Source organism: Cololabis saira, chromosome 7 (genome assembly GCF_033807715.1).
Source record: "Cololabis saira isolate AMF1-May2022 chromosome 7, fColSai1.1, whole genome shotgun sequence".
NCBI classification, from domain to species: domain Eukaryota; kingdom Metazoa; phylum Chordata; class Actinopteri; order Beloniformes; family Belonidae; genus Cololabis; species Cololabis saira.
The window spans coordinates 24,481,632-24,553,720 of record NC_084593.1 but is presented as its reverse complement, the minus strand read 5'-3'; the positions used below and the strand labels follow the sequence as shown (position 1 = coordinate 24,553,720).

The following is a 72,089-nucleotide window of genomic DNA, read 5'->3' as shown; positions in this document are numbered from 1 at the left end:
AAAAGATAGAGAGAAAAAAAAGAAATAAGAAAAATCTGGAATAAAATTGAAGCTTTTCAGCACATGCAAGACTGACATTGTATCAAAGCGTCTTTTCCAGTATTTTTTTTGGACCGTTATTGTTATTACTGAGATTCCAAATGTAATGAATGAAGTTCCAGACTTCCTGTGAATCACAGGTATCCTAATTAGTGAGAGAGGTCCCACCAGATGTGATGCTGCATGTTTTAAAAGTACCACAGAGGAAAACAGTGCTGTGCTTTGCTAAAGAAGGAGAAGGATCTATTCTGGTACTTGACTGAAGCAAAGCTGTCACAATTAACTCACAGCAGATCCACTTGGAAGGAAGTCAGGCACACGCGTGGCATGAAGAATCTGGTAATTTTTCAAAATAAAACACCATGAACAGGCCCCAACTGGTATATGTATGTTAACCCTTGAAGACCAATTCAAGTTTTAAGAGATTTGGACCGTACCTGCGTAATCCAGGGCAGGATCACAAGGGTCTGCTGGAGCTATCCCAGGTCTCTTCGATAGGCGGGGGTACAGCTTGGGCAGGTCGCCAGTCCAACACTGGGCTATTCATTTGTTTATCTATTTGTTGTCTTCACTTGTGGGATGAATTCATAGTGGCAAAGTTCTTACTCTGTGACAACTTCACAAAATGTAATTTTGGAGACACTGAAATAGCGGTGCAATGACTCAGGACTCACAACACTGTTGTTCATTGTAGTATACTGAATTATCAGGAAAAGGTTAAAGTGAACAGTTGTCATGAAAGTTCTGCAAATACAATTCAATGAATTTAATTTCTCGATGGAAATATTTACACTCAAAATAAGTATGAAAAAGCGACTGTTTAATGAATGAAAAGTCCACGCTTAGTGAGCTCATAAGAAACCAGAGAGACAGAAAAAAGACTTTTAGCAAAACTGGCGTTATCCTATTTCCATACTAAAATCCTGTAAAACTTTAATCATGCTGCAGAACAGATGCTGATTTATACACTTCCGACACACGTATGAGTATGGTGTGCAAATTATTTATTATTTTTTATACCTCGGATTTCTGACAACATTCACATGCCACATTGTCCAATTATGATGTTTGGTAAAGATTTGAGTTGACGGCACACATTCACAAATGCAATGTCTTCCATGACGCTTTCATGTGAATGCAACAGCCCTGTCTTTTTTATAAACTACAACAAATGACTTCATGTTTGTGACACCATTCTGAAGTGAAGGAGCTGACTGAGCTAGGATGCAGACAGGTTAAACTAATGGGAGCCTTTTGAGCAGTTACTGGTGATATTTACTGCAGCTCCAGAGGAAGGGTAAGGCTCGCTCAGTCACATGTGAAAAGATCAAGGAAGAGAAGATTGATTTCTGCCCCCGAGATGGACGTGCCTGTTGACTCCGAGATCTGCAAGGGTTGCATGGTAGGACAAACCAAGTCCCATCTGATGGATTTGGTTTGATAACATCAGTGCAAATGTGGAGGTCACCCTGAACTCAACGTTTGTGGTCGATGCATTAAAACAACACAGCGCATGCTGACAAGAACACTTTGTTTGTTCAATTTTGTCTGTTTTTTTTCCACTTTACATAGTTGATGTTTAGGGATGAAAATATAACACTTATTCTTAGGTACCACAATCTTAAGTTTAAAATAAATAAATAAAGTTTTTGTTGGATTTTGCAAACTTGATTTAAAAACATGGTATAAGTCAAATGTTTACACATTCAAACTTTTGACATCAACAGCATTTGAGCACATTCTATTAGATTAGATTTGATTCAACTTTATTGTCATTACACACACAAGGTACAAGGTGACAAAATACAGCTTAGTGTCTAATCAGAAGCGCAAAGAGCAGCAAGGGCAATATATACAGTATATGCATTATGTATTGTTAAGAAAGGTGTAGGCTATAATGATTAGAAGAGCAGTTATGTACAGAAAGGGCTATATTTTTAATAGGAGGTTGGAATAAATTCGAATAATCTTCAGGAGGGCAATATACATATATAATTTGGACAGAAGTATAGGTACTGTACACTACCGTATATATGTATATATGTCTAATGTAGATTTACATATACAGTATTAGATAAAAAGCGGTGTGATATAACCACCATGGCCTGTGAAAGTATTTGTACATACTGTATAAACATGAGTGTTATATACAATGAATGGTTAGAGTTCAGTCATGGTCATAGGGAGGGATGAACAGGGAGGAGGACGGGTGTGCAGTGAATTGGGTGAAGGGTGAAGGATGAAGAGTCTTGCAGATGGATGAAGGGGGGGGTTCGTTTGAAGGCTCCTGAAGGGGAGGAGCTGGAAAAGACTATGGGCAGGATGCGAGGGAGCCCCAAGGATGCACAGACATCGTTTCTTGTGGATGTCCTATATTCCAGGGAGTGGAGTACCAATGATGCATTGGGCAGTTTTTATCACCCGCTGCAGTGCTTTTAGGCCATCAACAGAGCAACTTCCATGCTAGACTGTGACATAGTTGGTTAGGATGCTCTCAATCACACTGATCGAGAGCATCAATCACAGCGATAGAAGTTGCCCAGGATGTCAGCATACATGTAGTTCTTCTTCAGTGTCCTCAAGAAGAAGAGACACTGATGGGCATTCTTAACCAGGCTGGCAGTGTTAGTAGTCCAGGAACGGTTATCTGAGATTTGAGTTCCCAGGAACTTGAAGCTGGAGACACATTCAACAGCCGTTGATATGGATGGGGTCATGTGTATCTCCCTTCCCTTTCCTGAAGTCCACAATGAGCTCCTTAGTTTTGCTGGTGTTCAGGAGAGTTATTGTTCGCACAACATTCAACTAAGTGCTTTACCATTTCCAAGTTTTGTGATTAGCTTGGATGGATAACATCCCAAATAAGATGTCAACAAAATATGTACAAAAAAGATAAATAAAGCACTAATACAGATCTATTCTGCAGTGCTTAATTGAGTTTACCATAAAATATGAGGTTGTAGATCAATTACAGGACAGTAGATCAATCTTTTCCTTGTGTTAAATTGAGATAAAAGAAACTTCAGATGCTCAGATGAGCAACACCATGTCATTATTTTTGTTTGTCAAAAACTTAGACAAAATGGAGAAGCGGTATGTGAAAAGATTTAACAGCTGTAGGTCTAGGTTTTGGTCTGGACTTTAACCAGGTCATTACAAAACATCAATTTTGTCATTCTATTGTGCCTTTGTCAGTGTGTTTGAAGTCATCTTCCTCTGACATAACCAGCTACAGAGGAGTTCATGGTCAGCTAACTGGCTGCAATGCCAGTAAAACAAGCCCAAATGATCATTCCTCCACCACCATGCTTGACTGTGTAATGTAGCCAATATATATATATATATATATATATATATATATATATATATATATATATATATATGTATATATATATATATGTATATATATATATATATATATATATATATATATATATGTGTGTGTGTGTGTGTCTGTCTGTCTGTCTGTCTGTCTGTCTGTCTGTCTGTCTGTCTGTCTGTCTGTCTGTCTGTCTGTCTGTCTGTCTGTCTGTCTGTCTGTCTGTCTGTCTGTCTGTCTGTCTGTCTGTCTAACGCAGCAAAGTTCTCAGAAAAGGAAATAAAGAAGAAACTCAAGGGAAAAGGTTATTGATTTGGAAAATGCCGTTTGAAAAATGAGAAGGGAAAAGAAAAGAAAAATGGCAGAAACAGAATTACCTTTTTAATGCCTGAACAGAAAATCGATTTCCAAAATGTTTTAATTCAGTTTTTTATTTCTATCTAGTTTATTTCCCTGTTTTCAAAATGATTGTGAAATTACATTTTCAAATAAATAAATTAATTATATATAATACTTTAATATTAATTTCATCATTACTTTTTTTAAGCTCATTAAAATTCTCAGTTAGAAAACCCCTTAGAAATTAGACAATTAATTTAGACATGAATTAACTAATTCACAATCCAATATAGTAATACATATTTTTTTTTATTTCCCAAGCAATGACTGATGATAAAAATGCCGTATTACCATTTGTATGACCCTTGATCTTCCACATAGAGAGACAGTACTCAGTTTGTAACACCCTGCATCTGTAGTTGTATGTTTTTTGTGGGTTTTTAGTGAATAATTACACCTTGTGGGTTTTTATCACTTTGTGACTGGTGTCTGTGAAAAGTTGCTCTATAAATAAATATAACTAAGTTACTTACTTGATGTGTTTATTTATCCAAGATTGCTCCTGACATTGTATGTCATCATCCTATGCATGAGCTTTATCAGTGTGATAGTAATTATTAATTTAGGGAACGATGAAATCATTTCAATCATTTAGCTTGTCTACTCCTCTCTGTTTGAAGTTTAGCACGATCTTATCTTTCTGATCCAATTTGGTCATGCCATTGGTGAGAAATTGAAAAAATGATGTGTTATTCTTTTCACGTTAAACCACCATTTATTCCACAGACTAATACTTTGCATCGCTTCCATATCCTCATCCTCGTTTTCTCAACTAAACCTTCAATTGTGTTTAAATCATTAAATTATCTCAGTCTCATGGAAGGTGGCGACACTTTTAACTCATATTTTATTTTTACTTCCCTGTTAATAGTTATGAATGGGTTTTAAAGAAACAGGATAAGTGAATTCAGAGCTTAGTATCTTTTATAAATTGAACAGAAAGAGACTTTCAAGAATTTTACATCTAATTACTAATATTCTGTTTCTATGGATGGAGATTCTGATTCAGGGGGTGGGGGGGAATCCACCATGTACATACAAGGTGTTCCAATCTGACCACATTAGTGGACATAGAATTAGATCTATGTGGCCCTTGTTCTTCAGGGGACAGCTATGAAAATGAAGTTAATTTCTCTTGAAACAATTCTTGTTAAGCCTTAATCTCCACAATCTTCTACTGTGTACTCAGCTTTTAAATGTGATTTGTTAGTATTCACGGCTTTACTCTCAGTCCTACTTCCAGCCCAAACAGGAACTTGGATTTGAGTCTGTGTTGATCGCACGTCATCCTATATAATATAATGGCATATTTTTTCTTTTTTTACCATCACAGCTATAAATGTGTTTTTTAAAACCAGCATATCATAAATAGCATTATATATATATATATATATATATATATATATATATATATATATATATATATATATATATATATATATATATATATATATATATATATATATATATATATATATATATATATATGTGTATACTTATCTCCCCCAAAAACTCCATAACACCACCAGAACACCGTCCACCAGTCACATCAGCCCCCGTTCTACCCTCGTCTCTGGAACTCCCTGCCCCCTGGCATCAGGAGTATTGACTGTTTCAGTTTGTAAGACTGATCTCAAAACCTACTTATTTAGACAGACATTTCACCTACAATATCTGTTGTTTATGTTCTGCTGCAAACTCTGCTGTTCTCTGTTGTTTAAATTGTGTTTTTATATCTTGATTGTGCGCCTAACAAATAAAATGTATTATCATTATATCAGAATCAGAATCAGAATCAGAATCAGAAAGGGGGTTTATTGCCAAGTTTGTTAACACACACAAGGAATTTGTTGTGGTGATTGGTGCAATACAGTAAAAATAAAAATAAAAATAAAAATATAAAAGCAAACAAATATATGGAGATAAACTAAGAGATAGAATAAAGCAAAATGTATAACAGAAATAAACAGAAATGTACAATATGAGGATTAAAAAGTGCCGGATATGAATCTTTACAAAAAGTGATGTAGGATGACAGATGACAGATAATATATATATATATATATATATATATATATATATATATATATATATATATATATATATATATATATATATATATATATATATATATATATATATATATATATATATATATATATATATATACACTACCGTTCAAAAGTTTGGGGTCACCCAAACAATTTTGTGTTTTCCATGAAAAGTCACACTTATTCACCACCATACGTTGTGAAATGAATAAAAAATATAGTCAAGACATTGACAAGGTTAGAAATAATGATTTGTATTTGAAATAAGATTTTTTTTACATCAAACTTTGCTTTCGTCAAACAATCCTCCATTTGCAGCAATTACAGCATTGCAGACCTTTGGCCTTCTAGCTGTTAATTTGTTGAGGTAATCTGGAGAAATTGCACCCCACGCTTCCAGAAGCAGCTCCCACAAGTTGGATTGGTTGGATGGAACTTCTTGCTTCAAGCTGCTCCCACAACAGCTCAATGGGGTTCAGATCTGGTGACTGTGCTGGCCACTCCATTACCGATAGAATACCAGCTGCCTGCTTTGCTCTAAATAGTTCTTGTACAATTTGGAGGTGTGTTTAGGGTCATTGTCCTGTTGTAGGATGAAATTGGCTCCAATCAAGCGCTGTCCACTGGGTATGGCATGGCATTGCAAAATGGAGTGATAGCCTTCCTTATTCAGAATCCCTTTTACCCTGTACAAATCTCCCACCTTACCAGCACCAAAGCAACCCCAGACCATCACATTACCTCCACCATGCTTAACAGATGGCGTCAGGCATTCTTCCAGCATCTTTTCATTTGTTCTGCATCTCACAAACGTTCTTCTTTGTGATCCAAACACCTCAAACTTGGATTCATCTGTCCACAACACTTTTTTCCAATCTACCTCTGTCCAATGTCTGTGTTCTTTTGCCCATCTTAATCTTTTTCTTTTATTGGCCAGTCTCAGATATGGCTTTTTCTTTGCCACTCTGCCCTGAAGCCCAGAATCCCGCAGCCGCCTCTTCAGCGTAGATGTTGACACTGGTGTTTTGCGGGTACTATTTAATGAAGATGCCAGTTGGGGATCTGTGAGGCGTCTGTTTCTCAAACTAGAGACTCTAATGTACTTATCTTCTTGCTCAGTTGTGCAACGCGGCCTCCTACTTCTTTTTCTACTCTGGTTAGAGCTTGTTTGTGCTGTCCTCTGAAGGGAGTAGTACACGTTGTAGGAAATCTTCAATTTCTTAGCAATTTCTCGCTTGGAATAGCCTTCATTTCTAAGAACAAGAATAGACTGTCGAGTTTCAGATGAAAGTTCTCTTTTTCTGGCCATTTTGAGCGTTTAATTGACCCCACAAATGTGATGCTCGAGATTTCAATGTGACCCCAAACTTTTGAACGGTAGTGTATATATATTTATATATATATATATATATATACCGGTATATATATATAAACCACGTTTTTTATTTAATCTTGGTTTATGTATTTGATTTCTGATCTTAGCCATCTGATAATTACATAATTGATTTATTATTGCTTTATAGAGTTTTCACTGAAATCCAAGTCAAACAAAAAAAGTTTCAGATCCACACAACTATTTTGGTGAAAGTGATTGCATTTCAGCTTGCAATGAGATACTTACAAAATGTTGGATCACATTGATGTAGAATCCAGCAATTCATAACTGTCCAGTGAAAATCCGGCGAGCCTCTCGGGGTCACAGATTGCAGAGTGAGTCACTGGGCTCAGGTCCATGCTTAGCTTCCACTGTCTCTGGCATGCTCTGCCACTCAAATGAACATGTGCCGCTCCACATGCACAAAAAAAAAAAAGGTTATTGACATGCTCCTGGATTTGTTTGACAGCTGAGACATAACAAGCTTAAGTGCTGCTTGCACATGGATGCAAGGAGCAGCACAGGAATATCAGTATTTGGCTGTTGGGTACCTTTCCCATCACTATGTAACACCACATGCTGATCCTTTCATCCTCTCATGGCGACAGGGGACACCTGTTGGCTCTGTAAAGTCCTATTTGACCTCACATTTCAATCCCCGCTCCTTGCAGCTCACTGTCTCTCATGTTTTCCTCCCACATCCCAGACCATCTGCTGGAGTTTTTTTGGTTTCTCTGACCAGCCCTTTGCCATGCTAGAGTGTGGCAAATAAACTTGAAGCTCCAATGTTCTCAGACCAAACTGCACATCACAGGAATGCACTATCCACCATATCCATATACAAAATACCTCTATAAATTAGCATTTTACTTATTTTGAAAGTCATAATATATAAGAGGGATGGTCATGATTATCAATCAAACTTTAGTATGTTTGTTAACAGGTTAGCACTCCAGATGACAAGCAAATTGCAAAGAAACAGATTTTGTCAAAAATAGCTTCTGATTTTCTTTCGAATGCTAATTTATACTCTATGATCACACACATTTAAAAAAAAAAAAGCTTTGTACAAATCCATATTGTCACACATTTCTAAAACTATGATATATTTTTGGTTTAGTTTATATGTTTTAAAGCAGCACTATGTAACTTTTCCAACTTAATATAATATTTCCAGAGTCATTGTGATGGTACATCAACTTACAAACAACATGTTTAATGACACCTATGTCATGGTCTGAGGGGTCTGTATCGCCTTCACTGGCGCTATGTAACTTTGAGGTGCATGGTAGAAACCCTTCCACACTAAAAAACTATACATTTTTACGGCTTTGACTGCTTTACGGCATACGTCACTTCCCCCTCCTTCCCGATTCGTAGTTGAGACGAGAGCTGGGCGGGGCGTGGAGCGCAGAGCTCAGGAGAAGCTGGTATCATGGCCGAAGCAGCGAAAAAACTGAAGAAAATAAAAGTTTTATCGGAGAAGGCAAAAAAAGAAAGCGGGAGAGTAACAAGCTAAATGCCCGGACAGAAATAAAAAAAAAAAAATGCCCAGACAATAATAAACATTGGCCCGGCGTTCAATTGCTGGCGTGAGATGAAAGATGAGGAGGGATGTCCGGCAAGAGAGACCGAATTGTTATGATACAAATGTAAATGTATTCTGAGTTCTATGTTCAATAAAAATCTAAATTAGAATGTTTTCACATACAGGGGATTCGTCTTAGGTTCTAGTACCGTATTTTTCCTGAGAACTGTAAAATTGTGCAGGGCTGATCTGCAAAATATAAGGAATGGGCATTCAGTTATTCACAGGTTATAAAGTATTTTTTTATTTTGTCAGTAAGTATGTTGGACTACTAATTTATGACGAAGTCCCTCTCAAAAACGTGACAGGAAAAAGGTGCAGAGCGTATGAGTTTGTAGGGCGCATTATCTCGCTGAAATAACTGAATAAAACCAAGTTGAACTTAGTGTTTTTCAACATCGTCATATTATATTGTTTAACCAAAAATAGATACATTACCTCTTCGCTATCCATCCTGCCGAAACCGCTGAAAACAGAAAAGTAGTTTTGAAAGTCCGTCCCGTCTTCTCTCATCAAAACAAATGCACGCGACGGGGACAGGGGTTTTCCGGCAGAACGCGCTGGTGCTCATGGGAAATGGAGTGTTCTTTTTGGTAAAGCACGACCGATTTTGTCCAAAGGAGCCACCAAACTCAACAAAAGCTGAAAGTTACATTGTGCTGCTTTAAACTTCTTAGCCACTGTATCCTCGAACTTTATTTAAGTAAGGGAAGTCAAACTCAGAACAATCTAAACAAAGACCAATGCGAAGTATGAAACAAGTTAGCACAATGCCTGCATGGTGGCTGGTTTCACACATTTTACGAAAAGAAAGCATCTGTCGTTCATCTCATTAAATCTGACCAGATAACTAATCAATCAGAGCAGACTGACCCAGTTGGGAAGGTTATTTAAAGAGATGGGAGTTGAAACTGAGAGAGGTGCAGGAGCAATAAAGCAATTTATAGCGTGATCAGACATTTTCCATGAACATGTGCAAACTCATTGTAATAGACACTCCAAAATGAAGTATTAGGAATGAGCTCATCATGGAGTCTCACCCTGTTGGCTCTGTCATAACTGTCAGCGCTTTTTTTTAATAGGCCAATTCAACAGTTAGCATGGTTTAAGAGTTACATAGAGTTATAATCCTCTGCATTCAGTGTCAGCAAAAGGTGAACGTGTTTATAATAATTATCTCTGCCACACAAGTTACACTATGTTCATTAAATTTAAATAAACATGTAAATCATATTTAAATAGAAGCCCCGCCGTCTCCCGTGTCTCTCCCCCGCGGCTCGGGGCTCTGCGTGTGACGTCAAAGTCGCATTAATTCCGACCTGGCTGTTCACACTGAGGTCGCATTGCAAAACATCAGACCTGTATCCGATTTAGAACCACATATGGAAGCGACCTGAATCTGATTCGAAAAGATCGGATTCCATGTGACTTGTGCTGTTCACACTGTCATAAACAAATCGGATCTGAGTCACATATGAGCAAAAAATCGGATTTGGGTCACTTGGGAACTGCAGTGTGAACGTAGCCTAAGTGCCAGCTGGGGCGCAGGCAGAGTCCTAGGGGCCAGTTTCGGGGGACACAGAACCCGAGGGGCCGGCTTCGGGGGCACCGGGTCCTCGGCATCAGCTGAGGGGGACACCGGGTCCTTGGCAGGGGCCTGGGTGTCGGCTGAAGTGTGTCCGGGACCCCCACCGGAACAGGCTGGGGCTGGCGCCGCCTTCGTCGTCCATTCCCCTGGGGCTGAGAACCCCTGGGCCCGCCTCGAGTCAGGCGTGTTCCACAGTAGGGTGAATCCAGCTCCTGCAAACAGGGCCTTGTTTTCTTTGCTTTGTGGAAGAAGAATTCCCACCAGTCAAAACTTTCTCCTGCTGGGTCCATGTTGGCTGGTCCGTTCTGTCGCGGCGCGGTTGTAGTAGGACCCAGATACAGGAGACCAGAAGGCAGGAGTTCAAAAACTAGTGATTTATTCAACCAAAAACAGAAACCAAAGCGCTGCCAAGCAGGATGCAAAAACCAGAACTTAAAACAAGAATCAACTACAAAAACCGGGGCAGAAAACACGGAGGAACAAACATTACGGACCAGCAGGGAGCAAGGGAAAGACAAGACCAGATATACAGTACACAAGGGTTTACGAGACACAGATGCAGACGATCAGGGCAGATGGGAAACAGGAACGTCAAACAAGAACTCAAACACAAAGACATGCGGTGCGTCCGAAATGCCATACTAAACAGTATACTCAAAAAGTATACCTAAGTTCGGCACACTTTTGAGTAAATATCAGTAGTATGCATTAATTCGGACGTATTTCTCAGAGCGCACACGTCACTTCCTGCTGTTGGGAGGAGGAGTTGTTACCATGGTAACAACCCCTGTCACAGCAGCAGTAGCAGCGCACCGCTCCGCTCTTTCCCGTTTATCCTGGTCGAAACAAGATGGCATTACATAATATTGTTATAAATGAATATTATAATATTAATATTAAATAATAATATTATTATACTTAATATTATACTTATGACATATACGTATCTGCCCAGCACTTAGCAACCAAACACAGATGCATTGCATTGTGGGAAGTTTCTGCTTAGCTAGTGTCCATCAATCCATACTAATAAATTTCTCCGGAATGAGTATGGATAGCGCATACTATTGTGTACTAATGTTTCGGACGCACTAAAAAATCTCACGTACTGTTTTTGCATACTCATTAGTATGCAATTTCGGACACAGCTATGGGCTTCAAAATACGACAAAAACGTGACAACCAGTTTCTTCGAGGGCCAGCCTATCCCGGCTCTCTTTAGGTGAAAGGCAGGGGTACCCCCCTGGACAGGTCCAGATTGTAGATAAAATAAATTCATGGAGAATTTCTTCCTACACACGAGTGCAGTCCAAAACCTGTGGATCCTACTGGCAGTACCTGTCCAAATATCTGTTACATTTAGGACAAGCTTTTCTTGGCAGTGCATGATGCTATTGCAAATCTGCATTGAATTGCTGAAGCTTAGTCAAAGCTCAATAAATCAGTCTGCGGTGGTTCATCAAAAAAAAGAATCTCCTCCCCTGAGGTTTGCTTTACAAGGAGAACTCCCTCTATCAGGGTCAGGTGCAAATAATACTTTCCCCGTAGCTGTCAGACAATAAATTACTCTAATTTACAGCTGCATGTTACTACATGTTGTTATTAGATATTAATAGTATTTTTTTTCTTTAGGGCTTTGCACAAGATGCAAAGTCATTGTAAAGCTGGTCCCGAAACTTAAAAAACATGTTACTCAACAGCGCTAACCTATTTGTTGAAAGCAGAAAATGCTGGTGCCTCATGTTTGCTTTGTGACTGAATGAAATCATGTAGAGGAAACATAACGAAGGAGTTCTGATGGAATCTCTGTGCTAAACGGACTGCAGAGAGCCATGACTGCCTGGGGAAGCAAGGGATCAACAATGCTCTCATTAATTCAGTGTGGCTTTCTCAGCTCACAAAATATTGTCTTGCTTATTCCCCTGCTTGCTTCATCTCTACTCTACTCTGTAGCAGCCTCTAATTCCATGATGTAAAAACTATATTTTCTGATTGCCATGATGTGTTGTACCCTACATCACAACTAAAAACATTTGGCTCACAAAGGTTTATCACATCTGTTTACATTTAAGAAACTACATTGTCTCACTCTCTATTAAAGACAAAGCTGGCAAGATAAATAGTAGCGAAAATTATCGACCTATAGCCTTAGCCAGTATTTTATCCAAAATCCTGGAGAGGATCTTACTGAATAGGCTAGAACGGTTTCTCCTCACATCTGATAACCAGTTTGGTTTCAAACCTAGACATGGGACCGATATGTGTATTTTTGCTCTAAAGGAGATTTTAGATCTGTACAATAGGCATAATTCCACAATGTTTCTGTGTTTTATTGATGCCTCTAAAGCCTTTGATCGTGTAAACCATGAAAAATTGTTTTGTAAATTGCACAGCAGAGGTGTTCCCAAGTATCTTTTAAGGATTCAGATTTTCTGGTATGCTCATCAGGCAATGCATGTAAAGTGGGGTAACTTCATGTCTGCTCCGTTTGGAGTATGCAATGGAGTTAAACAGGGCAGCATTTTATCTCCATTTTTATTCAATATTTATATGGATGACTTATCCAAGCTGCTCAGTGGTTGTGGTACAGGCTGCGTGGTTGGTAACACCATCATCAACCACCTGATGTACGCTGATGATTTAGTTGTTTTTTCACCATATAGTGCTGGTCTTCAACCGCTACTGAGGGTCTGCTCACAATATGGCCTCGACTTTGACATTCTCTATAATGCAAAAAAAAGCAACATAATGTTCGTCAGGACCAAAGAGGACAGCAAACTGTCATTTCCTGACTTCTTTTTGGCTGGCACTGTCCTCAAAGTGTGCAATGAGATCAAATACTTGGGACACTATTTTAATGACGACCTGTCTGATGATAGGGACATTTATAGACAGCGTCGTGCATTGTATGCGCAAGCGAACACACTTGTACGCAAATTTGGTGTGTGCTCTGTACCTGTGAAGGCTGCACTTTTTAGAGCCTATTGTACCCCCATGTATACTGCTCACTTGTGGCGTCGCTATAAAAAGACCAGTATGCAGAAACTTCATGTAGCCTACAATGATGGGATGAGGCTGTTGCTCAAGGTGCCACGCTAGAGCAGTGCAAGTCAGCTGTTTGTCAGTGTCGGTGTGCCTACCTGCACTGCTGTACTGCGTAACCTTATGCACAGATGTATGTGCAGGTTGTCGGACTCTGGGAACAATATAATTTTCAAACTGACTAACCCTGCACAGAGCTCAGTCAGGTTCTTTTCCAGAATCTGGAATCATTGGCGTATCAGCCTTTATGTAAATATGATGTGATTACTGTGGATTTTATCCTTATTTTTTGTACCCTTTGTCTGTTGTCTGTTGTGCTATGGACCCTGTGTCCTTAATAAAGCTTATTATTATTATTATCTATGTGCAGAGTGCGTTTCACGTCTTTAGTCGCTCCTTTTATTTCTATAATACTTGGAAGTGTAGAATAAGAAATTTTCAGAACTTTAATAAACCAACTTCATGTTCAGGATATTTTCATGCTCCAAACGTACAGTATACGCTTCACCAACAGTGTCAGGGTGGGTGCTCCTGTTATCCTTTCTAATGGCAGAACATCCCCTGATAAAAGCCAAGGTTAATAAAAAGAATAAAAAATTTTAATAAGAAAAAGACATGGTTTCTTTCTTGTGTGATGTGACGAATACTTTAGTGTTCAGATTAGATAGATTTAAAGCAATTTGCCTCACTTCCACCGCAGTGAGAGGGTCTCACAGCGTTTCCTTCACTGTTGATTTAGCAAGAACAAAAAAGAAGCATTACAACTGATGGTGTAGAAAATCTGCGAGCTAAGGCTCGAGAATTTATTTTTTGTAGAACTAAGTCAAATAGATGAGCAAGAAGTCCCTTTGTTGCACAATTACATCACAAGTGATACAGCAAATCAAATAGGCAAATAAAGATTGCAAAGATAGATGCATTTTAAACTGACAGTCTTCCCTTAAATGAAAACCCTGATGTCTAAATTCAGTCCAACATGATTCCCAGACCTCCACAAATGTTTCTAAGTCAGGTGGCCTCATGGCAAACATCATCGCTTCCCACTGCAAGTAATGAGTGCAGATTTGTTTTTACCTTTTAAAACAGGAAACTGCATGCTCTGCTTCTGATGAAGTATTTCATCTTTAATTTGGGCCCATGCATGGGCATCATCTGAGTATTTGATGGGTTTTACCCTCCTGCTCTGACTTCATTTAAACCATCTTTTGCATTTGAATTAGATTTGTGTTCTCAGAACTAAAAAAAAAAAATGAATGCAATTAAGACACTCAAAAAGAATTTTGCATCAACCACTGTTGCACTGGAGATTATTTTTCAAATAAGAGCTGGGTTTATGAGAAATGTTTAGCATTGTATGTTTTCAAATTGTGAAAAATGCATATTCAAAATGTAAATAGTGTAGTATTCATATGTTAAAAATGTATGGGGGATTTTTAACCCAGAAAACACGCAAACACAATGTCTTTGCATCACCCAACCAAATAAAGTCGTCACATTGCTGAAAAAGAGTTAGGAGGTTGTGTGTGCCTGACAACGATGACTCATCCCGCCTGATATTCCTCACAGCGTGTAATGGTTGTAGACATTTGAGGTTAATAACCCTTTTCATCCGACTACACGAGAGTGCAGGATAAAAAATTTGCATTTTTTTTTTTTTTTAAACAAGCACAAAAATCTCTCTTTTCCTCGAAAATGCATATATTTGCATCATGTTATTCTAAGACACTGGGTTCACACTGCAAATTGATATTAAGAATTATGCTTTATGAAAAACACATGTTGCCATAAACAAGCATGCAAACTGATGATTCAGTCAGAATGTTCTACAAATGCACAATGATCTACATCTTGATACAGAAATGATACACATCTCTTTCCTGTTCTCTGGGGAACTATGTTTATATCATTATAACACACTTGTATATATGGCATTAGGGTTTTATTTTTAGTCTTACAAGTTAGTAAACTTGCAAAGTATCAGAGAAGAATAAGCAAAGTTTAAGGAAAGTGGGAAAATGTAATATGTGCTGAAGAGACTGAACTGAATGTTTGGTTTATTGAAATAAGCATCTGAATATATCAGATGATACAAGTGGGAATGGACACGTTTGTCAAATCCCTATATCTTCTGCATAGCTCGAGCGCACTCTAGTGGTGAAAAGGGAGATTACACGCAAACGCAACACATTTCGTTGGGTTATTTCAAATTTTGGTCTGTTTAGGGCACACTGTGAAAATACGCACACGCGGCTTTTTAAAAGTGGAAGGCTGCCACTCTTCTGTTTACAGTTTTTCTCAGTCGCTTTGGTGCTATTCTCAGATCAGAATGAAAGTTCTCATAACTATTAGTTCAACCTCCACAACATGTAGTCCTTTGTCCACATCATAGTAGCAGTTTCTCCTTCCTCTGAACAAATTGCAAATGCTTTTGGACATGTATCAGTTGCTCTCATACAATTCTCTGCTGTTTTACAACATTATCATTTGTTTATGTCATGTCAGTCAAAATGAACTATACTTATGGACGCTGAATAGTCATTTCCTAAAAAACTAATAGTCCTCATTTCATTGCTTTAGTCATTACATACAAAATTGTTGAACAAGTTATCAAATTGTGTCAAGCTAATTTACTGTAATACCTTTCTTTATCATTTTTTCCTGGAAATCTCTCTAAATTGAACAATTGCTCTCAGGTGAACTTCAGTTTTCACTCATGAGGAGGTGTGTGAAGCATTTAGTTGCAACCAATGACAAGCCACTTGTCCACAATCACTCAGGGCTGAATCCCATGAACCATCACTTGGCAAGCATATATAGACCGAGCAAGACATGTGTACCATTTCTACAATTCTGTGACACAGAAATGGAAGGTCAGCATGGTGGAAGAGGGGTGAGGATGCGGGGAGGAAGGGGAAGGGGAAGGGGACAAAACAGGGGAAGAGGGGGAAGAGGCCGAATACATACGCATATTCCTAATGAAATTAGGGCTACAATTGTGGACCATGTCATCAATCACGGCCTCACAATGGCTGAGGCTGGTCGGAGGGTGCAGCCAAATGTTGGAAGAACCACTGTGAATTCAATCATTCAAACATTTCGAAGGGAGAACAGGTATGTATAGTATTTGACAGTAATCCAACATCTCATACAGTAATATCTCATGTTTACTGTGCATTGGTGTAATTTTACTCTGCACCACATAGGATTGAAAGACAACCTCACAGAGGTGGAAGAGGTCCCCTTTTTACCCCGCAGCAAGAGGAAGCCATTTGTGCAATGGTGATTGCAAACAATGCAATAAGGTTGAGAGAAATTCAAAGCGCTGTCATAGAGGATAACAATGTATTTGGCAATATTGAATCTGTGTCAATTGCTACAATTGATAGAGTGCTCAAAAGAAACGAAATGCGCATGAAACAATTGTACAAAGTGCCATTTGACCGGAACAGTGACAGAGTGAAGGAGATCCGTCACCAGTATGTACAGGTAAAACATGTCTTCTATGTATACTCTAATTTTCAGCACTGTAAACTGTTTTACTTTGTGTAGTCCCATGCAGTACACTAGCAATTCTCTCTCTCTCTGTCTCTGTCTCTGTCTCTGTCTCTGTCTCTGTCTCTCTCTGTCTCTGTCTCTTACAATAAAGCGTGTATTGGAGCTGGAAGCAAGGGAACCACTGCACACATTCATCTACATCGATGAGGCGGGTTTTCAATCTGGCCAAAGGTAGAAGGCGTGGAAGGAATAGGACAGAGAGCAACCACTGACATCCCAGGCCAACGCGGAGGAAATATCACAATGTGTGCAGCCATGTCGGAGAATGGAGTCCTCACCCATATCCCACGCATTGGTCCATATAATACACAACACCTGCTCACTTATTTAGACTCTCTTTACAGGGATATAATCCCCGAGAATGAGAGGGGTGGAGGCCAACAGAGCAATTATGTCGTTGTATGGGATAATGTCCGTTTTCACCTTTCACCTCTGGTCAGGCAGTGGTTTGCTGCACATGATGACAGGATGCTGGTCGAGTATCTCCCTCCCTACTCCCCATTCCTTAATCCGATTGAGGAGTTTTTTTCTGCTTGGAGGTGGAAGGTTTATGACCGGCGTCCACATACACAAATGGCCCTGCTAGCACCCATGGATGCAGCATGTGACGACATCACAGCAGATTCATGCAGAGGGTGGATTCGCCACTCCAGAAGATACTTTCCTCGTTGCATTGCAAGGGATGATATCCGTTGTGATGTAGATGAAAATATGTGGCCAGACAGACAGGAACGTCTGGATGTGCCAGAATGATTTACTGTACCTATGTTCAGTTAGAATATGTATTGCTATAGTGTATTGTTCACATTTGTGCACAGCTTTACCAAAAAGGTGTTTCTTATGTTTGTTCTACAGTAAATTAGTGACTGTAGTGTATTTTTCTTTTGCACAATGCTGTAGAATTGCAAAGAGCATACAGTAAAAATGTGAAACATACATATTCAGTGTCTTGTACTCAGTTACTCCCCTAACTACAGCAATGTGTAACTTTACTGTAGTTTTCAAATGGCTGTACAAGTAGTGTATAGTTCTGCCTTGAGCATTTTCAGGTAGTGTCATCAAGTCCTGACCTTTTTTTTTACATTAGAAAACTCTTAGAGAATATAGTGTCCTAATGAAAACATGACAAAGCCATTTGACTATCATGCTCATAAACAATGGTGACAGGACTTCTCATTTTGACGACACTGACAGTTTCATTGACATGAGTACTTGCTTTTGAGGGATAGACAATCCATTTTGAGCAAGTGACGCGCTTTTGCAGGTCATCCACTAGGTTTTGCAGTTTGTGATAATTGTTCTGAGAAATGCACTAAGTGTTGTGCAAATGTTAAGAGTGATCTGAGAATAGCACCAAAGCGACTGAGAAAAACTGTAAACCTATTTCTGTGGGGGTATGAGGTAGTTTTAGGGGTTCTCGACCACTGGTTTATGGATTAAGTACTCAGATCACCCCAGTAAAAACTGCTTGGTGGGAGCTGGTGTTGACTCAGTGCTGACTGGACATGTGACTCAGCCACCTCAGTGGCCTCTTTGAGTTTGTTGAACGATCTTGAATGTGCTCTTCCATTCATCTGGGAAGATAGATAGATAGATAGATAGATAGATAGATAGATAGATAGATAGATACAAGGGCGTATGGGGGGCTTGGTTGATTGTCACAGGTGCTGCGTATTAATAAATGACTGCTTGCCGCCGCGTGTCAGTATGCGTGCATGCCAGTCAGAGAGTCCATGGCTTTGTGTCGTTTTTCCTCCATCAGTTTAGTTTAGTTTAGTTTATTTGCACATAAAACAGTACAGTAAAAACAATGGTCAAATGAAGCATTGTGTGTATTGTGCATCTACACAATATCCATATAAATATAGTCTATATAAATACTACGTAAACATGCCTATTACTACATAATTGTCCATATAAGTATATAGAAAATATAAATATTACATAAATATATCAATATATAGAAAATACAAATCTTATATAAATCTATATAAATATATAGTATATAAACTACATCAATACCCCTATAAATATATATATGCTACATACATAATAAATATATAACATATATTACATAATCATAACTATCCCTCTCAACATATAATATATACTACATAAATATCCACATAAATATCTAAACATATCTTTTTTTTTTTTTTACCTTGTCTGCACACATATTATTGATTGATACCATAACGGTAGAAACCAAAAGTGTATATATGTGCATTATTACTATATGTAATATATACATATATATACGCACACATATGCGTACGCATACATAAATATACACATACAAACCCAGTGTTTTTTTTTTTTTTTTTTTTTTTTCGTTTTTTTTTGGGGGGGGGGAGGGGGTGGGGGGGGGGATGACGACATCCACTGCCAATCCAGGAAGCAGGAACACACGGAGACACACGTCAAGCACTGGAAATCTGCAACAAAAAACCACAAACAAAGCACGAAACCGGCACGGAGCCAACCAAAACACGAACAGCAATCGACCTAAATCTTGAGATCTGATCGCAGTCTGAGCTAAGCTATCGCTACCGCTACCTAAACCCAAAAACTAGAGAGCCAGCATGCAGGTGAACAAGCCAGTGTGTATGTCTATGTGTGTGTGTGTGTATGTATATGATCATGCGTGTGTGTGTGTGTGTGTGTGTGTGTGTGTGTGTGTGTGTGTGTGTGTGTGTGTGTGTGTGTGTGTGTGTGTGTGTGTGTGCATGTGACTAAATGACTATATGTGTGTATGTGTGTGTGTGTGTGTGTGTGTGTGTGTGTGTGTGTGTGTGTGTGTGTGTGTGTGTGTGTGTGTGTGTGTGTGTGTGTGTGTGTGTAATAAACCAAACAAAGCTCCACCTGAAGTGTATCTATAGTGGGGGAGGGGGGGGAGCGACCCCGCCACCCGCGAGACCAGAGGCCGACAAGGAAGAGCCCGGAACCCAGGCCACCGGCAAACCCCACAGAGGGGAGAAGTAGGAGGGAGGCAACCCACCGCCTGCGAGGCCCCCCCCCCACCCGGCGGCGGCCGAGGGGGCCCGCGGGCGGGGCCCCCACGGCGCGGAAAGAAGCAGCCAGGGATCCCGCGGCGGCGGACCGCGACCCAGGCAATCCCCGGCCACCCGGTCCGGGCCGGACACGCGGCCAGGAGGCCCTCACCCTTCAGGCCAACGACCCCCACCCGGCAGGGGGCCAGCCTGCCCGGAGAGACAGAGCCGCCCCGGCCGCCGACACGGGCAGGCGCACCCGTCCCCCACGAAAGTGGCCCTCCAAGACCAGAGGGGCGCCCCGCCGTAGAGGCAGCGGGGGGGACCGGGGACGGGCCCGGAGAGAGGGAACCCCCCAACAAGGCGACACCCGCGCAGGCCCGACAACGGAGGGCCCCAGACCCAGGCATCCCATTCATTCATCCATTCACCTATCCGATACCTATACTAATAATAATATAATATACTATACATAATAATAATAATAATACTAATAATAATAATAATAATAATAATAACCATCTTTGTATAATATAATATTGATAAATTATTAAGTTTTTGATGTCCTGCCAATGGAGGCTCAAATCCTCCATGGCAGGACCCTTCCATACCGCATTCTCACCGACACAGACATACAATCACGCACCGTTTCCCCCTCCCCGGGGGGGTCCAGCACCGCCAGAAGGCACCCCAGGCTGCACGGCGGGCCCCGCCAGGCCCGGGTAACCCGACCCACCCGTCCGAGGCCCAGGCCGGTGAGGGAACGCGGGTGATGTGGGACCCCCTCCCGCCCCTTGTGTTGAGTGCATGTGATTAATGCCATAAAAACAGGGAGGAGGGAGGGCCAAGTATCGATTGACACCGACCCCCCCCCCTCCCGAACTACGTGTCCTTGTCAAGTGTATTTCTAAAGTGTTGAATGTGCAGTGTCTAGTTTGCTGTTAAAACCGTGAGGCGGGGAGTGCCGGGCCACGCGGGACGGTGCCCCCCACGACCCGGACCCCCCGCCTTTCGCCTATGTGCGTATGAATCGTGTAGGGGGGGCAAGAGGGGGAGCGGAGGCCGAAGCCAGGAGGCAGGACCAGCAAAGCCGGCCCTGATAAGACACCCGCGTCCCCCCACCGGCCATCCAGTAGATATCTAAACATATCTTAAGCAAGTATAATATACCATTTTTCCCTATTTTATTTGTTTATCACACTCGTCGTTAACCCATTTCCTCTTCCATACCTGTTTATAAATAATTCTTTGTATCTCTTTTTAAACAGATTTATGTTAGTACTTTGTTTCATTTCCTGCTCCAAACTGTTCCACAGAGTCACTCCACAGTTCGATATGCACATGCTTTTCATTGTTGTTCGTACTTTATGTTTTCTAAAATTTAGTTCTCCTCTTAGATTAGGCCCCTTTCTCTCTCTGTGAATATTCCTTGGATATTTCCCGATAGTAGATTATTCCTTGCTTTGAACATTATTTGCGCTGTTTTGTATTTAACCAGATCTATAAATTCCAGTGTGTGTGATTTTATAAACACTGGGTTTGTGTGTTCTCTGTATCCTGCATTGTTTATTGTCGTAAGATAGATATGGTAAGAACAGTGGACAGTATACACTGTAGAGTATGTAATGATTTATGATCCAGAATGTGTCTTATTTTCCCCAGAATTGCAGTGCACTTTGCCAGCTTTGCTCGCATGTTGCTTACGTGTGGTCTCCGACAGATTTTGTGGTCCAGGATTACAACTCTTAACTAAAGAATGATTTTTTCAAGTGTTTTTAGAACAAAGCCAGTGAAGATATTGATTTTAGTGATGTAGGTAAATTGTTCCATAGGGAGGGTCCTCTCTATTTTAAAGTGCGTCGATTGTGTGAAGTCCGGCATAAAGGAAGGTGAAAGTCCTTTGAGTGTTGTGTCTGATATGAATGGATGTCTGAGGAAAACTTAAAAAAAATCTGGAAGCTGAGTGGCAGGTCATGAGATGAATATACATACTTATACATAAACACACAGGTTTGATAGATGTTCACATTTAAGACAGATAACAAATTACATTTTTTTAAAAGAAGAATAGAAGATTCTGTTTTTTTAGCAAAAGTAACCATTCTCAAAAATGTCTTTTGGGCTAGCAGGATCTTATTGAGAAAAGTAGGACATGTAGCTGCCCATACAGAATTACAATACACAATATATGGATAAATTAAGCTATAATAACAAGTTAAAATACAAGATTGATTCACCAGTGATCGTATTATACTCATAATACCGATTGACCTCATAGTTTTTTTACAGACAAGTTCAGTATGGCACTTCCATTTTAATTTTTCATCAACTATGACACCTAAGAATTTAATAGAAAACAGTGAACAGTAATCGGTGTTTCAGCCCTTTTCAGAATGTCAGCCTCAACAATAATTAATCCATGCATAATCGAATGAACTGTTATGAACTGTAATGCAGATCTCAGCAACAAAACCTTAAGATTTCAAGAGAAGTGGTAGCCTACTGTGAATTTCCTTGGCTCCATTATAAACAAGGAGTCAATGGAATCCTATGTTTTTTCTGTGCCCAAGCTTTTGAAAATGAAAAATCAAGCCTGGCCAAGAGCTCAGTTTCTCCATAGGCCTGTAAGTAAGCCTGTAAAGCTTGTAAACTGTCTTAAGGTAAGAGCTGATTTTTTATGTGGCATGTTAATGTTGTGTTGTGTCAAAAATAAAGGATGCCCCACAGAGAAAGAGGTCACAAGATTCAAGACTCTTTTTTATCATTGTATAATAGCACTAAATGAAAATAATGATAAATACATATATCAGGAAAAAAAAGTTAAAAAGTGTCTAAAAAAGTAAATGCATATTAAAATTGTTTGATTGTTCACATTCACACACACACATAGTCTTACAAAGCCACACTGCACATCCACGCTACAGCTACACGCACAAATTTGCCATTCCTACTTGTGTCCCCCCCACCACTGAAACTAAAGATTCACCCTTGTGCAGATGAATAAACATTCTTTAATTTAGCATGTCCTGAAAGAACTAAGGCATTTCAATCATTATGATTTATGAGTTATTGATCATGTTTTTAAAAAAATCCTATAGAAATGATCTAATTGATAAATCAAAAGAATAACTGAAGTTAATGACCGCAGATTGTGTACTTGCACTCCAGTCCACCAGGTGGCAAGAGATGAAATTATTGAGCTGATTCGGATCTCGGTCCGACACAGGCAGAAGAAAAATGACAAGCAGGAGTGGAAACAAGCAGGAAGCCTCAACAAAAACGCACCTGATCGGTCATTGAAGTTCGTTTGTTTTCCTACCATCACATTCAGAGTCACGACAGCATCGAGAGAATGTAGTTTGGGATTTTAATAAGGACATGCTGGATGGTTCGTGCCGAGACACTGAAATCACACTGAGCTTTCCGCTCTCGTCAGGTGGATTATTAACTGTCACTTCTTTGTCCGGGACTTCCTAGACTGTCAGAGGCTGCAGGTGATGCGAGGCTGCGGGGGAACTCCTCTGGACGGTGAGAACAGCAACACATGTACAGCTAATGACGCCAAGATGTAATCAAAGGTTACATTAAAAAAAAGAGAAACTCACGTTGACTCACAACATGAAAGTGAGAAATGTCCTCTTGAAATGAAAGGACCGCTAGCTCCTTTAAATACAAGTCTGGCACAGTGCCAGACTTGTCCAGATTCCTGAACATATAACTCAAGTGCCAGTGGCACTTGAGTTATATGTTCAGGAATCTGGACGGGAGCTTCACAAAAAAGGTTAGTTGTGATGGTAATGATGCATCCAGTCAAGTTCCCACGTGTTCTTAACATGGAATTATTATTATTATTATTATTATTATTATTATTATTATTATTATTATTATTATTGTTATTATTGTTATAATTATAATGTAGGAGTTTGGGAACAAAAGAGCTGAAAAACGCTTTTTGTGGACGAAGGAAAAACTTGTGTTGTTTATTTCACTCTCCCATTTCAACTGCCGTTAAAGCAGCACAATGTAACTTTCAGCTTTTGTTGAGTTTGGCGGCTCCTTTGGACAAAACGGTAGTGCTTTACCAGTAGTGTGTAGACCCTCCAGAAAAACGCGGGCAAAAATCCTTGATTCTGCGGGCTAAAATCATTGATTATGCGATTAAATGTGCGGGTTTTTTATGTGCTTTTATGCGGTTAAATTGCGGAATATGCTGGAAGTTGCGGAATATGCGGGAAGTCGATGAATATGCGGAAAGAGGAGAGGAGAGGGGCGGTGGCGGCCCGGAGGCCAGCCGTCTCTCCCCCCCCAGCCCGCGGATCAGTGCTCGGGTGATTGCCGGGCGCACCGCCGCGGCGAGGGGACGCCGGAGCTCCGTCACCCCACGCGTCCGCCGCCAAGATCCCCAAGTGGATGGGAGCGTGCGTCCGCCTCCGCAGGCCTTCGCGGGCGCAGTGGTACGCGGTCAGCGTGGGGACCTGAGTCCACCGGCAGCCGCGCCCCCCGCGCAAGCGGGGGGCTCGACGGAGACGGCACTCCCTTTTTCCTCTCACCCGCGGGTGAGAGCTGCTGTTTGGGGGGTGGCGGTTTCTGCGAGGGGTGCGGAGGTCCCCGGGCGGGTCCCGCACGTCGCGACCGGGCGTCCCGACATGTCACTCACAACACTTCCCCCTTTTTCCAAACTTTATGCGAAAATGTGCTTGGTGAAATCAAGCGAGCCCCGCATAATTTGCATATTCAGCGCGGACATATGCGATCGTCGCGGGAAATATGCGCCCTTTTAGGAATAAATGTATCCCCGCGTAATCTGCGCCATTTGGCTGATTATGCAATGAATTATGCGATCGCGTAATCGCGTTTTTCTGGAGGGCCTAAGTGTGGAAAGGTTCCTACCATCCACCCCGAAGTTACATAGCGCCAGTGAAGGCGATACAGACCCCTCAGACCATGACAGAGGTGTCATTAAACCTGTTGTAAGTTGATGTACCATCACAATGACTCTGGAAATATTATATTAAGGTGGAAAAGTTACATAGTGCTTTTGTTGAGTTTGGCGGCTCCTTTGGACAAAATCGGTAGTGCTTTACCAGAAAGAACACTACATTTCCCATGAGCACCAGCGCGTACTGCCGGAAAACCCCCGTCCCCGCCGCTGCATTTGTTTTGATGAGAGAAGACGGGACGGACTTTCAAAACTACTTTTCTGTTTTCAGCGGTCGTTTGCAGGATGGATAGCGAAGAAGTAATGTATCTATTTTTGGCTAAACAATATAATATGACGAAGTTGAAAAACACTAAACTTGGTTTTATGAAGTTGTTTCAGCAAGATAATGCGCCCTACAAACTCATAAGCTCTGCACCTTTTTCCTGTCACGTTTTTGAGAGGGACTTCGTCATAAATTAGTAGTCCAACATACTTACTGACAAAATAAAAAAATACTTTATAACCTGTGAATAACTGAATGCCCATTCCTTATATTTTGCAGATCAGCCCTGCACAATTTTACAGTTCTCAGGAAAAATACTAGAACCCAAGACGAATCCGCTGTATGTGAAAACATTCTAAATTTGATTCTTATTAAACATAGAACTCTACATTTAAATTTGTATCATAACAATTATGTCTCTTGTTTTATCCCCATAAATCCCCATCGGTCGGACATCCCTCCTCGTTATCTCATGCCAGCGAGTGAACGCTGGGCCAATGTTTGTCCGGGCATTTAGCTTGTTACTCTCCCGCTTTCTTTTTTCGCCTCCTCCGATAAAACTTTTATTTTCTTCGTTTTTTTCGCTGCTTCGGCCATGATACCAGCTTCTCCTGAGCTCTGCGCTCCACGCCCCAACCCAGCTTTCGTCTCGACTACGAATCGGGAAGGAGGGGGAAGTGACGTATGCCGTAAAGCAGTCAAAGCCGTAAAAATGTGTAGTTTTTTAGTGTGGAAGGGTTCCTACCATGGTCCTCAAAGTTACATAGCGCCAGTGAAGGTGATACAGACCCCTCAGACCATGACAGAGGTGTCATTAAACCTGTTGGAAGTTGATGTACCATCACAATGACTCTGGAAATATTATATTAAGGTGGAAAAGTTACATTGTGCTGCTTTAAAGGTATAGTCAGTAATGTTGGAGAGCTAGCAAGATTTGAAAGTGGCACCTCCTCTAAGCCCCGCTCCCAAAAGTTGTGTCTCTGAGAAAAAAGTCGAAATGTCGAGAAATTTGTCGAAATGTTGAGAAAAAAGTCAAAATTTCGTGAATAAAGTTGAAATGTTGAGAAAAAAGGCATTCAACATTATTCTCGACATTTCGACTTTTTTCTCGACATTTCGACTTTTTTCTCGAAGTGCACAATAAAAAAAAAAACCTCCCCTCTCAAATATTCTTTCTCCTGCATGGTCCTAATACTCTTCTGTAAAAATTTTTAATTATATATGTTTTTACTTTTTTTACCCTTTCCCTGCATGTGTATTGAGTGTACTGCTGCTGCACAAAGCGAATTTCCCCATTGAGGGAGAAATAAAGGACAATCTAATCTAATCTATTTAATTTATCTCCCCTCCAAACTTGGCATGCCTGGTGTTGAACTCGTACGGACAGATGGAGGACGTGATCATCATCAGCTCGGACGAGTCTGATGAGGAGCTCTTGCCTGACGCCCCGCCGCTGTCAGATGTCCGAGTCGACATAAAGACCGTGAACGCCACCATGCCACCGGTGAGCACGTGAACTGCCGTTGCTATGGAAACCCACCTGGAGACCAAATCAGTTTGCATTTTTCGTATAACAACTTTTCCTTTCCTCTATTATATTAGTCATATCAGAGACGTTCTATAAACTGTATAGAGTATCTTTGGTCATATCAAAAGGGAAAGGTAAGAAATTTGAGGTTAACTTTAGAATGAAAACATTTTTAGTCATAAATAATTTGTTACGATTTGTATGCTGTTTTTAGCTAATAATTGAGCCTAATTTGTTGTATTTGCATCACAGTGTAAATTTTAATGTTTAATTCCTGTACATAAAACAAACAAAACAGAAAATATGTGACCGAAGAAGACTTTCTTTGGTTCTGCTCAATTTTTACAAACCATTAAAGCCATCCATCCACCTTTGCATTTTCTGCAGATACGCTGCTCTGAGCCCTTCCTGGATGACTGATCCCCTCACCCTGTGCCTAAGGAGCTCAGTCATGCAGGAGATGCTCAGTAGTCACCTTGTCTATCAGGGCTGGGTGGAACCACCACCCTGCAGATGAATTTCATTCATGTTTGTAGTTGTGATCAGTGTGTGTGTGTGTGTGTGTGTGTGTGTGTGTGTGTGTGTGTGTGTGTGGGCGATTATACGATCTCGATATGTGATCTAAGAAGTTCGATCACGGTGATCAGCTGTGGGTCTACTTTCTCGATCACGTGCAAAACATGCTGCAGCAAAGTGCACGACAACCAATCACAACCCGCTTTCCTGGCACCGCGCTGTCTGCATTAATTGATCATGCGCATGACATGCCGCGGCAGTCGGTAAGGATCCAGACGGGAGACGTACGTAGCTCTGTGTTTTACGTTTATTCATCATTCCATGCATAATTCTGGTCCGTTCCTTAAAGCAGGGCTTTCCACAAGCGCCGGCTGCCGGCCATATAGCCGACTACTCGATTAGGTCCAGCCGGCTACTTTAATTACGCTTATTTTTTTAGCCTATACATATTATTTTTCGATTTTAATAAAATTAAATGTTTTTCTCATAGACTGACAATAATGTCAAACTGAACCGCACTCATTAAAGTTGTGATTCGCTCTGCTTGTACACAAATTACTGATCTGAACACCGCCGACTTCATACAGAAACTCCGCGGCCCCGACGTGTGTGTGTGTGTGTGTGTGTGTGTGTGTGTGTGTGTGTGTGTGTGTGTGTGTGTGTGTGTGTGTGTGTGTGTGTGTGTGTGTGTGTGTGTGTGTGTGTGTGTGTGTGTGTGTGTGCGTGTGCGTGTGCGTGTGCGTGTGTGTGCGTGCGTGCGTGCGCGCTCAGCGGACTGAATGTGTCGGAGGCAACAAGCAGAGCTCAGCATGATTCTTTTGTCACCATAAAAACGGTACGTCCTTATTACTCAGGCTATCCATTACAGAATGTAATCAGTTTGTATTAAAAAGAAAGCCTAACCGCGTTGCGACGCGCGCCGTACGGTGCGCGTCGCCGCGTACCCTACGCCGTAGGCTCTGCGTTGGTGTAACGCAGGACCATAAATCAGCCTTAAGTCCCTTTAGGTTAATACTGTGAGAAATAACCTCTCATAATAGCGGTACTACAGTTAATAAATTTAATAAATGCTCCTACTGCCGTTTCTGCTGGCTAAGTGAGTTTTAACTTCTTAATTACTAACCAGCGTCAGAGTCACGCAAGTACAGTACACAAACTGTGATGTTAAAGAGCCACCTTTTGGTCAATTTAAGCAACAGCATCGCCAGCTGCTTGACAGTGGCTCAACTCATGAGTTTACTGTTTTTGTTGTTAATAATGTCATTGCAATTTTATCTATGCAATTGTGGGAAAAAAAATTGCAAAATAAATGAAAAACTGTGAACAACCGCATTTTTTGGTTGGTTTACATTTTAAATGATCATGAACATTTTTTTTTGTCTGCTAAAACTACTTGAAACCTTTTTAAACTGCTTAAAACTAACTGTTTGTTGTGCCATTTTCTATATGGCTCTTGTTAAAACATGCTATTTGCTTTATTTGTTAATAGAAAAAAAAACTAATCTCTGGTTTCTTTCTATTTTATTCCAGAAGGGAGGGGGGATCTTCTGATTTAAAAAATCGTGATTAAAAATCGAGATCGTTCAATATGGGAAAAAAAATCGTGATCACTTTTTTTGCCATATCGCCCAGCCCTAATCCCAATATTGATCACTTTATTTGAAATCTGTTGTAGTGACTGAGCATTCATAAAATTGTAAAACCATGTCACTATCCAAACACATTTGGACATGACTACAAATCTGTAAGCTCTGCAAACATAAGTCATCATTATTACCAGAGGTGTCAAGTAACGAAGTACAAATACTTCGTTACCTTACTTAAGTAGAAATTTTGGTTATCTATACTTCACTGGAGTAATTATTTTTCAGACGACTTTTTACTTTTACTCCCTACATTTTCACGCAATTATCTGTACTTTTTACTCCTTACATTTTAAAAACAGCCTCGTTACTCTATTTCAATTCGACCTTTAAAAAAAGAACTATCCAGTTAAATTGCTCCATCCGGATAGAGTGAATTTGGTTGTGGTTGTGGCACAGATGTTCGTGTCCAGTTTCTTACATCCGTTGCCCTCAGATTCCTGCAACTAAACTTGGATGTATATTCCAATAAAGGTTAGGATAAATGATAACATGCCTCTGAAGTTTGACTTTTTGCACCATTACAATACTTATAGGCAACTAGTCATTATATCTTCTGCTCTCTGAAACACATGTTAATGCTCAATAGTACACATATATGGTTCTTTAATATATTTGCATTATACTAAGATGCATTCATTTTCAATGGCTTTTGTCCTTAATGGCTTTTTTTCCCCCTTACATTACTTTTACTTTTATACTTTAAGTAGTTTTGAAACCAGTACTTTTATACTTTTACTCAAGTAAAAAACTTGATTGGATACTTCAACTTCTACAGGAGTATTTTTAAACTCTAGTATCTATACTTCTACCTGAGTAATGAATGTGAATACTTTTGACACCTCTGATTATTACTAACGGGAATTGAGTTAATGTAAACGACATGGCATATTCCGAAATATTGTTATGCTATGCAAGTATTGCAAGATGGATCTAAATTGTTAGCGTCTATTCAATTTACTGCAAACCCCCACAATACCATGCTTCTCTTTTTATTGCTACATGATGACATTTTCCAACAAAACAAAAACATGCTTATACACATGGATAAAATCACCAGTTAGGATGGCCTGGTCTAAAACAGAGTTATAAGATTGAAATCTAACACTATTACTGAGGTCATTTCTCTCACTGTAACAGTTGAGAAGTTTGTACCCTAACCTGGTATAGTAGTACACATATTGTTATATTACCCCACCTTGACCTATTGTTGGTTTTCTTCTTAAATCATATCTCTGTCACCAATAATAGAGAAAGATGGCTCAAGTTCTGAATACTTAACCTTGTTGACCATTATAGTAAAGGTGAAACACTTTTAGATCTTCTATGGCTACCTAAAAAGAAATCATCATATGGCCATTAAACTTACTGGACTATAATTTTTTTTAGGTTTTATAGCACTAGCTGACCAGGTGCATGGATTTAAAGGAGACCTATTATGGCATTTAATATATATTTTAAACAGGCCTTCAATCAATCAAAAGCTTGTTTTTCCTACATAAATCAGAAATTCAGCCTCTGGGCCATGTCTTCATTTTTACTGCTTCTAACCTCCTTCTCTATGAGGGATCCTGAGGGGCGGGGAGGCTATGATAATGAGGCTCTGCGCTGATTGGCTGCTTGAATGACGTGTAGCAGGGGAGGGCACAAAGCCTCTCTGGGCAGAAGAGCCGGCTGCGTACACTATTAAAGCATGTGCGATGCGAGCGACCTTCAGTGATAAAATCAATTCCATTGCTTTATTTTCTATTGGACTTACCTAACTGGCCGCGAGTTTAACGGTTTCAGTGTGGACAGAGAGCGTCCGATATCACGGCTTTAATTGAATTCTAAACAGGTACACCACAGTTATTTACTCCGATTCCTCATCATTTCATTTCTTATGTTACAAGACAAATTAATCATGTTAACTGTAAAGAAATCACAACACTGAATGTTCACAAATGACAATTTTATTGTTAAAATGCACTATTGCTGGCTCAAGGAAGGACCGTGTGTCTTCTGAATGTGTCGTTGAACAGCTTCAGGTGCTTGAAAGATCTGAAACCATAAACAGAAAAAAATGTATTACGGTACTAATAGAGCTCCGTAACACCGGAGCTAAGCTAAATACTTAGCCCATGCAAAGATCATGCTTGTAGACAAATGTAAATAACATAAAAAATTAACGTCACTTACCGCTGACTGCTGTTTGCAGTTGCCGGGTCCGTACTGTTGGTACTGATCCTTTTATGAGGGTAAATGTCGATGCAAAACCAAATTTTTTTTTTGACATTTTTTTCTTCTTTTCTTTCCTTTTCTTTTAGAATTACATTGACCTGACAGAGCCTAGGTGGGCTTTTCCACAGCTGAAGTGCTGCAAACCCCCAGTAATAGACTTAACAGAAGATCACCCACAGAGGGGGTTGGACAGGGAGAGAAGAGCGACAGAGATGCACGCGAAGAAAACAGCGACAGAGGTGCACAAGGAGAAAACAGCAACAGAGGTGGACACAAAGAATGTATCAGTGGATTGTGCCACTCAGACACAAGAGGAGAGTGTAAATGATATCTTAAACAATCAAGATTCTAACCTTCCAGAAAGCTTATTGAGAGATTCCCATGATTTTGCTCCACAGCAGGACTGTGGTATCCATATTGCAAAACGGAGAAAATTGAATTCTCCAATTAAGCACAAGGAGGCAAAGCAGAGCGCTGTTCCCTGCTTAGACAAACTAGCTGTAAAGTTGTCACGACTGCCTTTTCTTGAATCTAATGCCATACAGATGAGAGCATCTGGTTATTCTGTCCACTTAGGCGAAAGTTCCTCACAAATGTCCCTGTGCTTTAATAAAGTGAACATTAACACTGAAGCAAGAGAATGTAACAGTGAATTCGGGACAAGAGCTGCATCCAACGTTTCCCACGTGGAACCTTCGTTTGTTCAGTGTCTTCCTGAGGTGGCAAAATCTGCAATTGGACAAAACGGAAAGGAGCTTGCAAGTGAAAACGTGCAGAAAAAAGAATCTCCTCCCCGACAAAGTCCAGTTGACTCTCTTTGCTCAGAGGAACAATGCCCAACACAGGCCATAGAAACTGAATGTCCAATTTCAACAAGTTTGCAAGAAGAATGTGAAGGAGATGAGACCATATTGAGCACGGACGTCTTCAGAGCAGTCAGCAGAGAGGACAGGCAGTTTCTCTGCCCAGTTGAACTCAAGAAAGTAATGGCTAAAGCCTTGGTGAGAGACTCTTCTTAAATACTTTTCTGTTATTATAAATAATTCACTTCTTTTAGATTTTCCCTATTTATGGGTATTGTAAAACGTATGGTGTTTCCTTTTTCCATATATCTTGCTTATATTAGGTTTAGTGATGCACCGAAATGAAAATTTGTCGCCGAAACGGAAACCGAAAATAATAATAAACACTTGACCGAATACCGAACAATACCGAACATGGTTCTTCAGCAGTTTTTCATTTATTTTGCCAATTTTTTCACCATTGCATAAATCAAATACATTTGATTTAGGCATGCTTTTCAAAGAAAAAAATCTTTTACAAAATTACAAGGTAGAAAATATTTATTGAACATAAAAAAATTAAAAAATTTAATTTCCCAGCATTATGTTGTTTTGGTTCCACCTCCTTGTGAATGTTAGGTAAAATTCTTATGGGGTTAGTTTTTGGTTGGCCAACGATTTACGGGACGGAGCGGCCAGTCTATTTCCTTATATTACAACGCAGTTATTAATTGTTCGGTTTTTTCCCCACTTATTCCACCGAACACCGAAAGTCTTTTTTTGCCATTTTCGGCCGAACAATTTCGGTTACCGAACAATCGGTGCATCACTAATTAGGTTTTTACATTTTTTAAATATATTTATCCCCCCCTTTTTTTTTTTTTTTACTCTTTTCTTTTTTTTTCAAATTATATTGCTTATACTCCTCCAATCCATGATTTTCCCTGTAGTGGGACAATCCAACTAATAATTTTTCTTATTATGATATAGTATGTCAAGCTGTATCTTTTCATTTTATACACATTTCTTTCTTAGGCTGATGAAGATGATGAAAGTTTTGGAAATCCAGAGGTATTCTGTCGTAAGAGCTTGAGCTTGCTGTACATTACCATCGATGTGAACTACCCAGAAGGCACTTTGCAGCTGTTGTCTGACCTGCTACAGCCTGGTTACTATCCGCCCAAAGATGTCCTTGCCCACCTGCTCAATGGCATTCTGCTTGACCCACAGTGTCCCCATCACCTCTGTGAACAGGCCTCTAATTTGCTCATGAAGAATCAGAGGTAAAAAGTCTGTGGAAACAAACATTAATTTCTTGTGCTCTATCTTTTACCTTCAACCTTCTCTCCTCCATGTCAATCTTTGAATTCATAAATTGAAGCTGCTTTCTTGTTACAGACACCACATGGCGACTAAATCCACCATCCCATGGGATTGGGAATTGCTGACCTCTGTCATGTCTAGTGAGGTACCGCACAGCAAGAAACAAAATGTGTCAATATATAGAAAATATGTGTGACATAGCAGCACTACAATATTGCTACGCCCATGGTTTTGAAAATTACATGAGGTGTTATTTTGAGAAATAGACAAAATATGATCTGGTTTCAGAGGCTGTGTTAGATTTGAATTAGGTGAGTCATTATCTACAGTGGGGAGAACAAGTATTTGATACACTGCCGATTTTGCAGGTTTTCCCACTTGAAAAGCATGTAGAAGTCTGTAATTTTTATCATAGGTACTCTTCAACTGTGAGTGATGGAATCTAAAAAAAAAAATCCAGAAAATCACATTGTATGATTTTTAAGTAATTCATTTGCATTTTATTGCATGACATAAGTATTTGATACATCAGAAAAACAGAACTTAATATTTGGTACAGAAACCTTTGTTTGCAATTACGGAGATCAGACGTTTCCTGTAGTTCTTGACCAGGTTTGCACACACTGCAGCAGGGATTTTGGCCCACTCCTCCATACAGATCTTCTCCAGATCCTTCAGGTTTCGGGGCTGTCGCTGGGCAATACGGACTTTCAGCTCCCTCCAAAGATTTTCTATTGGGTTCAGGTCTGGAGACTGGCTAGGCCACTCCAGGACCTTGAAATGCTTCTTACGGAGCCGCTCCTTAGTTGCCCTGGCTGTGTGTTTCGGGTCGTTGTCATGCTGGAAGACCCAGCCACGACCCATCTTCAATGCTCTTACTGAGGGAAGGAAGTTGTTGGCCAAGATCTCGCGATACATGGCCCCATCCATCCTCCCCTCAATACGGTGCAGTCGTCCTGTCCCCTTTGCAGAAAAGCATCCCCAAAGAATGATGTTTCCACCTCCATGCTTCACGGTTGGGATGGTGTTCTTAGGGTTGTACTCATCCTTCTTCTTCCTCCAAACACGGCGAATGGAGTTTAGACCAAAAAGCTCTATTTTAGTCTCATCAGACCACATGACCTTCTCCCATTCCTCCTCTGGATCATCCAGATGGTCATTGGCAAACTTCAGACGGGCCTTGACATGCACTGGCTTGAGCAGGGGGACCTTGCGTGCGCTGCAGGATTTTAATCCATGACGGCGTAGTGTGTTACTAATGGTTTTCTTTGAGACTGTGGTCCCAGCTCTCTTCAGGTCATTGACCAGGTCCTGCCGTGTAGTTCTGGGCTGATCCCTCACCTTCCTCATGATCATTAATGCCCCACAAGGTGAGATTGTGCATGGAGCCCCAGACCGAGGGAGATTGACCGTCAACTTGAACTTCTTCCATTTTCTAATAATTGCACCAACAGTTGTTGCCTTCTCACCAAGCTGCTTGCCTATTGTCCTGTAGCCCATCCCAGCCTTGTGCAGGTCTACAATTTTATCCCTGATGTCCTTACACAGCTCTCTGGTCTTGGCCATTGTGGAGAGGTTGGAGTTTGTTTGATTGAGTGTGTGGACAGGTGTCTTTTATACAGGTAACGAGTTCAAACAGGTGCAGTTAATACAGGTAATGAGTGGAGAACAGGAGGGCTTCTTAAAGAAGAACTAACAGGTCTGTGAGAGCCGGAAGTCTTACTGGTTGACAGGTGATCAAATACTTATGTCATGCAATAAAATGCAAATTAATTACTTAAAAATCATACAATGTGATTTTCTGGATTTTCTTTTAGATTCCATCACTCACAGTTGAAGAGTACCTATGATAAAAATTACAGACTTCTACATGCTTTGCAAGTGGGAAAACCTGCAAAATCGGCTGTGTATCAAATACTTGTTCTCCCCACTGTATATAATATACTGTGTACTTTTATAATTATATAACAGTAAATAAACTGTATAATATTATGGACATTTAGTTGACAAATCTCTTTTTGTCTTCTTGCATAATGATGACTTCATAAAGAAGATCCGATGTGAGGCTGTGCTTTTGTTCCTGGAGTACGTTGTGCAGACTTTAGAAGATGACTTTCAGGCCAAACGTTCTACTTCAGCACTTCACCAATCAATCGCAAAGACAACATTGTCATGTGATCAGCAGTTTCCCCGGGTCAGGTGAGTGTGAAAACCAGACACCTCATTCATAATGAAAGTACCCTCTGACCCAAGCTCAGCATCTGTCTCACTAAGGTAAGATTTAAGACCCCTTTAAATTATCCTCTCTTTGTTTCATTGCATCCATTTGCTAAAATCAAAAAGTTAATTTTATTTCTCATTCATGTACACTCAGCACCGCTTCTTGACAGAAAAAAAACATAAATGTAGAATTTTTTACAAATTTATTAAAGAAAAACTGAAATATCACATGGTCATAAGTATTCACACCCTTTTCTCAGTATTGAGTAGAAGCACCCTTTTGAGCGAGTACAGCCATGAGTCTACTTGGGAATGATGCAACAAGTTTTTCAACTCTACGCACGCTTTCCTATGTCCTGCACTGAGGAAAGGCTTCTGTCGGGCCACTCTGCATAAAACCCCGACTGGTGGAGGGCTGCAGTGATAGTTGCGTTAGTTGCAACTTTCCCCCATCTCCCTACTGCATTTCTGGAGCTCAGCCCCAGTGATCTTTAGGTTCTTCTTTACCTCTCTCACCAAGGCTCTTCTCCCACGATTGCTCAGTTTGTCTGGACAGCCAGGTCTAGGAAGAGATCTGATCGTCCCAAACGTCTTCCATTTAATGAGTATGGAGGCCACTTTGGAACCTTGAGTGCTGCAGAAATGATTTTGTAACCTTGGCCAGATCTGTGCCTTACCACAATTTTGTCTTGGAGCTCCTTGGCAGTTCCTTGGACCTCATGGTTCTCATGTCCAATCAGTTTAATGAACCTGTCCCACCCCCTGACGGACCCAGTACCGGGTCCAGCAGCTGGATGCACCAGTTCATGTGTGAAAAAGTTACTCAAGTGATGTCAGGGTATTTTCTCTCAACTGTGATAAATAAGCCAATATGTGAAAACTCCAAGTATGTTTTGTCAACAAAGTATTTGATTTATAACAACTTCAAAATACATATGCAACAAATTGTGATAGTGTGGGCGCCCCCAACACCCACAATAAAACGCAACAGAACGCAAGATCAATTTTCTCCATCCCAACGTAGTGGGTATCATATGAAACTAGAAAAGTTACACTTTCTGATGATATCGAACATAATCTTTTCTGGGCCGACCTCTTCGTGCCGATCTCAAAGCAAACCGAAAGCCAACATTCACATTTCACAGCCAGCCCATCAGATTGCTGGTTTATCCCACAGTACGTCAGCAAATCCTAAACCTATTCCCACCAAAAGCAGTATATTTTCTTTCTTTCTTTTTTCAAAGATGTTTTTGGGCTCTAGTGGACCTGTATTCAAGTTGCAGAAAGGAAGGGGGTAGAAAGAGAATGGGGATGACATGTAGCAAAGGTGCGCAGGCCAGGAATCGAACCTGCAACCACTGCAGGAGGACTATAGCCTCAGTATATGAGCTGCTTGCTTAACCCACTGCGCCACCAAGCGGCCCAATAGATTTTATTTCTTTACCATTTTGTTGTCATTCTCTATCCACACCATTCTTTGACCAAAGTTAACGGCTTGATCCTTCATAGTAGTGAAACTGCGTCATGCGCCGTCATTTCATATCCTGCCGGTTGCAGCCATTTTTTTGACTTGTCGTGGCTTTTGGGAATTTATGTAAATTTTGTTGACATTTTACATGTCGCAAGCTTTCAAACGAGATATGAGACTTGAACGAGACTTCATCCATCAGGCCTCTAGCGTTGAGCGTAGACGCTGGAGCGCGGCAGCCATCTTGGATCAGTGACGCACAGTTGCACAACGCAGAGAGTGACACCCACAGAGAGACCCGCACAGAGCGCAGTGATTTTTGGATTGAGATTTTACATTTACGAAATCACGTATAATTAAATCATCAAAGTATTTTATAATCATATTCCCTTCGAAGAGGTAAAAAACACATTTGGCACATTTTGGAACAGTATAGGTATCCAAGTGCCCAAATAGAGAGTCTGCCTGGTACTATCCACACTTAAACATTTATAAAAATTATGTGCTTTAAGCTCATGTACCTTGGTACAGTTGTAGTCAAGGAGTTGCTGAATTCAGGCAGTGGTATCTTTATGCATATATGCATTGCTATCATGGTGGTTTCCACTGTGCAAACTAAAAAAAAAATATGGACGAGGATAAAAATGTCATTTTTTTTCTTTGGTTTATCTCAATATGCTCAGGCATGTGAACATTCACAATTTTTCTGACACTGGAAATGTATGCTGTGGGGTCTTAGCTATCCCTTGAGACCAGGAATATGCATATTGTCCTTATAATTGTGGAGATATTGTTGATTTAATTTGGATAGGATTGTTTAGGTGAAATTCACCTCCAAAATCCCATAGGGTTGAACAGGTTAAATGCATCTGGACTCAAATGAAGGAGCAGAACCATCTCAAGGAGGACCAGAAGAAATGGATAGCATGTGAGTTAAATATGAGTGTCACAGCAAAGGGTCTGAATACTTATGACCATGTGATATTTCAGTTTTTCTTTCTTAATAAATTTGTTAAAAAAATGTCTTCATCTCTGTTTTTTCTGTCAAGGGGTGCTGAGTGTACATGAAAAGAGAAATAAAATGAACTTATTTTAGCAAATGGCTGCAATGAAACAAAGAAGGAAACATTTAAAGGGGTCTGAATCCTTTCTGTACCCACTGTACAGTCGGTCACCAGGACATGATTTCACTCATGCATGTGCTGGGGCGGTTTGAGGCCGGGTGCAACGCGGCAGGGATGAGAATCAGCACCTCCAAAACCGAGGCCATGGTTCTCCACCGGGAAAGGGTGGCGTGGCTTCTCCAGGTGGGGGGAGAAGTCCTGCCTCAGGTGGAGGAGTTCAAGTATCTCGGGTCTAGTTCACGAGTAAGGGAAAGACGGAGCGTGAGATTGACAGACGGATCGGTGCAGCGTCCGCAGTTATGCGGTCGGTGTACCGGACCGTCGTGGTGAAAAAGGAGCTGAATCACAAGGCGAAGCTCTCAATTTACCGGTCAATCTACGCCCCTACCCTCACCTATGGTCATGAACTTTGGGTAGTGACCGAAAGGACAAGATCGCGGATACAAGCGGCCGAGATGAGTTTCCTCCACAGGGTGGCTGGACGCTCCCTTAGAGATAGGGTGAGGAGTTCGGTCACCCGGGAGGAGCTCGGAGTCGAGCCGCTGCTCCTTCACATTGAGAGGAGTCAGCTGAGGTGGCTTGGGCATCTGTACCGGATCCTCCTGGACGCCTCCCTAGGGAGGTGTTCCAGACATGTCCCTCCTCCCTAGGGAGGTGTTCCAGGCATGTCCCCCCGGCAGGAGACCCCGGGGAAGACCCAGGACACGCTGGAGAGACTATGTCTCTCGGCTGGCCTGGGAACGCCTCGGACTCCCCTCGGAAGCGATGGAGGAAGTGTCTGGGGTGAAGGAAGTCTGGGCATCCCTTCTGAGACTGCTGCCCCCGCGACCCGGGAACGGATAATCGGTAGAAAATGGACGGATGGATGGATTTCACCCACAAGTGGAAGCTCAGCGACACATGAAGACTCCAGGATTGTCGTAGTTTGAGGATAACTTAAAATAATTAAATACATTAAATCATGAGCAAGATTTCTTTATTTTTCTTTTGTGTACCTTTTAGTTATGGAGCTGTTCTGGATAATAGACATTTTATTGATTATGGATTTTATCCAGCTCTAGGCTGTTGTTCCCAATGTGGATGTGTAAACTATGAATACAAATCTATTGCAGTGTTTCTCATGTAAAAGACAACATATCATTTGTTGAAAGCATATGCATTTGTCACAAGGAAATGCTCTTTTGCAGATCATTTTCTAATGTGACTGGGTATAAAATCATCAGGAAAATTGTGTGTTTGTGCTCAGGGCTTTTTTGTTGATTGAACATAAAATGATCACAGTAAATTGGCTTAAGCCTCATTCACCCACACTGGACCAGTGGACCCAAAGACTTAAGGATGTAAACGTTTAAACACATAACGGCAAATCTTCGACTCAGACGGACTTGTATCTTACAAAATGGTCACCTGTTATAATGTATTTAGAGAAGTGAGAATATAGTCTCTGTGCAACTGGGCTAGTTGGATTTTCTTTTTTTTTTATTTCTTTATTATTGTGAAATAAGTGGACTTATGAACAATATCCTTCCACCTCTTGGCAATTTCATTCTTTGTCTATTTGGTATGATGTCATTTTGATACCAAGCTGAGTATTTGTACTTGTCACACTCCATCAAATAGCTCCAGTAAGTTCAGAACGTTGCTGCCCGAGTCCTCACTAAGATCAAGAGAGTGGACCACATAACTCCACTTTTTAAATATTTACGCTGGCCTCCTGTGTGTCACAGAATATATTTTAAATACCTGTTATTGGTTAATAAATCTCTGAATGGTCTCGAGCCAAAATGCATCTCCGATCTCCTGGTCCATTATCAACCAACCAGATCCCTCGGGTCATCAGGGTCACCTACTTTCTAGGTGTGACCACAAGACCTAGACCTTGTGACAACTAATGATAGTTTTTGTTTATAGCTAACATTGCCAAATATAGTTAAATTAATAAAATGCATTTACTTTTATACAGGGATGTCATCAAGTGGCTGTTTTCAGCTATTATGAAATCAACAGAGCCCGGAGAGGGAAAAGAAACATCTAGAGACAGAGATGACCAGTTAAGGTAGAAGACAAAGAAATTATCTCACTTTGTAAATTCTTGTTGGAGCAAAAGGAATACAGATTAATAAAAAAAGATTACTTCATTCAGGATGGTTCTGAGCATCGGTAGATTAAAGTTCTTTGCATTCTGTTCTCTGCAGTCTAGTGTTCATCTTCCAAAGGATGTTGTTTCTAGCTCTGGAGGTGGACCGCTCTCCTGCTCTAAACTGTGGCAAGCTGGCTCAGGAGCTGTTCCACATGCTCCTCAGCCACGCACCTCTCCGAGCATACAGGTAAAGAGTACATAGAACTTAATTATGCAAAAATAAATAACTCAATATAAATATTTACTATTACAGGGCTACTAAAGTGAAAAACAATATTATAATAAAGCTTGACATTTTGTTATCAACGTAAATGTTTAATACATTTGCATTTATGTTCAGTAAGACTTAAGTGTTCAGTAAGGCTTAAGGTTTTTCTCCGGCTAGGGGAGTTTTTACCTGCAAGTGTTTGTTATGTGTATGTAATAATTGCTCGGGGGTCATGTTCAGGGTCTCTGGAAAGCACCTAGAGACAACTTCTGTTGTAATAGATGCTATATAAATAAAATTGAATTGAAATAAATGTTAAATTTTTTGAATCTGTATAATAGGTTTGCTATGTTCTAATCCAATGTAAAGATGACTCTGAAACAATTTGTAATTTGTATACTTTATCAAACTGTTAAAATATCTAGATAGTGTTCTGTGATCTTTTATCTGATATTAAAATACACTCCTGTTTATTAATTCATACTAAATGTGCTATATAATTATAGGTGAATTGCTTAAAAATAGATGTTATGATATCATGTGTAAATTACAATATGAAAAGAGAAGCTGAAATTGTGTAATTATCAAGGTGGGCCGTTTTTAAGCTTCTCATCTGTTTCTGATATGCAGGATGTTGTTGCTGGAGGGCCTACAGAGCAAATTGTTGAGATGTAAGCTGTTGGAACTTCTGCTGGACTATGCATGCCCACAGAAAATCTCAGTTCCCACGTCACTCAGCCTGCTGCTGCACTTTCTGAAGCATTGCACTTTGGCACCAGACCCCACGGTGAATGTCAGCCCATGTATCTTTTATCTTAATGGCCTATCTCCTCACAGATTCATTAGCATTAAGATATCATTATGAGTTTAGTTTGAAAGACAGGAACAACCTCTTTTTTTAAGACACATTTTCCTTTTTTGTCAAGGAAAAAAGGAAAGACAAAGATAAAGGAAATAATCAAATGTTTTGAACTGATCTGTGACTATGATTGCCAGGATGACACTAAGAGGTCCAATAAATGGGAGGAGTTGATCCAGCTCATCTGGATGTTGCTGTGCAGCTATAACACAGCAATGAAAGGTGAGCTGTTGGTTAATGCCTCTATACCAATAATCTTAACTCTTTTCTGACCCAAACAAGTCATGACAGGAACTTTTAAGACAAAAGGCCACCCAACCCAAGAATTATCTCTCTCATATCATCTTTGTTTGCATTCAGTATAGCTATACACAGGGGTGATAGCGCTCCGGCGTCACGCCGGATTTCCGGCATACCGAGGTGTTTGCGAGAGAAAAAAAAAAAATCAGGTTTGCCGTTTATTTTTCTTATGATATGAATTTTTCATATACCGTAATACCGGTGAGTAGCGCACACAACGTTGGGAACGCGGCGCGGCGGAACGTAGCGCTGCTGGACACTGTTTGTGAGGGGACTGTTTAGCCAGTGAGCAGAGCCGGCAGGGAAAAGTCAACAGTGCGGCGTGTCCGCGTGTAACCTAAATCTACCATGGCCTCAGCGCCAAGTGAGGCTTTATAAATATATGGGCTTTATAAATGTATTAAATATATGAGCGCGGACTCGGCGAGGAGCCGGGCGCACAGTGAGTCGCGCTGTGAAGCCTGATTTATGGTTCCGCGTTAAATCGACGCAGAGCTTTCGCCGTAGGGTACGCCGTAGTTCGCATAACCCACGGCGTAAAGCCTGCGTTGGTGGAACGCGGACCATAAATCAGCCTTAAACCACACCTGCAGCCCATCAGTTCATGAGGATGAGAGGTTAAAACAGCGCGAGTTGTTCATTGCTGGTTCGTTTTGTCAACTCTGAGAGCTTTATTGGTTTGTTTGTTAGCTTGCTGGTGTTTTTTTTCTCTCTGGGAGTTATTTATGAAGAAGTTCTGAGTTCCGTGTGAGCAGTATTCGAGTTGAGGGGGGATGAGGGGTGATGTGATGGCACCCCCCCCCCCCCCCCTGAAATAAAAACGGTCCAAATCATCCCCCCTGAAATAAAAACGGTCCAAATCATCCCCCCTGAAATAAAAACGGTCCAAATCATCCCCCCTGTAAAACTGCCATCCCCCCTTCCCATCCCTTATGTCATTTCATCAATGAATGTGGTTTTACTGCTATTTCAACATTTAGAGTCATCACCAGAAAAATAACTTGTTTGACAATTTTCACCTGTTTCAAGTCAATTTTCACTTGAAATAAGTAGGAAAATCTGCCAGTGGGACAAGATTTATCTTCTTATTACAAGCAAAACAATCTTGTTCCACTGGCAGATGTTTCTACTTATTTCAAGTGAAAATCTACTTGAAACAGACTGATTTATTGCTTGTGTAGTTGAAAAATACATGAGAACAGGACCTTGAAAAAAAATAATCACATATTAAATCGCAATCGTAATATTGAGGAAAAAAATCGCAATTAGATTATTTTCAAAAATCGTTCAGCCCTACATTAGAATCATAAGTGTTGCCACCTCATTGTAAACAGCATCATTTTGTGAGGCCAAGCAAACCTGTATTTATACTAGTGTTGACATTAATGTTTTTCTACAATCTTTCTTCCTCATGACAGTAAAATAGGCCATTCAATTTAATTAACTATTTATCAAAATGTTTTCCCAGGGAATCACACCCCTGGCCTATGTTGTTCAATTGTCTCATTCTGTTTTCTATGGGCTGCATGTGGTGAGCTTGAACAACAGGATCATGGGTCAATTTACACCAGACTTACACTTTAAGAGGACAAAAAATGACAATTGTGTTGATCGGGGCATATATCTTGGCTTAGGGGCTCGCTTACCTCCCAGGGAAAAAAAGTTCAGGCTCAGGATTTTTTTTTACTATCACCCCTGTATACACTACATTGCTGACGTGTAGGACAAGAATCATTGTATAAGTGTTAATGTGAATGGTGAACCCCTTACAAGCCATGGGGTGGGTAACATCGCTCTGCATCGTGCAAGGGTAAAATGCAGCTCAAGGGACGGATATGGCTCCTGGCCATCTCAATCCAGCTTTCATTGAAAACAAATCTACTTAGAAATGACTTATTGGTAATGGAAAATAATTTAAATGAAAACAGTTTAGGTTTATGGGGTGTATATTCATTTTACCTGGCTGCAGGACTGCCATAGGTTCAATATGAATGTGTTTCTGTCAAGTATTGATTCAGCAACAGCATGATTGGTAAGTCAAGAGTTGTCATGTTCAAAGACTATATAAAGATTTTTTTCAACCAAGCATGGCAACTATAGTACAAAGTTATCATTTATTGAAAAGAAGAAAAATGCCTCAAAATGTTTTCCCTCTTCAAGAATATTTCTGATTTTTGAAAGCCTTTTTTTTTTTTTTTTTTTTTTTTTAAGACTTAAGACTTTTTTTTTTTTTCTTAAGTGATGTATACCCTTTTTCCCATTTGTTCCCCTGGGAAAATGTCCATGCAGCCATCTAGAAGAAAAATGTTGAAAGCAGCACCTTTTGTTAAAGTATTGATAAAGTTTTGTTAGTTTTTTCTACAGTTGACATAAGTGTTAACTTGCTGAAAGCCTCAGAACTTGCCAGAATTTTCCAGGACACTAAATGATGCTGGCGATAATATTAATAATGTGACATCGACGGAGCAGAAGCAGTCTTTTAAAATGAAAAAAAAATAAATAGCCCACAGTCTGTCTCATAACTGTCAAGAGAGCGAGCTCATCATTTGACAGTGTGAAGCAAATCATTGATTGACAAAAAGGTACTGGTAACTCAAAATGAGTAATGCTGATTTATCACAAAATAAGACACTGATGCATCGTCAAGACACTGTTTTCATTTAAACAAAAAGGGAAACCCACTCTATGAAAGAACTCTTCTGCTAGAAAAAACTGCTATGTGACCTTGCTTCCTGACAGTTTTCTGCTTTTATCTTTTTAACAGTGACTAAAATACTGACTCTATTAACTCCCAGTTTATCGTCAATTATCCGCAGGATACCTATTCAACTCGAACACTGAACAGCGACGCAAAGTTGGAACTTTAGTCTACAAGCCAGAAGACAAGATCTCAAAGTCTGGTGTTCAGGAAGCTGTGGAGGCCTTTATGTCCAGATCCCAGATGGACCTCGGCCAAGCTTTACCTGATGATGTTCAAGAATCTCTAACTTATTTACAGGATCATCTGCTAGATGCCTGTCAGTGTTGAGATAAAAAATGACTTTGTTGTGTTTTTTAAAGTTATTACCTGAAATTTTGTATTAATCTACAGTTTATATATTGTTGTGTCCATGTTTATAATTATAAAAAATGTTTTATAATAAGATATTAAATTAATTTTAATCACCTTTTATCCAAAGAAGGATCTGCATTCTTTTGCCATATAGTCTTCTCTCCAATACAAATATCTAACAATTGCAGCATTACTTATACAGTGTGTGATTAAACTAAATTTGCCATTAACTGTAATATGTATAATTCCCGAAATAAATCGGGATAACAGCGGCGTCCATCCGTTTCAAAGAGGTCCATTTGCATTTGGACATGGAAGTGGACATATAAATACCTGGGACTGCAGCTGGATGAAAAACTGGACTGTCAACACAGACAGCATCCACTGTAAAGGAAAGGGTCGTCTTTACTTCCTGAGAAGACTGGGGTCCTTTAACATCTCTTAATAAACTGCTGCTGATTTTTTACCGTCTGTTTTGTCTAGTGTTCTCTTTTACGCTGTGCTTGGTTGGGGGAGCAGTGTAAGAAAGAGAGATGCTGGGCGTTTGGACAGATTGGTAAGGAGGGCTGGATCTGTGCTTGGCACAGAGCTGGACTCAGGGGTCGGTGGCAGAGAGAAGGACCCTGGAGAAGACTGTCCATCCTGGACAACACAAGACACCCTCTACTGATCAGACAGACGAGCATGTTCAGCAGCAGGCTGCTCTCTCTGACCTGCTCCACAAACACACACAAGAACTTTAGTCCCCCTGGCCATCAGACTACAACTCCTCACTGGGGGGCAGGGAGGGTCATGATCAAACCCACACAGATCTACATCAGAACTGTCCCCACATTGTGCAACATCATATTTATTTATTTTTACTCTACATTTAGACACTTTCATTGAGGTGTTGCACTGTGATGTAATTATGTGTTACTAACCAAGTTTTTCTGTTTGTCGTTGATAATAACCTGCTTTTTTGGGCATTTATGTAGCTGCTGAATACTTTGAATTTCCCTTGGGAATAATAAAGTATCTATCAATCTATCTATCTGACCACCTTCTACTCTGCCATCATACAGTCTGTTCTCTGCACGTCCATCACTGTCTGGTTTGGATCGGCCACCAAACTAGACAGGCACAGACTGAAACGGACAATTAGGTCTGCAGAGAGGATAATTGGGACTAACCTCCCATCTATCCAGGACCTGTATGGTCCAGGACCAGGAAACGGGCTGGTAGCATCTCTGCAGACCCCTCACACCCAGGACACAGTCTGTTTGAACTCCTCCCCTCTGGACGGCGCTACAGAGCTCTGTAGCCAAAACCTCCAGACACAGAGACAGTTTCTTCCCCCAAGCTGTTGCTCTGATGAACTCTCATCACTCATAGAGTCTCAGAGGAATCAACCACTGTGCAATAATAATAACCACAATCATATGCTGTAACAATTCACCTCTCAATAACCATGACTACTGTAGAGGTATTGGTGTTTTTATATATATAATCATTTGGTTGGAATCTAACATTGGAACTTTTTTACTTCAGAATGATCTGTATAGAACTTTAAGCTGAGGGAGAGAAAAAGACGAGACGAAAAAGAGAGAAAAGAAGAGTGTGTGTGTGTGTGTTTTTCTCACGAGGCAGATGGCCCTTGAGGCACACACACACACCCACACACACACACACACACACACACACACACACACACACAGAGGTACTAAAAACAGCTATCGCTGATAAAGATGAGCGCAAATGTATGACTATGAGGAGAAGAAGGTAGAACTGCTTTGGACAATGCGACCATTGAGACGTGGAGCCGGAGGAAGGGAATTTGAAAAACACTATCTGATCAAGACGTGTGAGACAGGGAAATTGGTATTGGAGCGTAATAGACAGGGATGGGCGTCAGATAATGAAGGAGAAGTGAATTTGGTTGCAGAAGACATACAGGTGCGGGGCCAAATGTCAACATGTATGAACAGAAAGTCATATGTATGCGCTAAATTGTACACATATGCCAGTGATGTCATAAATATAAGGTCTGTTTGGGTTTGAATTGAAGGCAAAACCTGTCTGATGGGAGGCCTAAATGAGACAGATTGCGCATAACAGAGAAAGACTGGTGAAGCTTGGGGGTTTTCAGAGTTGGTTTCCGGAACCCTGCCCTGTTTGGTACAAATTGTAATTCTTATGTCATTCTGAGTGTCAGGCTGTGTTTAATTGTTTTATTGTTTTGGAATTTTGGTGTAACATTTAATTTGCATGCATGTTTTTGTTGCTTTGTTTAGTTATTATTGTTTGAAATGTAACTTTTTGTGTGTTTTGAGTTTGGCATGCAATTACCTTTTTTTTTGAGTTGATTAGACACAGCTGAACACCATTAAGGCAGGAACCGGATTCTGACTGACAGCTGCAGTGGCCAATGAACCACTGCAGGCTGGCCCCCCCAGACCAACGGTGGACCAGGGGAGGGTTCCCTTCCCCCTAGATATTCAACAGAGAATGCACAGGGCATGGACGGAGAATGGACTGAGGCGGATGGACTGATGCCCACGGGGGCCCAGGTGGTTGGGGAGCCCCCGGCGGCCTCGGACTTGGACCGGGGCTCCCTGTTGGCGTGGGCCTGACTGCCGATGCTTCCAGAGGGGGCGCTAGAGGACAGTGAGCCTGGAACGGAATGACTGTGACTGTTCATTTTTTAACCTTTTAACCTTTTAAGGATTGGCCATTTTAAGAAACAGTTCTCCCATTTTAAGTGAAATTTTCCCCACCCTTGATTTTATAACAGTCTTTGCGCAATAAATGTTTGTTGCTGCACCCTTGTTTTGTTTGTGCTTTACTAAGCGCTGCTCACCCTCGAAGAACGGAACTAAAGTATTTCCTGGGGGACTTTGGTTCTTGTAGTACCAAACCGCTAAGAACCACCCCTTTGACACTTACAATAAAGACCTTCGCAGTATTTGAACGGAACGCCAGCCAAAACCTGACTCCAGTGTTTTTCTTCAGTCCATTGATGAAGGTGTTATTACTTATAGAAAAAAAACCAAATGGATTCTCTACACTACCTCATACTGCTGCACCTTTCAATCTTTTTTTAAATTGTATATATGTTAATAAGAGCTGCCATTTGTTTATTTACTGTAGGCTACGGTGAGCAAAATATCCGGAGTCAAATTCCCTGTCTTGTTTGACCTGACTTGGCCAATAAACCTGATTCTGATTCCATCCATCCATCCATGAGAACGGAACATTATTTCACTGCTTATGGGAACGTGTGGAAGGATGTTATAAATTGTTTGTCAGAGATGTTTAATGCTAAAGTCCCCCTAAATGCCAAACTGTGTGTGCTTGGAATATACCCAAAGAACTTCCTACAAACGTCAAAGCAATATACAGTTCTGGACTTTGGACTTTCAGGAGAGCTGTTGCACTATGTTGGAAGAGTATGGATGCTCCGACATTGAGACTGTGGATAAGGGAGCTTTCTGGCTGTATTGGACTGGAAAGACTAACGTACATTGCTAGGAAAACGAAAGGACTTTGCTGAATTCTGGGAACCATATATGAACATTATTACAGATGAAAGTGCAAGATTTACCTGAAAATAACTTGTAAATATTGTGGAAAATATCATCTTATTTATTTTTTATTTTTTATTTATTTATTTCTGTTTAATTTATTTTATTTTTCCTCCCTGATTGGTTAATTCAATATATTATTTATATTTCAATTGAAAATGGTGCAAGCTAAGTGTATGTGTGTCTATGTAATGTATGCGTAAATGTAAGTTTGAAAAACTAAAAAACGACAAACATTGTGGAAAAAAAATCTATCTATCTATCTATCTATCTATCTATCTATCTATCTATCTATCTATCTATCTATCTATCTATCTATCTATCTATCTATCCATCCATCCATCCATCCATCCATCCATCCATCCATCCATCCATCCATCCATCCATCCATCCATCCATCCATCCATCCATCCATCCATCCATCCATCCCTCCATCCCTCCCTCCCTCCCTCCCTCCCTCCATCCATCCATCATCCATCCCTCCCTCCCTCCCTCCCTCCCTCCCTCCATCATCCATCCATCCATCCATCATCCATTCATCCATCCATCTGTCATCCATCCATCCATCCATCCATCCATCCCTCCCTCCCTCCCTCCCTCCCTCCCTCCATCCATCCATCATCCATCCCTCCCTCCCTCCCTCCCTCCCTCCCTCCATCATCCCTCCATCCATCCATCATCCATCCATCCATCCATCCATCATCCATCCCTCCCTCCCTCCCTCCCTCCATCCATAATTCCTCCATCCATCATCCATCCATCCATCCATCCACCCATCCATCCGTCATCCATCAATCATCCAGCCATCCATCCCTCCCTCCCTCCCTCCCTCCCTCCCTCCATCCATCCATCATCCATCCATATATCATCCATCCATCCCTCCATCCATCATCCATCCATTCATCCAGCCATCCATCCATCCATCATCCATCCATATATCATCCATCCATCGCTCCCTCCATCCATCATCCATCCATTTATCCATCCATCCATCCATCATTCATCCATCCATCATCCATCCATCCATTCATCATCCATCCATCCATTCATCCATCCATCATCCATCCATCCATTCATCTTCCATCCATCATCCATCCATCCATTCATCATCCATCCATCCATTCATCATCCATCATCCATCATCCATCCATCCATTCATCATCCATCGATCATCCCTCCATCATCCATTCATCAATCCATCCATCCATCATCCATTCATCCCTCCATCCATCCATTATCCATCCATCATCCATCCATCAATTCATCCCTCCATCCATCCATCCATCATCCATCCAACCATCCATCAATCATCCATCCATCATCCATCCATCCATCATCCATCCAACACCCATCAATCATCCATCCATCCATTCATCATCCATCCCTCCATTCATTCATCCACCCATCCATCATCCATCCCTCCATTCATTCATCCATCCATCCATCATTCATCCATCCATCATCCATCCATTCATTCATCCATCCATCCATCCATTCATCCATCATCTATCCATCATCCATCCATACATCATCCATCCATTCATCCATTCATCATCCATTCATCATCCATCCATCATCCATCCATCCATCCATCATCCATCCATCATCCATTCATCATCCATCCATCCATCCATCCATCATCCATCCATCATCCATCCATCATCCATTCATCATCCATCCATCCATCATCCATCCATCATCCATCCATCCATACATCCATCCATCCATCCATCCATCATGCATCCATCCATCCATCATCCATCCATCATCCATCCATCCATACATACATACATCCATCCATCCATCCATCCATCCATCCATCCATCCATTCATCATCCATCCATCCATTCATCATCCATCCATCATCCATCCATCATCCATTCATCATCCATCCATCCATCATCCATCCATCATCCATCCATCCATACATCCATCCATCCATCCATCCATCATGCATCCATCCATCCATCATCCATCCATCATCCATCCATCCATACATACATACATCCATCCATCCATCCATCCATCCATCCATCCATCATCCATCCATCCATCCATTCATCCATCCATCATCCATCCATTCATCATCCATCCATCCATCCATCCATCCATCCATTCATCCATCCATCATCCATCCATCCATCCATCCATCATGCATCCATCCATCCATCCATCATCCATCCATCATCCATCCATCCATTCATCCATCCATCATCCATCCATCCATCCATCCATCCATCCATCCATCATCCATCATGCATCCATCCATCCATCCATCATCCATCCATCATCCATCCATCCATCCATCCATCCATCCATCCATCCATCATCCATCATGCATCCATCCATCCATCCATCATCCATCCATCATCCATCCATCCATACATCCATACATCCATCCATCCATCCATCATCCATCCATCCATCCATCATCCATCCATCCATCCATCATCCATCCATCCATCCATCATCCATCATCCATCCATCCATCCATCCATCCATCCATCCATCCATCCATCATCCATCCATCCATCCATCCATCCATCCATCCATCATCCATCCATCCATCCATCCATCCATCCATCCATCCATCATCCATCATCCATCCATCCATCATCCATCCATCATCCATCATCCATCCATCCATCCATCCATCCATCCATCCATCCATCATCCATCCATACATCCATACATCCATCCATCCATCCATCCATCATCCATCATCCATCATCCATCCATCCATCCATCATCCATCCATCCATCCATCCATCATCCATCCATCATCCATCCATCCATCCATCATCCATCCATCCATCCATCCATCATCCATCCATCCATCCATCCATCCATCCATCATCCATCCATCCATCGATCATCCATCCATCCATCCATCCATCCATCCATCCATCATCCATCCATCCATCCATCATCCATCATCCATCCATCCATCCATCCATCCATCCATCCATCCATCCATCCATCCATCCATCCATCCATCCATCCATCCATCATCCATCCATCCATCCATCATCCATCATCCATCCATCCATCCATCCATCCATCATCCATCCATCCCTCCGCCCCTCCCTCCTCGTGTCCACTGATCAACAGCTGTCCGTCTCCACCAATAGGATCCTCTCTGTTATCGCAGAGCTCCAGCTCCTCGGTCGCCATGATACAGCAGCAGCGGAAGCGGAGAAGTAGCTAGAAAACAAAAGAAAACACGCAGTCGTCCTCGCCGTTTGGTATGCTCTTGCAGGTAAACCAGCCCTCTCCTCTCCCCTCCACCTCCCCGTATTCCTGGCAGGTTTCCCCGCGGCGTGTGCGCCCCGCTCCGGCCGGGCCGTGGTTCTACCCGGAGGAACTTATTGGAGCAGGAAGTGGCTCAGCTTCACATAATTGGAGCTGCTAGCCTTTAGCCTTTAGCTAACTCCGGCTAGGCTACACAGCACACAACACCACGTTAGTGCAGCCTTTTGTCGCTCTTTGTGCGTCCATTCCGCCACTATTCCCCCCAGCGAGGGTGATTCGTGCCTGTTGTAGCTCGTTTTCTCTGCGGATGTGTCGGTGTTCCGTGTGTCGTGGCCTAGTGTTGCATGCGCAGCTCGGTGCTTTGCCATTATGTAAACAACAAGTGTGCAGTATTCTGATAATCGTGGAGGAAATGCTTACTAGAGACTCGTTTGAGACGGTGCCCGGGGCCGATAAAATACTAACATTTCACCAAGTTAATGTACACGTCTTCCAAGCTGGTTAGATCTACTTTTGTTATGTATAGTTCGCTCGCTGCCAATTTAGGTTAAGCTTTGTTAATCAGGCAGCCACACGAAAACAATCTAGTCACAGATCTGTTTATCTCCCATTTATGAAGTCTCATTTGTATAGTTTTTTTTAGATGTAAATTAAAACTTTAGATAGCTGTAATCATGCTTGGAATCATTGTATTATAGCGCTTAATTTTACATTATTAACTTATGTAACAGCAATGTAATCGCAGTTGCTGTCGCATGTGATGCGTACTAATATAGTCGCTTATAATATACACTCTATGTTACGTCTTGATTGAAAATGTATCGGTTGGTAAGGGTTAGGTTAGAATTGGGAAGCCTGTTACTTGATGAGCTGCATGCATGCATGCCTCTCCAACCTCCCACAGAGAGCTTTAGGCATGTTTCAGGCCCAGGTTGTCTTTGATTTTGACAAAAAATACAAGATAAAAAATTAAAATTGTACAAAAGAATCACTTTGTATTTCTTTTGTACAATTTTATTTTTTTATCTTGTATTTTTTGCATAATTCTTGTCTGTTGAAATTGTAAATAGGTCATACTTATTCTCACTACCTCAAACTGCTGCACCTTAAAATGTTTATAATTTTTGTACATAGAAATTCCACATTTGTCGTTTGTTCATTTGTTTATTGTTTACCTTTAATACCATAGAGAGCGAAACTACCGGAGTCAAATTCCTTGTTGGACAATGTTCGAACCTGGCCAATAAAGCTGATTCTGATTCTGATTTCCATGAGAGTAAGTTGTAATGCAAACTATCTCTGTAGTGTTATAGGAATGCCCAAGGAAAAATATGACCCGCCGGATCCCAGGCGGATGTACACAATTATGTCCAGCGAGGAGGCAGCAAACGGGAAGAAGTCATACTGGGCTGAGCTGGAAATCAGTGGTGAGTATTGTCTGGATACATCAGATTTTTTTACAGATAAAGCTAACTTTGACTTAACAGTTCACACCAGATGCTCCTGACACTGATTAAAAATAGACAAAAAAAAATCCTAAACTATATTATTTTCCAAAACATGTTATGATATTGGGTGGATGACTAAAGTAGGTTTATTTGGAAAGGTTTAGTCTCTCAAGATTAATTGGACTGATCTTTAAAGGAAAGTGCAGCTGCAGAGGAAATGGATGATTTATTAAGATCAACTCTCAACCCCCTCCAACCCCCCCCCCCCCCCCCCCCCCCCCCACACACACACACACACACACACACTTTGATTTTAATTGTTATTCAACTAGTTGCAGTGCATCAAACATAAAAATGGATGAGTAATGGGGCTCCTTCTCGAGAGTGACTTTAAAGGGAGAGGTTTTATAGCTTAATACAGTGGTTAAATCGTCATGAAATTTCTGTAAGTTCAAAATCTTGTTAAGTGTGTGGGGAGGGGTGGGGGGGCATTATTAAGTTTTATGTAAAGTGCCTTGTGTTGCATTTTTTTTTATTTGTATGAAAAGCGCTATACAAATAAAGTTTGATTTGAAGTAAGTAGAGTAGTCTAGGCAAAGAAAATAGACGAAGGATGTGCATCTAAGTTTTTTTTTTTTCATATATTAGCTTTGCAAATTTATTTTTTTTTAATTCTTTTTTTTTTTTTTTTTTTTTTTAAACTTGTCTCCATATATATATTAATAGCTCTGCAACTTTAGATAATCTATATTTTAAATTCTTTACCTTATTTTCTTAATAAAATTATAGTAGTTTAACTTTGCCAATATCGGTCAATAGAAATGGAATGGAGTGAGTGACTTTGCTTTCTTTTCTTTTGACCTGTGCCGAGCTTGCTAGTTTTGGTGAAGTGGAGCAATGTATGATCGTCTGCAGCAGGGCTTTCAACTTGTTCAATTTCTCTTATCTGACTCATTTTAGGAGAAGATGGGGATGATGTGAGTCGAGACATTTATGGTGTTTTTCTGGAGTACTCAGCGTTAATTTTCACACCTTTTACTTATTAGATGAGTCACCTCCAGCTCCCTCCCTACCAGGACATGTAGACATGTGTCCATGATGACAAGACCAATTTTATTGCTTGCTGAATTTCTAGCTGTTTCATTTTTTGTTTTAGTTTTTTTACATTTGATGGCTAACTTTAGCAGAGATTCAACTACATAGTGCCGCCCTGATGGCATTGTTACATTATCTAACACTGAAGCAGGAAGAAGTGCATTGGAGGTCGGTTTTGCATGACAGGGGACATGCAATTACAAATTATAAATCCTGATTCTTGAATAATTTTTGACAGTTTCTGTTTTCCCCTCAAACTCCTTATTTTATAAAAAGTTTGAGGTAGGTGGCTTTAGAAAAACATTGACAGTGTGTCGCCTTGATTCTGTTTGCATGTGTAGTCTTCCGTGATATATCTGCAGTATCAGTTGTGCTCAGGCATAGTTTTCATTCTACTGAAGTCATTTCATCCATGTACACACTTCCTTTCATAAAAAGGCATTATATTGAAAAACATACTTTTTTTTTTGTGTGTGCCATTCTTGACGTTTTTGTAGGCCGAGTAAGGAGTCTCAGCACAGCCCTGTGGTCTCTCACCCACCTCACTGCCCTGCACCTCAGTGACAACTCACTGTCACGCATCCCGCCAGACATTGCCAAACTACACAACCTGGTGTACCTGGATCTCTCATCCAATAAGATCAGGAGCCTGCCGTCAGAGCTCGGCAACATGGTGTCTCTCAGGTTAGTGATTTCAGCATACACATATTGACATTTTACACATGTGCAAATAAAAAAAAAAAAAGCAGGATTTTAAAATGTTATTATGTAAATGTGGAACCCCCCCCCCCCTCGGTTTATTTTTCTTTTAAACACAGTAACACATTTTGAAAGGTTTAAAAAAAAAAAAGATGTATCTCAGGAGGGCTAGCTTCTAATTATCCAATTCCCATCTGTCCTCCACAGGGAATTGCTTTTAAATAACAACCAGTTGCGAGTTCTGCCATTTGAATTGGGAAAACTGTTTCAGTTACAAACACTGGGGTTGAAAGGTGAGTGGCTCATCAAGTTTTTCATAGCCATTCTACCCTTGAAATCCCACTGTTTATGTCAGCGATGATTCAGACTTATTATCTCTTTCTTCACCAGGAAACCCACTTGCACAAGAAATTATGAGCCTCTACCAGGAACCCGATGGCACACGGAGACTGCTCAGCTACTTGTTAGACAATCTGGCAGGGGCTATCAAACGCAGTGAGCATTTATTTTCTTCTGCACTTGTGAGACTGGATAAGAATAGTATATTGCCACATTACTGTGTTTTATCTGTATTTGATCAATCAGTGACCTACAAGTTGTTGTTGAGTTGACTGGAAACTGTATTCAATTTCTTTTTTTCTTCTTTTTTTTGCACAGTACCAGCAGAGCAACCCCCAGCCCGGTCATGGATCACAATCCAGGAACCGGAGCGGACACTCCCCTCGGGTAAGAATAACCTACACCGAAAAGTGACTTTGAACATATCTTTTTTTTTTAGATGTTTTAAACTCTACATAATCATATTTTAAAAATATGAACCCTCATTGTGATTACTTGCGGTGCATTAAGTATTCTTACATTTTAAAAGGCATGTATTTTTCCATATAAATATGAGTTGATGTGTTGAAATGGCAGAACCATTTGAGTGTAAGTGTAAGGTTTCAAAGTTGTTTTTATCGATGTGCATCTGGACATAAACCCATAGAAATACTTTTGTAGTAAATGTAAATATTTTGGTTGAACTGGTGAAACCGGTCCAGGGTGTATCCTGCCTCTTGTCTGATTAATGCTTTAAACAAGTCTGAATTTCAGGTTATACTTGTGGGCATAATTTGGGTTAAGAAAAAGTTGCGCATGTAATGGTAGAAAACATAGCAGAATGGTTTGAATTTGCTCATTTAAAGGCATTCAAAATTTGTAATTCTTGTTGAAAATGGAAAACTCTTGTCGGTTTCCCTTCCTCAGCATTGTTCTCTGTGATGTGCTACAACGTACTGTGCGATAAGTATGCCACTCGACAGCTATATGGCTACTGCCCCTCCTGGGCTCTAACCTGGGAGTACAGGAAGAAATCCATCATGCAGGAGATCATGGGCTGCAATGCAGACATCATCAGTTTGCAGGTGAGAAATAACATCTATTTAGATTTTAAAATGGCCTCTTGTGGACAATTTAGTTTAGTTTTTTCCCCCCCGCACCAAATGAAAATGCACGAACAGTTGAGTAATCCATTATCACTGCTACATAAAGTCCCTCTGTTGAAGTACTGCGTTCAGAGTTGAGACTGAGTGGAGTTGAGGAAATAATGCACCCCATCAGAAGTCTTTATTCACTTACGTTTGAAACGCACTTGACTTGCGTAAATAATAGATTTGGTAGAAATTATTTCACCAAAGGAAAAGTTGGTAAAAGATATGAATCAGACAATAAGGGTTAGGTTTTTTTTATTAAATTTTTTTTCTTCTCAGGCCATCTCACCTCACATACTGCCTGGTAGCTGATTAATACACACCTTCCATGGTGTTTCATGGTTTGATCTTTAGTTTCTGTAGTGCTCTGGCAGTTCAGCCCTTCAATCTTGTACATTTTGGAAAGATGTGCTTTATAGTCATACCCTTATTTGACAATTTTTAACCAGGTGGTGTTGCAAAGCTGATGCTATCACCGTTTCATAGCTGCCTCAGCTTTGGAGCATTTTAAGAACTGTTTAGATTTTTTTTTCCCTCCACAGGGAGTCATTACAGAGCCATGTCATTACATCTTTTTCAGTGGTGCTTGTGCTTCCCTTTGGTGTTTGAATTTCTACAGAGGACCACAGTGCACAAATGACATGGATCACAGCGTTCATCTTGTTTTCTTCAAAATGCCAATGTGCATTTATAAAGATGGTCATAACCAATAGTTGCTGCGTGTTAATGCTCTTTGCTCTGCCAACTGGAATTTTCAAATGCTGACCGTTATTTATGAAATCCGCTACAAACCACTACAAACAGAGATTTATACCCTTTGTTTTAAGCAGGTCATTTAGAAACGCCTAACAAGGTTGGGTGAAATCAACACAAACTGTTTTTAAACTCACTTTAAAATGACTATTGTAAATGCTGTTTTATGCAACATATCAGACCGAGTTGAAGGCTGATCTTTAAACATCAAATGTTCTCCACTTCCATGTTTTAGCAAAGCTTTTTATTTTTCTCTTTAGCATACTAAAGGGTGTACAGTGGTCCTTTTTTATATAACATTCAAAATGTTTTTATCAGACTGGTATCTTGTTGCCCCTTTAAATTTGTTTGTTTGGTTCTTTAGAAGAAGAGGTTGGGCTCAACAAGTATTGGAACCGCTTTCTTGGAAAATGAAGTTTTATGGTTCTGAAAAACAGATTATAAGACACACTTGTAGCAGAATGCTGAACTGCCTGACCAAAGATAATCCAGCTTTTCATATGTAATTCATCTGCTACCTGAAACTGGAAACTAAACAAATATCCAGTATTAACTTGATAATGTTTGTTTTTACTATCCAATTTACAAATGGTCATGATTGTCTGCCCATCAGTTGACAAACATTTTTGCTGAGCCTAATGCAATTTTCCTGGATAATCAAATGCAAGCCTTGTCCTCTGGGCTGTCAGCGCTCTTCATATTATCACTAATGAAGGACTACATTTTTTCCTAATTTTGATAAATCTTTTGGTAATTGCATGGATTTTAATTTGACCAAAAGATCCTAATGTTTGTAAAACTCAGAAATATCAAATAGACACGCAAAATTATAAATGTCATAAATGTGGGGAAAAAAATAGATTAGGGCATAGGCGTTGTATTTGTGGAGGGACCTATGAATGAATCAACTCTGTTGTCGCAGTTACAGACTGACAACTGTGTGCTACACAATCATGGCTTTTTAACTCAACCTCACACTGAACTAAATCGGTATTATTGAATCCTTACAGTTGTCTCCTATTTCTACGCTATAAGAATATACTGTGGATTTTATGACACAAGTCCAAATAAAATGGAAAATTCAATGGAAAAAGAGCTACAACTACACAGAGGAAGTGTTTATAGTCCTATTCAAAGATCCTTTGGGTTCTCAAGATCCAGACTGATAAACTGGTGATGGATAACTAACCAGATGCTGTGCTGGTCGACAAACCCCAGAACAAAGCTGTAGTAACAGACACGGCAATGTCAAGAAGCAGGAACACGGGCAGATGGAAAAATGCCAAAGGGTTGAGGGAGCAACTAGAAAAGATGTGGAGGTGAAGACATCAGCGGTACCCATGGTAACTGGATCACTCGGAGCGGTGACCTGCAAGCTGGGAAATCAAAACTACGACTGCTCCAATGGGAAAAGTTTACTACTTTTAACGTTTACATAAAAAATAATCAGGAAAATAGTGTGACCATTTTCATGAAAATGTGGTAAACTTTCTCACGCAGTTGTTAATTTTATGAGAGATGGATGCTGATGCTTTTCAGGTGCAGACCGGATATTTTTCTATAATATACTAATTCAACCGGCCAGTCAACTCAGCCAGAAACCTTTTCACCTCTTCTGTGAATTTCTGTGGCCTTACTTTGCATGATTATCAAGGGGTTGGTGTTCAGCATATGTGAACTTGTGATTCATCACCTTATAGCTGTAAGGCATATCAGACTACAACCATACCTCCTCAAACAGAAAAATGCTGTGTAAATAATGTACAATAAATGACAAATCTCAGTAACCCACATTTTATTGGGTTCATGGGAACTGTAGAAATCAATGGAAAAAGTGTTGAAATTATAAAATGTCTCACTTTAATGAAAAATATGAGTTTACTGTAGATTTAATGGCAGTAACATATCTGGAAAAAAAGTTGGGGCACGGTAAAGAAAAGGCTGCAAAAGACAATGATACAAACAAGAAAGACCTGTAGCAACATCTGGGAAATGATTAAATTAATTGGTAAAAACTCTTGAGTGTCTTGAAGGCTGTGAAGATTTTGAATATATCATCATAACATTGTCAAAAGATTTTTAAGGATGTGGAGAAATTTCTGTGTAAGGGATAAGGCCAAAAATCAATATTTAATTCTTGTGATCTCGGGCCCCTCGAGCAACACAAGATTAAAAACAGGAGCAATTCTGTCATGGAAATACTTTTTATTAGATTAGATCACTTCAGAATTCAGTGTCTGGGAACACGGCTCTCCATGCCGTCCACAAATGGAGGCTAAAAGTAGAACGAGTGTTTCTCAATATCTACACAAACTAAAACTATGGTTTAAGAATCTGATGTGTACGTGTCTTGGTGGAGGTCAGAGTCCTTTTAGATTGCAAATTTTATTAGATTTTCTTTAATTATGTTTTTAATTTTTCTGTAAAAGCCAACAATATCTGTCAACTAAAGTGATAAAACATTCAGTGGAATATTTGTATGTGCATGTGTTTTTATATTAGCATCATTGTATAATTGTTTACTTTTAGTAAACTGAGCTGATTTAGTGAGAATTTAACTTTTTTTTTTCTTCTCCCCGCCGTTTTGATTACAGGAAGTTGAGACGGAGCAGTATTTCAATTACTTCTTGCCTGAGCTGAAGGAGCAAGGATACGATGGGTTCTTCAGTCCAAAGTCACGAGCGCGAACGATGTCCGAATCGGATCGTAAACATGTGGATGGATGTGCAATTTTCTTCAAGCCCGAGAAGTAGGTCTACAAAATAACTTGTGGCCTACATTTAAAGAAAATACTTTTTTTTTTTTTATACATATTGTTGACAAATTAATATGTTAATATACAATTTTTTATACCTTTTTTATACAAAAGCAAATAACTACCGGTACCTTATTTTGTGGACCATTAGGCAGATTGCATTATAATGCGCAATATCAATGGGTCTATTTTCATAAATAAAGCGCACCGGGTTATAAGATGCATGATGAAGCATATATAAAGTGACGCGAAATGGTCTGGTAAATCGAACTTTATTCAACTCGTTCACAATACCTCAGAATATCATTTAGTTGTAACTAATACAGAGAAATACACTCTAATTTCAAATAATTTGTCTTCCACGAATCCACAAATAAAAACTAGAAGGGGGGAAGCTTCGTACTACGTCCTGTTCTGATTGGTTCATCGTTGCCAACAATAGCTGACACCTGAAGTTGGTGGGAGGTTGGATTATGATTGGATTATCATATAGATTTGAAAATTGGGTTTACGCTAAAAACCTAATGTTGGCTTGACATCTAATTATAGTAAGGTACGACTTTGTCGTTTATCAAAGTTGCACCAATATATTTAGACAGATTTTTGAGCGCAGTGTACCACATAAAATTGGTTCAATTTTAAAATCATTCGATTTTGGAGAAAAACGAATGATTTTAAGTGCACCTTGGCATGCGGAAAATATGGTGCTTGATATCTAAAGATTTAACATTGGATTGGTGTTTTTACCCAAGCACAATGTCTTTTTCTCTGCTGTGGCTATTTTTCCTGCTATCGCGCTCTGTTGTCCTGAGGCGCCACCATTACCCCTCCCCTCCTCAGAAGTGAGGCTGTTTTTCTTTTTTCCAGCGCTGCTGTCTGTAGCGTTGGTACATCTGAACACAACCTGCTGTTGAAAGGTTAATGTTTACAGCAAACTATAGTCCCTTTCAGCATTCATTCTGACAAGAGGGAATAGGCTGCAGAGGTGCTAAAACTCTGGGTAGCCATCAATAATTGAAAGTGGGAAGACTACCACACAAGGAGAGGGTGGATCCATCCACCCACTTCTGTGTTGAAGGTCGCAGAAGTAGCTCTGGAAGAAACAGAAGCTCTACATGCTCATCTCGCTGAACGCGTGGAGCCTGCATGCTAAGCACTTGCTCCATGCTTTTTAATTTGTCTTTTACTAAGCAGATTTCACATTGACTATATTAGTCATCTACAATGAGAAATGTTGAGATGTTATTTTACCAGCTTGCGTCGCCCCCCAAAAAATCCTGCTTGGCATTTCATATCGTGTGATGCACCTAATGCGTATACTCATATTTCAATGTCAGTGGTTCATTTATGTACATCAGATTGATGTCGACCCCAGTTTCAGATGTTTTAAAATTGTTAAAGGAGCTGTATGTAAGAGCAATAATAAAACGAATCATAAAATGACCCCGATATGTCAACAGACATTTAAAAATCATGTTAATTTCAAATACTTATGTCACTGACAACAGCACTCAAGCCAGGATATTCCAGTTTAAAAAGAGGAGTTGCAGCCCTCAACTGATGTTGATGTTGTCATTTTTTGTTTTGGCCTGAAGCTCCACCCTCCACCTATCTCCCAATCACCAAGTCAGTAATGTTTCTGAAGCTCCACCCTCCACCTATCTCCCAATCACCAAGTCAGTATTGTTTCTGAAGCTCCACCCTCCACCTATCTCCCAATCACCAAGTCAGTATTGTTTCTGAAGCTCCACCCTCCACCTATCTCCCAATCACAAAGTCAGTATTGTTTCTGAAGCTCCACCCTCCACCTATCTCCCAATCACCAAGTCAGTATTGTTTCTGAAGCTCCACCCTCCACCTATCTCCCAATCACCAAGTCGGTATTGTTTCGGCATCCGGGTTGCCAGCTCGGCTCTAATTATCGCAGCCATGGCAGCCTACGTTCCTGCTGCATTCTGCAGCCTACCTGGCAACCTCTGGTCGGGGGGAGGAGGGGGAGGGTACACGCCGCTCAACAATATTTGGAAAGTGACTGCAGTACCAGTTTTGGCCATTTCTTATAGACGGTTCCTTTAAGTTCAAAAGGAAAAAAAAAAAAGCTTATTCACAGTATTTAATGGCACATAACCAGGGCTGCACATAAGTGGGCCGCCAGAGCGCATGCGCCGTCAAAATCCACAGTGCGCTGTCAATCTTGTGCTGCGAAGTGCTTTTGCGTACCAACAGCTGGGGGTCATATTATTGGTTGTGGCCAGACCAGAATACTAATATTAAAAAATCTATTGGGAGAGCTTTTCCCCAGAACTGCCACTCAAAGTTGGTACTGGCCAATCACAGCGCGTCCTTACTCGGTGGGTTGAGCAGGAAGAGAGGTAAGGATCAGCTTTACTGAACAAACCCCGACACGTCTCGTCAAAATGTCCAAGAAGCAAGCGCCATTAAGTAATTATTTTGGCGTTCCACCACCACCAACTACAAAGAGACGCCTAACTGAACTACTACCCGAATCGAACAGAAAACATGTGTTCGCCGAGAAGTGGCTGCATGATGTTACGCGGCGACGCGCACCGTACGTTCGCTCTCCCGCGTATCCTACCCCGTAAGCTCTGCGTTGGTGCAACGCGGAACCATAAATCAGCCAGTGTCCGTCATTGCGTGCAGCAGTTACCTGCGCCAGGAGGACGCTGCTCTCTGATTATGGCTCACAGTTTATGAAAACCCCAAATAAATTGGAGAATATTTTATGAAATCAATAAACAATTCCATCATCAAAATTATAACAAATAAAGGTTTAACATATCTTGCTTTGCATATAATAAGACTAGGTAATATATTAGTTTCACCTTTTAAGTTGAATTATTAAAATAGATTAACTTTTACACCATATTCTAGTTGAATTATTGAAATAATTTAACTTTTACACCATATTCTAGTTGAATTATTGAAATAAATTAACTTTTACACCAAATTCTAGTTGAATTATTGAAATAAGTTAACTTTTACACCATATTCTTCACCTGTAGCAATATTCTACACCTTGGCTGATGTGGACATACATAGCATAGGCGGCTATTTCAGCTGCTATATGGTTGGCTGTCTGTACAGTCATGCAAGTTCAATGCTATTAAAGAACAAGTTTTTTCATATAAAATAAACAATTTTATGCAGTTTAGAAGTTTTGGGGCTTTTTTTTGGCTCCTGCGCTGCTGAAATCGGGGCGTCCTTTATTTCTATTTCTGAAAGTTGGCAACCCTAGGTGCAAAATATGCTTTTATACTGACTCTACAGATTAACACGCACCATAATTTGTTAATTATTCTTTATAAGGGAATAAATATCGTTTTGCCTATAACTTATTCCTGCACCCCTCTTATCGATCCGGCAAGACGGGTCACCGCGTTTTTGGAGCCCCAAGTCACATATCCAGGGGCTCCTCTTAGCACCAGACCAAAATAATTATGTGCAGCCCTGCACATAACAGATTTATTCAGGGATCATCCACAGGTCTTTGCAGAACCCTTACTATCATTTTAAGCCTACACCACTTAAAGTATACTTCCAATGATGTTATTTCTCCTTATTTGTAACATGTCAGAAATGATGAACTCGTTTGTTTTTTATTATAATTTATTCTTACTCTCTGCGAAATGTGTTTTTCAACGTTTCTCTCCAGGTTCAGTGCAGTGCAGAAGCACACGGTGGAGTTCAACCAGCTGGCCATGGCTAACTCCGAGGGTTCAGAGGCCATGCTGAACAGGGTGATGACGAAGGACAACATCGGAGTAGCTGTACTTCTTGAGGTCCGCAAAGAGATGATGGAGCTCTCCTGTGAGTAATCACTTTATTTTGATTGTTCTGTAGGGATTCTTCTTTGACTGCAGGGTATTAATTTCAAAATTAACTACATTTAGATTTATTTTTTTTAAGCACTGATTTTTACTGTTAATCTTTATCAGAAACTCACTGAGCAGCTGGGTTTATCTTGATATGCCTTAAACGCTCTTTTCTCCGACCACACTTTCTCCCTTTGTTCAGCTGGAAAGTCACTCCATGGTATGGAGAAGCAGCTTATCCTGGTGGCCAATGCCCACATGCACTGGGACCCAGAGTACTCCGATGTCAAGCTAGTCCAAACCATGATGTTCCTGTCAGAGGTGAAAAACATCGTAGACAAGGCCACACGCAGTCTCAAGCTGTCGTCTGTCTCTGGTGAGATCAATCCCATTCCACTGGTGATGTGCGCTGACCTCAACTCCCTGCCCGACTCGGGTAAGCAAGACTAACTGGAACCATAAGGTTGTTGGATTAGTTTACTGGCGGTCACTGATAGTGTCATGTTGATCTGGAGCAAAAAAGAAAATCTGTCATCTAAATTGCAGTATTTTTGTTTTTGAACTGAATCTGTCAGTTCATAATTTCCTTGTTATAATTAAAAAGAAATGCCTGGAAGGGACTTCACACTAAACAGGTACAATTCTCAGACTGGAACAATGAGGATTTTCATTCATAATTCAGGTGTGTCTATTATGGCACTTTTACACTGGTACCTCCTCAGCCCGACTCCACTCACCTTGCCCTCGTTTATTTTCGATATCCGGATGAGAAGTAGGTGGGATTGGAGCGAAGCTGCTGTGACGTATTTGATTGAGTCATCTAAACAAAGAAGACAACAACACTAAAGATGTAGAACCTGGAGGAGATGATAAATGTGCTGCTGGGTCTGTGGCTTGTGTTCGATATCAAGTTAAAAAATGAGAGTGAAAGAAGCTTCAAGCGGCAACGTTTTTTTTTTTTTTTTTTGTCTCAGCGCTGCTGAAAAGTCCGTTGGTAGCTGCGAGCAGCTATGGAGTGACAGAGCTCCTGGTAGATCTGGTCGTTCCTTATCGCCCGTCTAGATCCCTTTTTAATTCTCTCCTCAGCCACCAGGTTTATGAACTTCTGCACCTCAGAGTTGGATCACCAAACAGACTTTTGCGCTGCCATTGCCTGTCGAATAAAATGAACAAGGAGTCGCTCTTGCGCTGATTTCTGCCTCGTGACTCAGACGTCTGACTCCAACCCCCCGACCAATCGGTGGCCTGTAGTGTGATGACGTCAGATGCAGCCGAGTAATTACAGAAAAAGTATTTACTCGGCACGGCTCCACCCGCCTCCACCCCTTGTTGAGAAGCGCAAAACCGAGGCGAGTCGAGTCGGGCTGAGCAGGTGCTAGTGTAAAAGCGCCATTAGAGCGTAAAACTACTAGAATGCAGGTGAAACAGGTAATTTGTTCTCTGTTAAATAGAGGGTCTGCATTGACGTCACTTTCCCACTGGACCACGTCCCCTTACTCGCACTGAGTGGCAAAAACAGCTGCAACTAGTAGGGAGATTGTGGAGAAGACGGGATAACAGCCAATTATCGGCTTAAATTAAAGGCAGTTGGACTTGACAGTGACCCGTACAGTTACCCCAAGAACCAGTGGTCCATGGACATTAATATTTGTCCACAAATCCAGTTTCCTGATATTTATATGTACTTAATTTATATGCCGGTGAAATACACGAAGCAAAGCTTGAAGGCATACAAAAGTCTTGACGCTTGGTCCGACTTCAAGGCAGGATTTATTGTAGAAATGAAAGTGATGAGGACACCGAACTTTATGATTTGACCGTTTAACGTTAGCTACCCAAAAATCCAACATTACCTGATACAAAATGGGAACCGCAAATCCACGTTTCAGTGCCTGGAATCCAGTTGTTTCTTCGAATTGCAGCGATCCATTTGTTTCTCTTAAGCGTATTTTTTGGCAGTCTGTAAAACCATAACCCCGATTTCTTGCTAAATCTATGAGCACAGTCGATCGCACAACAGCTCTTTCCCATTTAAGATGTTTTCGAGTTGCTCCAACTGAAAGTCTACGCTGCCACTGAGTCTTTCTGCCACTCAGTCTTTCTGCCACTCAGTGGGCGTAACCCGCTGTGAAGTCGCATCTGTGACGTCATGCACATTCCCTCTATTAGAAAATGAGAGTAAGAATAGTAATGCACTGTAAATTTCTCTGTGAGATGGTTGATTAGAATTGTCAGGTTGGAAATGTTGTTATTGGTTTGTTTCTAATGGGAATATTGATGATTTACACCTTTTGAAAATGCAATGACCAGAAATGGTGATAGGAATTTGAGGGAAATGGGATGTAACTCTGCCTTTGGTACAATCTTTGCAACACAAACATGTATTTGTCAGATTCTCTCATTCTTTTTTTATTTTTCCTTAGAAAGTTAAATCAGATTGTTAGGTTTTCCCCAAACCATTGCATCCCCATCAGGGGGTTTAAATGCCTCCAATCACATTCTTTTCTAGAGGTACATTTGAACCAATATGGTTCTCTGGTGTCTGAGGGCTGAGAAGCTCTGAAGAACGATGTACCTTCATCTACGGCTGCATTTGCTTCGTGGGTATAAACATTGAAGTGCTGTAACGGCCTACACTGAGTGCTGGACCAGTGAAAATTGCACAATAACTCTGCTGTTCAGTAGAAGCTCAAGACATCCTGAACTTCACTGCAGTCCAGTTTTTAGCTGCAGATGTGAAAAACTTAAATTATCAGGTTTTAATTGACATATCTGATCTTTGAGTTTTTTTGTTGTTTTTTTTTTTCCCTTTCCCGCTTTGTTATGCCGATACTGGCACAGACGTACTTGGCGCCAACCACTGGAACTATGAAAAGATTTACTGCGATCCAAAATGATTTATACCGCCCTCGTTGTGATTGGGAATGGAACAGATGTCTCATGGCACTGCCAGAGACGCCAGTCTTGGCTTTTCTTCTCTTAACTTCATCTCACTTTGTCATTCATTTACCAGCCAACTATTTGTCTTTCTCTCCATCTATTATGGGTTGTATGAAGTCTTTTTTTTTTCTTCTTAAGAATACATTTTGCCATGAATGTGTAATCCTTTAAATTGCATCTTGTTACAACGATACTGATAGTGTGCTGTTCTGTATATTAGAGGGAGAAACAGACTTGGTTTAGTTACAGAGGACGAAGGGTCTTGTGACTTTTTGGATCTTTTTATTTTAATGACGCCTCTCTTCTCTGGTTTGTATAGGTGTAGTGGAGTACCTAAGTACTGGCGGAGTGGACTGCACCCACAAGGACTTCAAGGAGCTGCGCTACAGTGACTGCCTGACCAAATTCAACTGCAACGGCAAGAACAGCACGTCCAACGGCAGGATCACACACGGCTTCAAACTGAAGAGCGCCTACGAGAACGGCCTGATGCCTTACACCAATTACACCTTTGACTTCAAGGTAATTTCACCAATTGCAGAAATATTTGTGTGGTGCAAAAAAACTAAATCTGAGTTGAACTAAAACTGAGTTGAATGAATGTACATAAAAATGTCACATTAATATTTATCATTTGCACTCTAAAGGGTCAGTCTGTTCGTTGACAAAGTTCCCCTCTTTTCTCTTTAGGGTGTTATCGACTATATTTTCTACTCTCGGCCTCACCTGAACGTGCTGGGTATCTTGGGGCCTCTGGACCCCCACTGGCTTGTAGAGAACAATGTCAGCGGCTGCCCACACCCTCACATCCCCTCTGACCACTTCTCCCTGTTTGCCCAGCTGGAGTTGCTCCTGCCCAACCTCCCCTCCCAGGTCAATGGGCTTCACCTGCCCACACGCAGGTAGTGAGACCCCGCCATACCACCAGGGGGAGCTCCAACCACAGCTTCTCCCTCTCAACCCCGCTTCCCTCCCTCCACCAGCTCCTTCCTCCACCCCACTGGAGATGGAAGACACACACAGACACAAACACACACAAACACAAAACACAACCTGTAAAATATTCGTACAGTGAGGTCTGGCTGACAGGGATTTCGTATGTTATAGATACTCTATATTTTTCTGTTTTCTTTCTGTTTTTCTTTTAAAGATCTTTTTTTAACTGCTTGATTCAGTCCGGTTTGTGTATTATATTTCGTGTATTGGGCTCCCTTTCCTCATCCGAGTCACTGATCCTACCTACTTTGCTTCTGTCTTGCAAACTAGAGGGGATGGTAGCTTATTCAGGTTCATCACATTGGATTTGGTTTTAAAGCGAGGGGAAACTTGCGGCTGAGGGGATGATGTTTTACCTACAAAGCTCCAGAGCTGATGGTCTGCTGGTCTGTCTGTCCTGTATAAATCTAAAACCAGCAAAGACAGCAGACCTATCCGTCTCAGACCTTGCTTTAGCTTAGGCTTGTTATCGCCTGTACTTTGGGCCAAAAGGATACTTACTCAGTCTTTCTAGGACGCGTTCTGGATTTGGAGGCGATGGAACAAAAGCAGCTTTTTATCTGTTGGATTACTATCCCTGAGAGGCGGATGAAGTTCAGGTTGCATGTGGTGGGGTTTTCTGCTGTCATTTTGTGGTGCTGAGGCCTTTTGTGAGGTCATGGCCTCCTGTGGTGCTACAAGATAGTAAACACCTCCGACCCCAGCCCTGGTGCATTAGCCGCCAAACCCACCGATGCCTAGACAACCAGATTTCTTTGCCTACATTTGTCCGATGTTTCACGTCGGCAGTATGTAGCCTTAAAGAAAGACGCTGTGAGAAACTGAGAGCAGCTACCATCCTTTATGCAGACTGTTTCACGCCAACTTGTACAGTTGTCAGGCTCGTCTTGTGCTTAGGAGGTCACGTGGGCTGTGTATCACCTTTCTTTGAGCAAGGGATTTGGGCGGAATGGCAGAGGCGATAATGGCTGATACACCGGAATAAAACCAGCATTCCTTTCACTGTCGGGAGTTGTCGTCGTCCAACTCCACACATGCAAGCTTACACACACAAACACACTTGCATACACGCGCAAGATGAATTTTCAGGCAGATCTGTAGCACTGTCTCCGAGGCCAGTAATGACTTTCCCCAGCCATAAGTCCCATACACAAAACCAGTGAGGTTTTTTTTGTTCGTTTGTTTTTTTTCACAAGTGTTTGTACAGAATAGAAACCTAGACTCAGTCTTTACATGATTGTATATGAACCACAAAAGACCTGTTTTCTGGCGTTTTTTGTACGAAGAGTAAATTATGATCCGATTTGAAAAAAAGATTGTATTGTAAACTATGGCTAAATTTTTATCCAGTTGATGTTAAGATGAATTGATATTACCAGCTTGTACAAAAGACGAAAGAAGAGGTTGTTCATGGCGTTCGCTGTCACTACTTTGCACTCCCTAGAGATTAACTGTAAGTAATGTATCAGTATTGTTTAATGATTTGCTCTCCCTCTCACTCTGAGGTTGGCGTGATTTTTGCTGGCATATTGCTGCGATGTAAATAGACATTGAGGAAATTCTGTTGCTTCTTGCCCATTAACAAAGCCATTGATCCACGCTGCTGCCATCAGCTCTGAAAAGGACGTGCAAGGATGAATCGCATCTGTTCTTCTATACATCTCATTCAAAAGTGACATCTGATTGACACAACTTGCATCAATCCCCGTTGTACATCGTGCCTCACTGTAGCAGTTGACGTCGTCTTGCACTATTTACATGCGACGAACGCCTGAACAACCTTTTCTCTTTTTATTTTTAAATACTGTCGAGACATTTGTGAAGATTTAATGTCCTTTTTTTTTTGTTGATGTTCATTTCCTTTTTTAATGAGATGTGACAATACTATGATATGTACATCCTTCCTATTCATTGAGCTCTCTATTAATCAGGTATGCTTTTTTTTCCCACCAACCCTCTCTTTCCTCTGCAAGGAACATGAGTAGGGCATCTTATGAATTCACTTTTGTTTGTTGTACTCCTTGTTTGTACCCAAGTCCCTTGGCTTTGTTCCTGGCCGTGAATTTTAAATTTACCCAAGTCTGTCCATCACCTCCCCCTCCCATTAACCTCCCAAACATCAGACTTTACTTGACAATTATACTAATCAAGTTGTGTCTTTTTAAGTCTTTTTGCCCAACTGCTTTGTATACATTTTCTACCCTTGTCACTGCAGCTATAGTGCCATTTGTGGACCCCCTAACTCTGCATTGGAAAGGGTGGAAGCTCTCACTTTTCTCTGCTTTTTGAACAAGGCATGAAGGTCAGCAGGCTTTCTGAAACCCAGGCTGGTGTATTACTATGAATCTGATTTTTGATACATCCCCCAAAAAATGAGAAATCTGTCAGCAGTGATGTAATTATTTCAACTGTCACGCTTTCACATGGATGATGAGCACTTAGCAGATTCAGATGCCGCCCTATTCACTCTGTCCACTCGTATGAATTATTAAAGGTTTTCATCACTTCGTGTGTTGAAGTGATATTTTTAAAAGCAAGTAGGAAATATAAATTTAATCTTCAGATCAATGTCTTTGTACCCCAACATTATTTTCAAAATTTTTTGCCCTCATTATCCCGCTCTCCCTAATGAAAACCAATGTGTCCAGTTTGATTTTTATCCTTTTCTTTTCTGAATGGCATTAGTATTGTAGTAGACTTTAAAGGGTAGCTTTTTTTTGTAAAGTGTGAATAAAAGATGTATCCCATGTTTCTCTTCTAAAAAGATATTGGATTGTGTTAATGATGTGTAAATCATTGATTTTTCTGATGGTGTTATGTTTACTGCATTGTTTTTAACCTTTCCCCAACTCCCCTCCCATCACAAACCAAATCCTCTGTAGAAATCATCACGACTGACGTTGTCTTGACGGGTCAAAGTTGAATGTTCGTGATGATGCCTCACGGGATTAAGTCTGGAGCGTGTTTTGACAGAAAAGAACCTGCATCGTTGACATTAATTAAATCTCAGCACAGGGATTTTTTTTTTAAGAAAAAAAGAGGAAAAGTAGGAGGGGAAGAAAAAAAAAAAAGCAAAGTTTTCAGCTTTATTTTTGATGTCTCGTGGCACTAGGCGGACAGTGCTCGCGCCCGGCGGTTCGGGCGGCGGACTGATCTCACTAGTGGCCGCACAGTTCTGTTGAACACCGTTCGACAGGTGTAAAACGTGTTTGTAACGGCAAAGCTAATCATGTGCCACTAGACTGGTCTTGTGATGATTTTTTGAGTACTTCTAGTCCATCTCATTCTGTTCTTGTGCATTACAGTGGTTAAATCTGTTGAGCTAGTTAGCTACTGTTGATAGTCACTGATTTAAGTCCATCTTCTTTGGTTTTGACGCTCCTCTTTCCCTTTTCCTCTGAATATCTTGTCAAATCAGAGCTGAACTTATGGAACGCTGTAAGCTCTTGTGAGTGATCACATGTTTTTTTTTTCTGTTTTTTCTTTGCTGTTGCTTTGTTTAGGTGTAGAGTGATTTTTGTTTCTCCTCCCCAGGCTGCATCTTTGTAACGGTGCACACCAAAGCTGCTTGTAGTTCGGTTGTGTTTTAGAGCGACTCCCTGCACCGACCACTCACTCATCCAAAAACCCCAAACCATCACCTCCATGAAAAGTAGGGCTTTAAGGAAAGCAAGGTACTTTTGTCCTTTTCCTTGAAACACATCAACACAAACACACACAAGAACTTTCCACTGCTTTTTTTTTTTTTTTTTTTTTTTCTTTTTCAATTCATCAGCTAAACTTGGCAATAATAACCGGAAACATTGTCATTCATATTTCTTTGGGTCTTTATTCAGTTCATCTGGGGAAATGTAGCTACTTTCAAACTGGCGGGTTTTTTTTTTGTTTTTTTTTTCTTCCTTTTTATCTAAACTCTCCATCTTCAATTCTCCACACTGTTGATTTACCTGAGCACATTTTTACATCTTTTAACCATACATTTTGTATATTTTCTCATCTCCCTGCCAATTTAGTGGTAGTTGTTCAATGATCAGGATTGTCTCTCTGTAGTCAGCTGAGTACATATATTGATCTGTGTCACTGTGTTAATGCACTGGACCAACTATTGTTTACCATTCATGAAATACCAGCAAAAAAAAAAGGAAAAAAAAAAGACAAAACACTTGCACAATGTTTTAGAATGTCCATTAACCCAGACGAGAAATCAAGGCAGCTGTTTTCAAATCAACACATACTGTTTTAAAAGATACTGAATGGTAAACAATGCTTTATGTTGTACCCCTTAGCCGTCCTCTTGATTATTTTTGGATTAGTTTTATTCTTTTATTTTTTCCTTTGACTACAGGTTCTGCTTGTTTCCTTTACACCTACCTATGTATTTTCCTACTTCGGGTTGAAAATAAATTCTGTATTATCTGTTTCAAGCGGTGTCGCCTGATTCTTTGCGATGGATATTGAAAATAAATTCTGTATCTGTTCTCCACGTCCTGCCTGCTTGTTCCATCTTTTTTCTCTCCCTCAGGCTACTTTTAGCAGTAGTTGTGCTGTTGGTATTATAATAGAAGGGATTTTTTTTATAGTATTCTCATCTTCAGTGTGTTTGTGTTTATTTATGGGCGAACCAAACATGTTGAGAAAGGAAGCGACTCACTTGTTTTTGAGGTTTCTGGGTCTCATTGCTGCTAGAAACAATAGTGTGGATGTTCGTTAAGATTCTCCACGAGTGTTCGGCACTTCTTGAAGCTGCAAATGT

General features: G+C 40.6%; 2 protein-coding genes across 6 annotated transcripts; both read left to right on the top strand.

Annotated features, from left to right (window-relative positions):
- The first annotated feature begins 23,175 nt into the window (after positions 1–23,175).
- Positions 23,176–45,501, top strand: simc1 (SUMO interacting motifs containing 1). Of its 5 annotated transcripts, XM_061725158.1 has the most exons (12): positions 23,176–23,334; positions 23,424–23,474; positions 26,538–26,654; positions 31,144–32,058; positions 32,875–33,122; positions 33,238–33,307; positions 35,213–35,361; positions 39,938–40,030; positions 40,170–40,301; positions 40,953–41,109; positions 41,319–41,403; positions 44,298–45,501. In XM_061725158.1, exons 3-12 carry the CDS (start codon positions 26,538–26,540, stop codon positions 44,507–44,509), a joined length of 2,178 nt encoding a protein of 725 aa, XP_061581142.1. In that variant the 5' UTR covers positions 23,176–23,334; positions 23,424–23,474; the 3' UTR covers positions 44,510–45,501. The 5 variants fall into 5 exon arrangements, 4 of the variants coding, with proteins under 4 accessions (XP_061581142.1, XP_061581143.1, XP_061581141.1 ...); XR_009782888.1 differs by having other exon boundaries at positions 23,176–23,474; positions 40,953–40,993; positions 44,298–44,329; XM_061725159.1 differs by having other exon boundaries at positions 23,176–23,474; positions 35,216–35,361.
- A 5,706-nt stretch (positions 45,502–51,207) lies between these two features.
- Positions 51,208–71,819, top strand: cnot6a (CCR4-NOT transcription complex, subunit 6a). Its single transcript, XM_061725156.1, has 12 exons — positions 51,208–51,355; positions 52,654–52,775; positions 54,389–54,575; positions 54,798–54,883; positions 54,981–55,085; positions 55,248–55,316; positions 55,836–55,993; positions 59,407–59,561; positions 63,241–63,395; positions 63,603–63,836; positions 66,660–66,862; positions 67,031–71,819. The coding sequence occupies exons 2-12, from the start codon at positions 52,664–52,666 to the stop codon at positions 67,244–67,246; spliced, it is 1,680 nt and encodes a 559-aa protein (XP_061581140.1). The 5' UTR covers positions 51,208–51,355; positions 52,654–52,663; the 3' UTR covers positions 67,247–71,819.
- The last annotated feature ends 270 nt before the right edge of the window (positions 71,820–72,089 follow it).

Coding starts and splice junctions, on each gene's coding strand:
- simc1 (XM_061725158.1), top strand. CDS start 26,538: ATGGAGGACGTGATCATCATCAGCTCGGACGAGTCTGATGAGGAGCTC. Junction 33,123..33,237: donor TTGCTCATGAAGAATCAGAG/GTAAAAAGTCTG, acceptor TTCTTGTTACAG/ACACCACATGGCGACTAAAT. Junction 40,031..40,169: donor GACAGAGATGACCAGTTAAG/GTAGAAGACAAA, acceptor TGTTCTCTGCAG/TCTAGTGTTCATCTTCCAAA.
- cnot6a (XM_061725156.1), top strand. CDS start 52,664: ATGCCCAAGGAAAAATATGACCCGCCGGATCCCAGGCGGATGTACACA. Junction 52,776..54,388: donor GGCTGAGCTGGAAATCAGTG/GTGAGTATTGTC, acceptor ACGTTTTTGTAG/GCCGAGTAAGGAGTCTCAGC. Junction 54,884..54,980: donor ACAAACACTGGGGTTGAAAG/GTGAGTGGCTCA, acceptor TTTCTTCACCAG/GAAACCCACTTGCACAAGAA.